Below are 72,089 nucleotides of genomic sequence, written 5' to 3' on the forward strand. Positions count from 1 at the left end.
GTATCTCCATACAAACCCTCTGCGAATTTTGTAGTCACACGTTCCGTGACATAGTAACTTTGGCAAGCATGAATAGACAGAGGCAGAAGCGCTAAAATTAAAATTTTAATTTAAAATACTATGAGTCAAAGGAAAATCTTTCTTTACGAACATGACACAGTTAGAATTATCCGCATCTGCACTGATGTGAGAGTATTCTCAGTGAAATAGTGTAATGCATGCAACCAAGGCAACAAACTGAATAAAGAAGTGAATAACCAGTCGACAGCAGCTAAATATTTCCCTTGTAAAAACAGCTCGAAAGATAATAAAAAGACTAAAATCAATGTGTTATAATGAATACTGTTGTTAAGAGCAGAAATACAAGCTACGGAATATTTTCCTGTCTTTTAATAAATTTAGTTTCTGTGTCAGTTTTCTTAGAATAGAAACATCTGGACGTTAACTAGAAAACCCCGCATGCGTTTGCATGAATTTGGCTCTGAAACCATGTTGCCTAGTCCACAATTATGGCATTTTCCTCCCACAAATTTCAGCATTCTGTCCTGGAGATTGGTTTCCATTCTCGTTCTTATATCAATCGCATTGTATTCTCTTGTTCTTTAACCATGGACACCATCACCAAAAATTTGCAGCGTTATATGTTTCACCTGTAAGGACTCTAAATAGTAGACCTTACCTCTGTTACTGTTACAGCTTTGGCGAAGAGTTCCCACAATTCTCTGCTGCACTGAAGGTGGGACTTGTTTCCGTTATTTCCGAACTGCAGTGAACAACTTTTGGTGTATTGACTTGGCACTCATCTGACGTTATAGCTCAAATAACTTGTTCAGGATGGTTTTAGGTCTGTAAAGTCTTTAAAACATGATTCCTTATGGACTAGAAGATAATCTTGGCATGAAGCACCCACCACCACGTTTTTAGAGTATGTGTGTGGATATAAGATTATTGTGCTGATAAAGTAAAGATACCTTTCCAACTTGTCACGCCATTGTGTAGCATTAGAACGTAAACGGTCATCATCATTTTGTCATCGACTTAAACTAGTGATACGAGTCCAATTTAGGAGAAAAATTTCCATATCACCACACTGCTTCACAATCGTCACAAACAGATGAGCATGCTTCACCAGGCCTTCTCCCCTCAGAGAGCCACATCACGAACTGTAACTGTGGGTCATCATTCCAGAAAATACTCAATAACTGTTCTAAGTAGCTAAGATGGTGCTTCTTCCACCGCACTAGGCCAAGCCAAGAGAAGTCACGTTAAATGGCCTGTGGCTGCTGGGTTGCAGCAACACCAACAAATTGAGATATACACACACACAACTGCCCATACTGCTGGGTTTTATGAAGCCCACAAAGCCTTCAAATACCATACGCATGGTTTTCATATTCTCTCGCTCGCCAAGCCCAAACTACTAGTCCTGCAGAAAGAATGAAAAAGACCGTTTTGTAGGAAATTTAATTTGTTAAATTTTGTACTGGGATGCGTTTTCGCTAGAAGATGTAATTTTCGAACAATTCAGGAAAAACGTACAAAAGAAACCTTCCAATGTTTTCTCAGTGAATAGTAAGAAAACTGTGGCCTCTAGTGGGAATGTATTCCTGCACAAAACTTAACTACATTAAACTTCCTACAAAAAAATCCTGTTCACTGCTTCTGTAGGACTAATTGTCTGCAAGCAGCGAGCGAAAGAATATGAAAATCTCAAGCACGGTTTTTTAATGTGCTGCGGGTTGCATAAAACGGATCGGTTCGGGCCAGCCGGATCACCCTGCATGAATGAGTCGTGTCTATTCAGTCGGAAATGCGGCGAAACAGACACCACGCACATATATGTGTGTATATTTTCATATATATGAGCGCAACGACTCTTACAATTATTTCAGTGCAGACGCACATTACGTCTGAACTCCTATGGAAATCAACATGAGCTGCCAGCAGGAGGAAAATAGACGGCGAAGCTACTTGTATATGACAGGATGCAATGGGAATTTGGGTCAGATGGGAAGCGTGCAGAATGGGCGTGGCTGTCGAGGCGACTGCTAGTGTTAAGCAGGAAATTCGGGTTCGAGCCCAAATTTTCATCAGTCGTCTACGGATTTATTTCAAAGTCGGTATGCGGCTGACCTCTTATATTTGTCTAAATACCATGAGAGTATAACGTATCACCTCCCAGGGAGTCATTTTCTCAGTGACCTCTGCACCACACCATGTCCCGTACATCATCTGACAAGGATGGTCGACAATTTATTTCGTTCAGTGCTCTTTAGAACTTAGTGGCCCTTACCGATGAATTTCTCATGCGTACTAGACCGATGATTTACTTGGGTGATTTCCGTATTTTCTTTTTTCACTTTGCTAATTGAGGACGTAGACAAAGCTAATGTGAGGTTCTCCGTTACAAGACTTTAATGTTGTCATTACGAAAAGTTTGTTTCTGAAATTGTACATAAGCCATACTCTGCATTTCTTCAGTAACTTTAGCTATTCGTTCACTTCATTACCTATAGTTCAAAAATTAACATACTGAATTGAACATTTGGGACTGGATATGATACAGTTTCTCTCTCACTGCGTTACTTCTGTCAACGACATACATTATGTAGTGATGTCAGGTATCAGGTATTGTCAAATTATAGACTCGCATCACACGCGCTACAGCCGTTTCATCCAGTCCAGCATTATAAACTTCGAGTCATCTTCACACAAAATAGCAGCCGCGCAGCCAAATTATCAATATTTATATGCGGATCCTCATTTACAAAAAAGTTTTTGGAACTTTCAACCAAAAGTGATTTTCAGATCTTCCGAGAAAACATGGTCGATACCTTTTGTTATCTTTTTACGAACATTAGTTGCACTGTTGCAACCTAGTCGAACACCTTTGGGTTCATCGCACAATTCAGAGTTCATACTCTGACATCAAACGTACATACTAAGGTGTTAGACACATTCTTTTCGCTTCTGCAAGAGTATATATAATGTTTAAAAAGGACGTGCATCGCAAATAAAACGGGTGCAATACGTCCAGGAAACGATTTATATCACGGCAGGAAAATTGAGCGCGGATGGCAAATCTCCAGCGTAGTGGAATGTCTTTAATCGAATGCTTTGTCGTAATACAATAATTTAACATAAAGTGCTGAAAAGTGAACTGAAATTAAACCAAAGTCCGTGTTTCTGCAAGTGAAGAAATTCTTGTTGACGAGTGTGGGTATTTAAGACCAAAGTCGTGAACAACTGCAAATAGAAACTTGTTAGCATTATAGACGTCGGAGGCAGTTCGTAAATTTACAGTCATCGTAAACTTACAAGACCTGTACAGTAGAAACGTGCTCTTAATTCCACCTAACTTCTTGCTGACACGGAGCCGTTAATAAGCAGCAACTTTACAGCTTTCTGCTCAGTCGTAAAATCCATTTCCTCTGAGGCCACCATACTTCAGCAGCATTTCGCTCCAAGACGTTATGTAACAATAGCGTTGTTTCCTTTTGCGCATAATAGCCAGTTTTCTGAGTTATATTCGTAACAGTTACAAACAAGGCCTAATTTCATCTGTACCGCAGTTTCACCAATTTGCGCTCAGTTCACGGAACGAACCTTAATTCGTTTTCTCTGCACGGTAATTTAATCGACACATGTCGGAAACCACCGTTGAGGAATAGTGCACCAAGAGGTGCTGCTACTTCGTGATAACCCACGTCACCATATCGCAAATATCGTAACGCAGAAGTAACGTCAACTGAGGCGGGAGACACTCGAGCAAGCCCCCTACAGTCCTGGTCTCTCCACGTGAGATTATCACGCCTTTGGTCCCTTAAAAATTGCGCTGAAGGGTCGACGATTCCTATCGGACGACAATGTCCATCACATAGTTAGACTTCTTCACGCAGCAGGACACTTTGTATATTCATCCTAGTGCATGGGTGAAATGATTGCCTCAAAATTCGTGGCGATTTTGCCTGACTGGCATAACGATTCTGTAGAAACTTCTTTATCGCCTTGCGTCTTTGGCTCAGTACATGTTTCGAACAATTATTCACTTGGATGACGGTATACACCAACACGACTATCGACCTGGTGTATCAAGAAATTTTATTCATCCACCTAGCAACCGGTTTCCATTGTTCCACGGTCCATTCTCGATGATACTTCGTCGCGCGGGATTAGCCGAGCGGTCTGAGGCGCTGCAGTCATGGACTATGCGGCTGGTTCCGGCGGAGGTTCGAGTCCTCCCTCGGGCATTGGTGTGTGTGTTTGTTCTTAGGATAATTTAGCTTATGTGGTGTGTAAGTTTAGGGACTGATGACCTTAGCAGTTAAGTCCCATAAGATTTCACACACATTTTTTTTTTATGATACCATGCCAAGAGATACAGTACTTGTAGATTTCACTGGGTCAAACGGGGATACGCACGGTTCGTCTGCCGTTCAACAACGTGGCGTGGACAATGTGTTCCAAACAATTTGTGCCTGCTCCGGCGAGGTACCGTATCGTCAAATCTGACGCAGATCGCCGCCTGTACTTCTTTACAGAAGAGAAAAGCCTTCAAGTCCAGTTTCTACGATCAAGTGTGGACTTCTTACAACTTGTCGCCCTCTTGTGCTTTACCGTTCTTCAACCACATTCTATGGACGCCCTTGACATTAGCACATGAACAATTTGACGATGCTGGTGCCTATTTTGTGTCTAACATTTGACGATTCCACTATGGCTCCAGTGCATTAGGGCATGTTTTTATAAAACAGATCTGATGATAGTCATTATAGACTGAAACTCGTAGTCTGATGACAAAAATATTGAGACCATAGACCTGAAGTAAAGAAAATTTATTCTATATTCGGGCCACTAATTTATTAGCGATCATGTGGCATCTTGAACAACCTTCCAGTTTCGTCGTCTCCGAGGTGTCAGTTCAGAGGTTCCAGACCACAATAGTCTGCCCTTTGTCAAAGTCACTTACGTCAGTTGATTTCTCTGTTAGCCGAGCGTATCGTCACCAAATCCCCATACGTCTGTACTCCACTTTCCTTACCTTGTCACGCGCCCTCAACGTCAAATAGCGGCATTCTTCTTCTCTTAGTGGACAGTCATCATAATGCTTTGGCTAATCAGGGTACATACTGGCGGAAACGAAACGTGTTACACTACTGAAGCATCAGTCACATACCTATAAAACATCAAGGAGATGTTGTGATGTTGCTGTCTACAGTCCGTGGAGTGGTTCGATGCAGCTCTCCACACTAGTCTGTCCTGTGCTAGCCTCTTCATCTCGAAGTAAGTACTGCAACTTACAGCCATTTGAAGCTACTCACTGTATTCACTCCTTGATCTCTCTTGCCCCTCACACTTCCCTCCCGTCTCATTTTGACAATTCCTAGATCCCTCAGAATGTGTTCTATCAGCCAGTCCTTTCTTTTAGCCAAGTTGTGCCATATTTCTTTTCTTCTCAATCCGATTCAGTACTTCTTCATTAATTTCCCGATCTACCCATCTGACTTTCAGCAATCTTCTGTAGCATCACATTTCAGAAGCACCTATTGTGCTTGTGTTGTCGTCCAGATTTCACTTCCGTACAAGGCTACAGTCCAGACGAACACCTTCATAAAAGACTTCCCAACGAATTTATATCCGATGATAACAAATATCTCTTTCTCAGAAATTTTTACCTTACTACAGCCAGTTTTCATTTCATATCCATTCTGCTTTGGCCATCAACAGTTATTTACCGATTAAACAGAAAAAAGCATCTGCAACTTTTACTATCTAATTTTCTCATCTAACACCCTTAGTATTGTCCGATTTAATTCAGCTGTATTCCACTATCCTTGCATTGCTTATTTAGATGCTCATCTTACATCTTCTCAAGACATTATTCGTTTCATGACAGAATTACGAATTTATCGAAAACATAAAAGAGATTATTACCTCTCCCTGAGTTTTAATACCTTCTTTACATTTTTCTTTGGATTTGCTTACTACTTGCTCAATGTACATGTAGAATAATATCACTTCCTTCTCATCTGCTCATTTCCTTTCATGTCCCTGCACCCTTATAACTGTCGTCTGGTTTCCGTACAAGATGTATATAATCTTTCGTTCGAGGTATTCACCCCTGAATTTCAAAGAGTGTGTTCCAGTCGGCATTGTCAAAAGCTTTCTCCAAATCCACAAAAGATACAAACGTAGTAGTCATTAGCCATCGTGAGATAGCAGAATGGGGCGATCCCCGGAACTCACGGACTTCTTACATGGTCAGGTAGTTGAGTGTCTGTAAGCGAGATTTCCACACACCTGAACATCCCTAGCTCCACAGTTTCCGATGTGATAGTGAAGTGGAAACGTGAAGGGATACGTACAGCACAAAAGCGTAAAGGCCGACCTCTTCTTTTGACTGACAGAGGCCACCAACAGTTGAAGAGAGTCGTAATGTGTAATAGGCAGACATCTGTCCAGACCATCACCCAGGAATTCCAAACTGCATCAAGATCCACTGCAAGTACTATGACACTTAGGCGGGAGGTGAGAAAACTTGGATTTCATGGTCTGGCGGTTGCTATTAAGTCACACATCGCGCCGGTAAATGCCAAAAGACGCCTCACTTGGTGTAAATAGCGTAAACATTGGACGATTGAACAATGGAAAAACGTTGTTTGGAGTGACGAATAACGGTACACAATGTGGCGATCCGATGGCAGGCTGTGGGTATGGCGAATGCTCGGAGAACGTCATCCGCCAGTGTGTGAAGTGCCAACAGTAAAATTCGGAGCGGTGGTGTGATGATGTGGCACTATCGGAGCACAGGCCGACACTGATGTTTTAAGCACCTTCTTGCTTCCCACTGTTGATAAGCAATTCGGGGGTGGCGACTGCATCTTTCAACACGACCGAGCACCTGTTCATAATGCACGACCTGTGGCAAATTGGTTACACGACAATGGCATCGCTATAATGGACTAGCCTGCACAGAGTCCTGGTTCAAAAAATGGCTCTGAGCACTATGGGACTCAACTTCTGAGGTCATCAGTCCCCTAGAACTTAGAACTACTTAAACCTAACTAACCTAAGGACATCACAAACATCCATGCCCGAGGCAGGATTCGAACCTGCGACCGTAGCGGCCTCGCGGTTCCAGACTGTAGCGCTTATAACCGCACGGCCACTCCGGCCGGCCACAGAGTCCTGGCTTGAATCCTATATAACACCTTAGCGATGTTTTGCAACGCCAACTTCGTGCCAGGCCTCACCGACAGACATCGCTACCTCCCCTCAGTGCAGCACTCCGTGAAGAATGGGCTGCCATTCCCCAAGAAACCTTCCAACACCTGACTGAACGTATGCCTGCGATAGTGGAAGCTGTCATCAAGGCTGAGGGTGAGCCAACACCGTATGGATTTCCAGCATTGCCGATGGAGGGTGCCACGACCTTGTAAGTCATTTTCAGCCAGATGTCAGGATACTTTTGATCACATACTCTGTCAAATTCTTCTTGCAGTATCATATCTCCTATCTCACCTTCATCTAAGTCTTCTTCACTTTCTATAATACTGCCTTTAAATACATTTCCATTGTATAGTCCTTCTATAAATTGGTTTTACCTTTCCGTTCTTGCTTAGTACCAATCTTCCAAATGAGCTTTTGATATTTATTCAGCTGCTTCTCTTTCCTCCGAACGTCTCTTTAATTTTCCTGTAGGAGGTATATATATTTCTCCTAGTTATGCATGCTTCTATATCCTTGTATTTTTCCTCTAATCATTCGTGCTTAGTCAGCTTGCGTTTCCTGTCGAACCCATTATCTAGGCGTTTGTACTCACTTTCATCTGCTTCATTTTCTGGATTTTAACAGTTTCTCCTTTCATCAGTTAAATTCAATATCTCCTGTGTTATCCAATGATTTCTACTATGTCTTACCTTTGCACGTATTTGATCCTTTGGTGTCAGGACAATTTCATCTTTCAGAGCTGCCCATTCGTCGTGTCATCTGTTCCCTTACCCTATTTCAGTCAAAGGTTGCCTACGACTCCTTCTGAAACTTCCTAATAACCAGTTTCTTTCAACTTACCCAGGTATCACCTCCCTAATTTCCTACTTTTTTTAAACTGAACTTGCAGGTGATGAACAATAAACTAAGGGCATAATCCACATCTGCCAGTTTTGTTTTTCCTGATGATAACATCCGTCTGATTAGTCCTCACCCAGTGATATGAATGGGGGACTATGTTACCGCCAGAATATTGCACCCAAGAGGATGTCATCATCATTCAGGATCACAGAAGAGCTGCATGCCCTCGGAAAAAATAATGGCTGTACATTGTCTTGCTTTCAGCCGTTCGCAGTTCCAGCTCAAGAACACTATTTTGGCTAACGTTACAAGGCTATATCAACTGCCTCTGCAACTACTGACAACCCTGCTGTCCCTCTTCAGGTAATACATATTTATCTGACTTCTTGACAGATACCCCTCCGTTGCTGTCTGTATCCCTCAGGCATTCAAGCCACCTTATCTTAGCAAGGCCCACGGTTCATAAGGGGGTTGATGACATAATGGATATTAAATGATTGAAGATTCATTACACTTGGACTTGTCTGTCACAACATCATTTTCTGATATAACACATCTGGCCATGAATACATTTTTGTATTCGAAGTGGCCTACAAGAAAATAACCTCCGAATATCTTCTTGAGGAAACTTGCCACACCTGTAACATATGCTGTCATCTCATGAAAACTGTTGGAAGTATAAGACTTCCAGTAGCATCCTAGACATGCGTTATGGACTTGGCATGTCAGGCAGTATCCTTACACTCCTCAGGGCGCTTTTGTGTGATCTTGCCTTATCCGGCTGGAATATGTCATTATGTACTCAAGTTATGAAAAGTATGGAAACCTGAATTATTATTATTGTCGCATACTGATGAACAACAGTTATCAATGCAGTCGTCATATCTAGAAGCTCCTCCCATGATTCCTTAGTTAAAGAAACAAGGGTCTCAAGATACACTGCTTTCTGTGATGTTTCATCAGGATGTCCACGGAGACTTTGGTGTCGGCATAACCACTAAAATCAGAAGCGACACTCATCACTGGACATCACAGATTGTCACTCTGACTCTACACCATGATAGTCTCTGCTGTCTATGGTATGGCATTAGCGCTAATTAACGAATGGAAACTCGAGATCTCAACCAACCTTCCAGTATCTGTTCACGATGGTTCGTGTTGGCACTCTAACCTGGCATCTCTGACCGGATTACATTTGTTGTCATCCGTCTGTTCCGCAGAGTAAGTGGAACAATCCTACGCTCTTCTTTGCGGTGATTTTGGAAGAGCTGGTGTCCACTCTTGCTATATTGATGTTCCGAGTGCCTATTTTCACCGCTTGTTCTGCAGTCAATGAATTACAGTGAACTGCCTGTGTGATCTGTCAGTGCGATTCTACTATGTCCCACAAGCTAATGACTCAACCTTTCTCAAATTCCGAAAGATGGCTGTAACTGGGATATGCGTAAGGGTCGATAAAAAGTTTCAGTTCGAAAGCCGTACAGTCGAAAATCGACAAGTCAATAAGGCAAAATCGCCGTGACCATTGAGACAATCATTACATCGACGCACAGGTTGAAGATAACCGTTTGGTAAAACGTGATGAAGTCCGTAACTGCCTACAGCACATCATCGTCCGATGGGAATTGTCAACCCTACAAAGCCTTTTTAAGGGAATAAGGGCGTGGTAATGGCATGGGGAGAGATGACGACTACAGGGCGGGTGCTCGCATGTCTTCCACTTGAGATGAAGTAGTTTCTGTGCCACGATATTCGCGATGTATGGATGAGCGTTGTCATGAAGCAGCAGCACCCCTTGTCGCAGATTTTACGGACGCTTCGCCTTAATTTCACGCAGCCGTGCTGCCCCATAAACATTCTTCATTCCCCGATCGATATCTACCGGTGTTCTTCCTAAAGCAGCCAAAAAAAGAATAATAGCACGTTGGTCCTGTATGTGCGCATTTCGTAATCACGTCGCCATAGTTCGCGTTGCCTCATTTACCGCACGCACGTCAGAGAGACACGAATGCCACACTACTCTCTTGCCGAAATGTCGGTGCTTATATACCAGTCGCGCTACGCTGCATATACTCTGCAGCAACATCTTCAAACAGAAACTTTTTCATCGCCCCTTATACGTCCTTTGGGCATGGGATATTGCGATGTCTACCAGTAACGTTACACACCACCAATTACCAAAATATACATTCAACATTTCTTTACTGAAAATCAGTTCACATAAATGCCTCTGGTAAGTAAATACTGCAGTATCAGTTTCACACCGTTCGGTCAATATTCTGCTCTCAGGAGGTAAAACCATTTCCGTGACATGATATCGTAGTTAGTGCCATTTCATGATACCTACATACGTAGGTTGGACAAAAATATGGAAACACGGCTTGAAATGCTTGCCTGATCATAAACGCAGCTGACAGCATCTGGAGACCTCTGCTATGTGGATCCGTCTCCCTACATCAAATTTTGGATACTGTCGAAAGTTGCCCCCCCCCCCCTCCCCCTTCCCCCCTTTGTTCTGAAACCGGTTACCAGTAAATGTGATTTGTGCTAGCTAGAGTGTTTTTCTTTGTATAATAAATGCATATGCTCGAAACTCTGCTGGATGCGCTGTTGTATTTGACCACGAAAGGTAGCTGTGCAGGGTCCTCAATACGCTGCAAGCGTCAGTCGTGGTCAGACTAGTGTTCTGTGTAGAGATGAGTGCATTGTGTCGGAGATGAGTGAATTTGGACGTGGGCAACTTGCTGGTGCTCTTGGTGGGTGCTTTCGTAATCAATGGAACCGAAGTGCTTAGCATTTCCAGAGGCACCGTATCGACTTTATACAGGGAAAGTGGAATAACGTTATCCGCTAAGTCACAACACAGACGAAAATGTGTGTTGTGTGATCGCAGCATACAGTCATTGAAGTCGATTGTGACGAACGAGAAGAGGACGACAGCTGCAAAGGTTACTGCAGAACTGAATGTCGCCCTGACGAACCCTTTGAAGACGAAAACAACGCGAAAGATCTGCAGAATCAGAGAACTACAGAGCGAGCTGGAACTTCAAAACCGCTCCTCAGTTACACAAATGCCGGTAACAGGAAAATGTGGTGCCAAAGCCATAAAACCTAAGCTATCAAGCAATGAAAATCTGGAGCATGAAGCAATGGAAGAATGTCATTTGGTCGGACAAGTCTTGTTTCACACTGTTTCTAACTTCTGGCCGAGGAAACGCACAGGAATGAAACATGGCCAGCCATATCGTGGTATTTAATAAGCCCCACAGTTACTCTGCCAAGTTGCATTACTGCCAAGGATTATGTGGCCGTTTCCACCGATCAGTTCCATACATAGTACAGTGTTTATTTCCCAATGGTGATGCAGTGTTCCAAGACAACAGACCCTCTGTTCGCACAGCTTGCGACGTCCAAGGCTCATACTCCGAGCACGAGGATAAACAATCACATCCCGCTGTCCACACAGTAACCACTCTGGTTTGGAGAGACGGGCGCTTGATCACTATCCACGTCCGTCATCGTTGACGTTGCCAGTATTTTGCAGGAATAAAGATATAAGACTTCCTTGAAAACTACTCAGGACACGTATTTATAAATTCTTCGCCGAGTACAACCTCTTTTGAGTGCCAACCGGTTTCCCACAACGTATTAGACATGATAACGTGTTGTTTTTTCGTGTTTCCATGTTTTTGTCCATTCCCTATCGTTACACAGATGTGAAAGCTATTGTAGCCTTAGACGTTACGTTACTGCATATATGTGTTATGTGCTGTCTTTTCGAATCGCAAGTTGGAAGTCAAGTTGAAAACTAGACGTTACCGATCCACAGTTAGTTTCTTCCCCACATCTAGTTCCTATAAAATTTTCAAATAAAAATTATCGTATATTTAAAACTTGTAATTTATGGTTCAGTATTTTAACTATATAATAGCAGCAAGTACCTGGACTGAATGAGGACTTTTCAAAGCTTGTAAACTACACAGTCTTTGATACGTCGTAAAATTAACTGTGAAGTTGAATTTATGGCAGTTTCTTATCTCTACAAACTTATTTGCTCCTTTATATAATGGTCAACAAAATCAAAGGATCACTTTCACAACAGCTCATAATAGGGTATTTGATTGCTTTTCTGGAAATTTTCTTAAATGATTAAGTATCTCATTTTATGCTCATAACAAGCTTTTTTTACAGTGAGTTTTTCTTTTATAAAAACGGAAACGAAGTTCAAATAATTTGAGAACCTGCTAAAATGCTCCATTCGAGTCCTGTGATGCCTGTGACGTCACTGGTTAGCTCGCTGCTCCTGCTGTCATTACGCTAAAACACAGTGATGTCTTGTTTTGGAATTTGCGTTTCGGAAAATGGGTCACAAGTGGTGTGTAGCACTATACTGTACAATTACATCTATAAAAACTCCAGAAAATCTGTTTTTCGGTGTTCTAGAGAATGAAAAGATGCGTAAAATGTGGTTGCGCTGCACCGGCGATTTGCCACCACGTCGACGCACAAGTTCACTAACTTAATTAAAAATGTGGTGCACTGTGGAGTTAACATGAACTTTTCTCCGTGATATGCTGTCTCATTGTTACAACGAAGAATAGCGTCATTCAGTGAAATTAAACTCTTAGTGACAGTTGACATTTTACCCAACTCCACGTTAATTATCCGGTAGCTCAGTTGTTAGAGCGGCTGACCATCGAATTTTTCCAGATGATATCCATAGATCGCTGGTTCGAGTCTTACCCGAAAGAACATTATAACTTATTCGTAAAACTATTCGGTAATCCTCTCTTATGAAAACCAAAGCATAGTTACCAAACTTCACCACACCGATCAGAAACAGAATATTTTTGTGCTTTCCTCGCTGTTTACATGCGCTTACATTTGCAATCACTGGTCACACACGTCACGTTCAAAAATATGATTTCTAATTAATGTGACCACACACTTTTTACTCTGTTAGAAACAATGTTTTTATCTTCGTATTGTCCAGTTACGATCATTATTGATTAAACTTTTGCAGTTTCATCATCTTACATAAAGATGAAGTAAGTCTGCTTCAGACGCTAACGTTAGTGTACATTCACAAACATCACAGCCCTTACATTTGTGTCACCTGCATGCTGTACACGCTTTGTATCTCTCCGTATAACCTCATCGTCCTACTCTTCATTGTACTGCGGGCGTATGGTTATATCTTCACTACTAGCAAAGCTTTCCGAGAAAGTGAACTGTTTGTCGCAAAGTAAATGCCTTTATCCTCGGTTGTCCATTTCTCAGACTAAGACTAACGTGAAGCTATATATAACACTTTCCACAATCGGAACAACTACTTTAATCAGTTTTTGCTTCCGCTATTTCCGTATTTCGTGTGAAACTTTTTAAAAAATAAGTTACCGTTCCAGGTTTCGAAGTTACGACCGCTTTATGTGCAGGCGAATGCGCTATCTGTTGCGCCGCCGAATACTTGCAGGACGATGGTCGCTGGTGAGTGTCTTCTACAATGGAATTCAGCAAGTTTTGCCAAGAATAATTTTATTATGTCTGGTCGTAGCTCATGACTGATAGTCTAGTTATAACGTAGGGACTCTTTTTCAAAAGTTCTGTAATTCCTCAGTTTTGAGCGAGTTTAATGATGTTGCGTGGAGTAGGGAAAAGAATCTCCGTCGTTGCACATATCATTCGCTAAATGGGCGGAGTACAAACGCATCAACTTTCGCAAGCCTTCCACTACCAGCATTGCTTTTTACCCTTTTACCCTTCTTGCATATACATGTGTGTCATGTATTTTTTAGAGACTGCATGATACATAAGGCGAGTATTTCCTCCCCTAGCAAATTAAATATAACATATTTTGTTGTGAATTAATTTGTTTGTCCAGATTCCACTTACTGCGTCTTCTTCAAATTATATGAAATATACGTCTGTTAAAAAAAAAAAAAAAAAAAAAAAAAAAAAAAAAAAAAAAGCGGCTCGAATCTGTTGGATATTGAGACCACAATTCTAGCCACATAGCTAGGAGATTCAAGTAACTCATTCCAAGCGTCATGAATCACATCAGAAAGCTGTCGGCGAGTCGACGGTGACTCGTGTCATTACATAGTGGAGCAACTTAGAATTTGTAATTTTTCTCAGAAGGAACTGGTCCGCTCTTGTCATGTCTTATCCAGATAGTTTACAGTAGTACAAATAAAATCCATGTGCCTATACACGTGGTAATTCAGATCCCAGTATTAATGCCACTGAATATTCCCATTGCTAGCTAGCTTAAGAAACACTTCGGCTGATGAACGTTTTTTGGCTGTGGCGAGTCTACTGCAGAATTCGAAACATTGTAGAATACGTTTGCCAGCTATGTAGCCGTTTACTTCCTGCGGTTGTGCAGAATTATCCCATTAAATTTACTCGGTAATAACAGTATTTTGTTATTTCGATAAACATCCCGAATGATTGTCACACAAGCGGTGACATAAAGGTAGAAAATTCATGTTTTTGAGTCCAGAAAGCTCTATGCAACACAAACTGCCGATCATCATGCCATTTGCATCGCGAAATTGCCGGCTTATTAATGTCTGGGGTAATAGTAGAGGGCTGTCTGCCTGGGTTGTCTGATGGCGCAGTGAAAGGTGTTTGCTACTGCAAAGGAGGTCTGGTTTGTTTTCGGTTCTAATCTCGATGGAGGCAGATAGACTATCAGTAAAGCAATTTTAACAAATTCTCGAGCCTCCAATACGTTTTATTGCTACATCTGTTCTGTACAGGTGTCCTGTGGATGACAATATGAAACTCTTTTAGAATTTCATACTTGTTACTGCCTACTTTTTCCGCTTCTGTCAATAACTGAATTGACTTAAGTGTGACACTGAATGATTTTTAACTGGATTTCGTTATGAATCTTCACGCATTGCTAAATTTGCTCACTTTCGTGGTAGGTCAGCACCGGCAACCCAGTATGACTGGTCTGAACGTTGACACAGACAGTTTCGCGGCCGAATGTGCATAATACACTCCTGGAAATGGAAAAAAGAACACATTGACACCGGTGTGTCAGACCCACCATACTTGCTCCGGACACTGCGAGAGGGCTGTACAAGCAATGATCACACGCACGGCACAGCGGACACACCAGGAACCGCGGTGTTGGCCGTCGAATGGCGCTAGCTGCGCAGCATTTGTGCACCGCTGCCGTCAGTGTCAGCCAGTTTGCCGTGGCATACGGAGCTCCATCGCAGTCTTTAACACTGGTAGCATGCCGCGACAGCGTGGACGTGAACCGTACGTGCAGTTGACGGACTTTGAGCGAGGGCGCATAGTGGGCATGCGGGAGGCCGGGTGGACGTACCGCCGAATTGCTCAACACGTGGGGCGTGAGGTCTCCACAGTACATCGATGTTGTCGCCAGTGGTCGGCGGAAGGTGTACGTGCCCGTCGACCTGGGACCGGACCGCAGCGACGCACGGATGCACGCCAAGACCGTAGGATCCTACGCAGTGCCGTAGGGGACCGCACCGCCACTTCCCAGCAAATTAGGGACACTGTTGCTCCTGGGGTATCGGCGAGGACCATTCGCAACCGTCTCCATGAAGTTGGGCTACGGTCCCGCACACCGTTAGGCCGTCTTCCGCTCACGCCCCAACATCGTGCAGCCCGCCTCCAGTGGTGTCGCGACAGGCGTGAATGGAGGGACGAATGGAGACGTGTCGTCTTCAGCGATGAGAGTCGCTTCTGCCTTGGTGCCAATGATGGTCGTATGCGTGTTTGGCACCGTGCAGGTGAGCGCCACAATCAGGACTGCATACGACCGAGGCACACAGGGCCAACACCCGGTATCATGGTGTGGGGAGCGATCTCCTACACTGGCCGTACACCACTGGTGATCGTCGAGGGGACACTGAATAGTGCACGGTACATCCAAACCGTCATCGAACCCATCGTTCTACCATTCCTAGACCGGCAAGGGAACTTGCTGTTCCAACAGGACAATGCACGTCCGCATGTATCCCGTGCCACCCAACGTGCTCTAGAAGGTGTAAGTCAACTACCCTGGCCAGCAAGATCTCCGGATCTGTCCCCCATTGAGCATGTTTGGGACTGGATGAAGCGTCGTCTCACGCGGTCTGCACGTCCAGCACGAACGCTGGTCCAACTGAGGCGCCAGGTGGAAATGGCATGGCAAGCCGTTCCACAGGACTACATTCAGCATCTCTACGATCGTCTCCATGGGAGAATAGCAGCCTGCATTGCTGCGAAAGGTGGATATACACTGTACTAGTGCCGACATTGTGCATGCTCTGTTGCCTGTGTCTATGTGCCTGTGGTTCTGTCAGTGTGATCATGTGATGTATCTGACCCCAGGAATGTGTCAATAAAGTTTCCCCTTTCTGGGACAATGAATTCACGGTGTTCTTATTTCAATTTCCAGTAGTGTATTTCGCTAATTCGTAACGATCTGGGGTACGTTGCCTTATTAAAACAGTTAGGTTATCTCGATAAGCTGAAACTCATTTTTATTAGTACAGTTCACACTATTTCTTCTTTCATTTATATCTTATATTTACTTGTTGTGTTTAACATACTAATGAGCATTAATATAGTCTTACTCATGATTGAAAACATTCTGACGAAGTTCGGATAGTTTTTCAATTTCACACCTGTGCATAGTATGTTGGTAGCACTTCGCCGCCTTAGCTGTTATGCTGTGTAGCAGACTTTAAAGCTGTGCGGATCAGCATAACGAAAAGGCGAGGGGTCTCGCTCGTTTTGTCCACGACTGTACATTTTTAAAGTGCTCAGAAAAGATGCATGGGTGGCACCGAGTGTGTTGCCGAACTCAGGCGTCTTATGCGGATCGTTTGCCGTTTGATTCACACACATGATAATTTAGCCCCCCGTAATCACGCGACAGGAGAATGCGAAACACAAGCGCTGACAAAGCATAAACCACTTTGCTGCTTCGGACCAGGTACAAATTTCTTCCAGTGGTTTTGAACAGTCCCTAGACGTTCCATCCTTTATACCAGAGGAAAAGGGGTAGGTTTCATTGATGTCACTTCTACCAGCCCCCGAGGGCGGGGTGTCAGAAATGTTTCCTCGGCCACCCATAAGGAAACCGCATGACTTCAACGCTGCGTGATGCGGTTCTGATCTCCATCGCAGAGGCCGCGAAAGGAGTGAAATGTGCGTAAGAGTGTGTGTGACGACCTTCCCATCAAGCGACACGTCCACGGTGGCGTTGCGTAGAATTGTGGTGAAATTTGGTGCCAATGTGACGTCATTAACCCGATTTAAAGCTCACATGACCTTCTGATCTGCGGCCTTTTCTTCCCATATGTCGCTGAGCCCAAGGGTGACGTCGTAGACGGCCACGCTTTCATAACATTACATAAGAAGTTTGTACGCATATTTGAGCCAAATTTCAATCTATGTGTTGGAACTAGACGATTATGGGGTTTTGAGAAAGTTATTCTTTGATTTTCTTGCATCATTCCACAGAAACGTCTTTTCACATATACAGTGAAATAACGATGCATCGTTATATCATCATATCGATTTCCTTCTTTGTTCTCGAAATGTTTGTGTGGATCTACGTCAGGTCAATGAATATATGCCTTTATGACGCTAATTCTGTATTACAAATATATTTTATCATCAAATTTTCGAAACTAATGCGGTAGTCTGTGCTAAGCAGTTCACCGAGTGGCACTATTCCATCTGTACCGTGAAAATGTGGCTCTTATCTTCTTGCTATATATGACTTAATGTTCCACTGCATATACCTAAGGAGAAGGTGGGTTAGTGATTTTTCAGATCGGGCATTTACAGCAGTTACATCAAACAAAAGTGTGCTAATGCAGCAAATACCAACAAACGGAGCTCACTAGGCAGAATCAGACGGAGATAATCTACAGAGAAGTATAGAGTGACTTCTAAAGCCCATGAGTTAATATAATCTTACTTTTAAAAAATTGATAGTTTCGAAACATCGAAATCAGAAACATATATAATTCATGTTCATATAGTTTTATCCTGCGTTGTAATAATGACTCACTAGGCAGAATCAGACGGAGATGATCTACAGAGAAGTATAGAGTGACTTCTAAGGCCCATGAGTTAATATAATCTTACTTTTAAAAAATTGATAGTTTCGAAACATCGAAATCAGAAACATATATAATTCATGTTCATATAGTTTTATCCTGCGTTGTAATAATGACTAAATTTGGAGTACCAAATAATAGCCCTTTCAACGAAGGAAAATTAGTCGAAAAATTCGTGTTATCGCAAATTTTTGTACAGTGTTAGGGGGGAGGGGGAAGGTAATGAATAACATATTGAAAATCCTGACCGATAGTTTGTGGGGCGATGGGTAGTGGAGGAGGTGTTTAAGTATCCCTTTTCTATGTTTTTCTTCACTATCTTGAAAACCGCCGCTTCTTACGAAAATGTTCCCCTGCAAAAAATTAAACTAAATTAAATTTCATACAAAAAATTTTCAACTAATTTTTTCTCTAGGACTAATAGTTCCCGAGTTGCAGTGGATGGAAAAATTGCGAATTATGAAGAAATTGTGTTATAATGAAAGAAAGTAATGGATACTGTCAAATAACATGAGTTAAGAACCAATACATTTGCACCAGAGACACAACCATAGCAACCACGGGAGTAGAAACTTGTTAAGGTGTAAACTGTGTTGAGACGGGGAGGGGGGGAGGGTGTTTAAAGAGGATGAAAACGTGGGGAGGGTGGGTGGAGGTTAGAAGCGTGAGGGAAGGTAGGTCGCCAGATTGTAGTCATGCACTTCCCTCCTTCATATGGCTATAACATAAAGAGCGAGCAGGCAACGCTATAAGGAAAACAGAAAACAAATACAAATTACTAATAATACTACCTCTCGAAACTTTTTTTTTTTATTTTTTATTTTTTTTTTTTTTTTTTTTTTTTTTGGTCATCAGTCTACTGACTGGTTTGATGCGGCCCGCCACGAATTTCTTTCCTGTGCTAACCTCTTCATCTCAGAGTAGCACTTGCAACCTACGTCCTCAATTATTTGCTTGACGTATTCCAATCTCTGTCTTCCTCTACAGTTTTTGCCCTCTACAGCTCCCTCTAGTACCATGGAAGTCATTCCCTCATGTCTTAGCAGATGTCCTATCATCCTGTCCCTTCTCCTTATCTCCTTATCAGCGTTTTCCACATATTCCTTTCCTCTCCGATTCTGCGTAGAACCTCCTCATTCCTTACCTTATCAGTCCACCTAATTTTCAAAATTCGTCTATAGCACCACATCTCAAATCTTCGATTCTCTTCTGTTGCGGTTTTCCCACAGTCCATGTTTCACTACCATACAACGCTCTACTCCAGACGTACATCCTCAGAAATTTCTTCCTCAAATTAAGGCCGGTATTTGATATTAGTAGACTTCTCTTGGCCAGAAATGCCTTCTTTGCCATAGCGAGTCTGCTTTTGATGTCCTGCTTGCTCCATCCGTCATTGGTTATTTTACTGCCTAGGTACCAGAATTCCTTAACTTCATTCACTTCGTGACCATCAATCCTGATGTTAAGTTTCTCGCTGTTCTCATTTCTACTACTTCTCATTACCTTCGTCTTTCTCCGATTTACTCTCAAACCATATTGTGTACTCATTACACTGTTCATTCCGTTCAGCAGATCATTTAATTCTTCTTCACTTTCACTCAGGATAGCAATGTCATCAGCGAATCGTATCATTGATATCCTTTCACCTTGTATTTTAATTCCACTCCTGAACCTTTCTTTTATTTCCATCATTGCTTCCTCGATGTGCAGATTGAAGAATAGGGGCGAAAGGCTACAGCCTTGTCTTACACCCTTCTTAATACGAGCACTTCGTTCTTGATCGTCCACTCTTATTATTCCCTCTTGGTTGTTGTACATATTGTATATGACCCGGCTCTCCCTATAGCTTACCCCTACTTTTTTCAGAATCTCGAACAGCTTGCACCATTTTATATTGTCGAACGCTTTTTCCAGGTCGACAAATCCTATGAAAGTGTCCTGTTTTTCTTTAGCTTTGCTTCCATTATTAGCCGTAACGTCAGAATTGCCTCTCTTGTCCCTTTACTTTTCCTAAAGCCAAACTGATCGTAACCTAGCGCATTCTTAATTTTCTTTTCCATTCTTCTGTGTATTACTCTTGTAAGCAGCTTCGATGCATGAGCTGTTAAGCTGATTGTGCGATAATTCTCGCACTTGTCAGCTCTTGCCGTCTTCGGAATTGTGTGGATGATGCTTTTCCGAAAGTCAGATGGTATGTCGCCAGACTCATATATTCTACACACCAACGTGAATATCGTTTTGTTGCCACTTCCCCCAATGATTTTAGAAATTCTGATGGAATGTTATCTATCCCTTCTGCCTTATTTGACCGTAAGTCCTCCAAAGCTCTTTTAAATTCCGATTCTAATACTGGATCCCCTATCTCTTCTAAATCGACTCCTGTTTCTTCTTCTATCACATCAGACAAATCTTCACCCTCATAGAGGCTTTCAATGTATTCTTTCCACCTATCTGCTCTCTTCTCTGCATTTAACAGTGGAATTCCCGTTGCACTCTTAATGTTACCACCGTTGCTTTTAATGTCACCAAAGGTTGTTTTGACTTTCCTGTATGCTGAGTCTGTCCTTCCGACAATCATATCTTTTTCGATGTCTTCACATTTTTCCTGCAGCCATTTCGTCTTAGCTTCCCTGCACTTTCTATTTATTTCATTCCTCAGCGACTTGTACTTCTGTATTCCTGATTTTCCCGGAACATGTTTGTACTTCCTCCTTTCATCAATAAAATGAAGTATTTCTTCTGTTACCCATGGTTTCTTCGCAGCTACCTTCTTTGTACCTATGTTTTCCTTCCCAATTTCTGTGATGGCCCTTTTTAGAGATGTCCATTCCTCTTCAACTGTACTGCCTACTGCGCTATTCCTTATTGCTGTATCTATAGCGTTAGAGAACTTCAAACGTATCTCGTCATTCCTTAGTACTTCCGTATCCCACTTCTTTGCGTATTGATTCTTCCTGACTAATATCTTGAACTTCAGCCTACTCCTCATCACTACTATATTGTGATCTGAGTCTATATCTGCTCCTGGGTACGCCTTACAATCCAGTATCTGATTTCGGAATCTCTGTCTGACTATGATGTAATCTAATTGAAATCTTCCTGTATCTCCCGGCCTTTTCCAAGTATACCTCCTCCTCTTGTGATTCTTGAACAGGGTATTCGCTATTACTAGCTGAAACTTGTTACAGAACTCAATTAGTCTTTCTCCTCTTTCATTCCTTGTCCCAAGCCCATATTCTCCTGTAACCTTTTCTTCTACTCCTTCCCCTACAACTGCATTCCAGTCGCCCATGACTATTAGATTTTCGTCCCCCTTTACATACTGCATTACCCTGTCAATTTCCTCATACACTTTCTCTATCTGTTCATTTTCAGCTTGCGACGTCGGCATGTATACCTGAACTATCGTTGTCGGTGTTGGTCTGCTGTCGATTCTGATTAGAACAACCCGGTCACTGAACTGTTCACAGTAACACACCCTCTGCCCTACCTTCCTATTCATAACGAATCCTACACCTGTTATAACGTATGTGGGCAGAATCTCTGCACACTGTTCCACAGTGCCAGAGGGCAAATTCTGTACGTCAGCTGCAGTTTTCTTCCGGGAAACGCAACTTTCTTCAACACGAAAGCTGCTCGCTTTTCAGTTTACAGACATACTACACTTCTCCAGCATTTGCTGTCCAGCTCTCAGATAAGAGTCCGCAGCTCTCGCTGTAGCATTCTCGCTGTAGCATTCTCGCTTCCCGAGCACGGGGTCCAGGGTTCGATTCCCGACGGGGGGGTCAGGGATTTTAGCTGCCTCGAGATGACTGGGTGTTGTTTTGTCGTCTTCATCATCATCATTCATCACCATTACGGTCGGAGGGCGGCAATGGCAAACCACCTCTGCTAGGATCTTGCCTAGTACGGCGGTGCAGGTCTCCCACATCGTCCCCTTCGCTCTGTCGAAGAGTATGGGACTTCATCATCATCATCTGTGATGAGAGCCGACAAATTATCTTCTCTGATATTGTGTTTATGTAGTGGTGCTGCTTTCTGTTAATTAAGTGAGTATTTATTTGCCGTTGTTAAATGTGATATTATGTAAAAAAACTCAACAGCTGAAGCTGTCAACTGTCTACGACATTGAAGAGTCTGCCCCACGTGTAACATGCTGCCACTATGTATTTAACAATGTCACTTTCTTTGTCTCCACTATCAAAGGCTGGAATACGTTTCGCAGCCTAAGGGTATCAAGTGTATCATCTCAGCCTCATATCTCCCAACATCTGAGGAGGCCCAAAAACTCAAATTGGCTCCTTCTGTTCTAGTAGGTCAGTTAGGTGTTATGGAACTTAAGATTCTTCAACGAGTGTCAAGCAATGTATTACAGCAGATTACGGTCCTAGATTTAAACATGGTCAGTAGTGTTCCACCAGTCGCACTGGCACCCATCTTGCAAGATGTACTGTGGTTGTGTGGTAAGTGGCTGCGCTCTGTGCATCCCACTCTATAAGTGCAAACAGTCAGGACGAAAGGTACATTGGGTTTGACTTCCCGCCGACATCGAGGTCATTAGAGACGGAACACAAGCTCGTGTTGTCTCGAGGATGGGAAAGTAAATAGGCCGTGCCCTTTCAAAGGAATTATCCCAACATTTGCCTGGAGAGATTTGGGGAAATCACGGAAAACTTAAATCTGGACGCGGATCTGAACTGTCGTCCACCCGGATGCGAATCCAGTGTGCTAACCACTTAGCCACCTCACTCGGTGAGCCAGCAATTCCTGAACTGAAGAAATTTATGCAGTCTACCATTCACACAATTAGTGATGAGGAAAGTGCAATAACTTTCTCGTTATTCATTACTTCCTCACCAAATGACTACAAGGTTACATGCCTTTGCAAGGTGCTGTCAACGACAGACATCAGCAAGAGGCCACATCTACCAGTCCTAGCCCTTACCCACAAACACTACATAGATGTCTGTCAAAATCACACTTACAAATTAAGCACGTCTAAGCCATCGTTCACAGGAACGTATTTTACATAAAACTCTGTTAACATCTGCAAATAAGTAGTCACTTAATAGGCTGAAAATAACTCCACTATATAAAAACTAGCTCTTTGAAGCTATTTTGCCTACATAAATAAGAGAACTGGATAGTCCATCTGTAAAATGAAAACCGAGTGACGCTCATATTGCAGGAAGACACCTTTCCAGAAGAACGCTACAGCTCCCGTAGAGGACGACTGAGAATCAGTTTTCCCTATAGAAGTCTATAACACTGTGCAGACCAAGCGAGGAGGCACAGTGGTTGGCGCAGTGGACTCGCATTCGGGAGGGTGTCGGTTCAAACCCGCATTCGGCCACCCTGATTTAGGTTTTCCTGATTTCCCTAAATCGCTTCAGGCAAGTGCCGGGATGCTTCCCTTGGAAGGGCACGACTGGCTACCTTCCCCGTCCTTTCCTAATCCGATGGGACCGATGACCTCGCGCTTTGGTCCCCTCCCCCAAATCAACCAACCAACCAACTGTGCAGAGATTTACTTAGGGTCCGTCCACATGCTTTGCTTGCATTTGTATTATTAGCACTCCATATCTATATGTTATATAGCGTTAACACACTTTGTGGAAAGAAACATCTCCCCCCCCCCCTCCCGTTGACCTCTGTAGTGTATTCACACTGCGTCGCCAGTGATTCATAAGGCGGGCATTGGAAGGGTCAGTATGACTTCATGAAACATCCTGTAGTTGCTTTTCGATGTAAGGCGGTGGAGAGAATGTGGGGTTGCTTACTCGCTTGTCATTTTACAAATCTATGAAGGAGGGAAGTGCGCGACCACAATGAGGCTATCTACCTTCCCTCACTCCTAACATCCAGCCCCGCTCCGCCACCCTGTTACACTCCTAGAACGTTAAGTATCCTTTAACATGATTCTACTGCACCCCTACATGTGTTACATGTAATATTTGTCCTTAACCCACTTCATTTAACAATAAATATAAGTTTTATACCTTAAAACCGCAATTTTTAATAATCTGCGATATTTCCATCCCCCTCAACGAGGAGACGTGAACTACCCGAGAAAAGTAATAGGAACTTCTTTGTAGGAAATGTGTTGTCGTTTAATTTTGACTGGGAAACATTTTCATTAGGCAAAGATTTTTAGTATGTTGTTCATGGCACTCGCTCATACCACTATAGAAAAACTGAGGATTACACGAATTTTTTCCCCAGTCAACATTTTTTGGTCCTGAGTGACTGGGATAAAGTAAGTTACAGTTATTTGGGGTTTCCTATGTGTGTCACTTGTAAGCTTACACTTAAACAATTAAGAATTACAGCGTCTGTCCCATAAGAGTCTTAACTCTCTCGTGTTAAATTTTTAATTGAAGTTAATCACAGCTTGAAAATGTTGCACGCAAATAAGGAAAAGGAAAATATATATGCGGTACACTCAGTTGGTCTGACTGTGGATATGAAAATAGCTAGAGACACTCTAAAATGTTTAGGAGCTCTACCCAAGAAAATTTACATATTTTTCTTTCTTCCATATTACTCTTTTCCCATCGTAATGTAAACTATAATTCTTATATACAGATGATGTAACGAACGACCAATATTTCATGTAGCCATTCTGCTAGACCGACGCAAAGTGCTATACACAGTCGCTGAAAGTCTTTAGTTTTGTGGTTTATGTTTCTCGGAAGGTTAATATATATATATATATATATATATATATATATATATATATATATATATATATATATATTAACCTTCCTATATATATATATATATGATACCTTACCGATTCCAATTTTTGTATTATTTTTTAATGATATAAGGAGTCAGTAGCAGTAGCCTGCAGATCCAGGAAATTACAACGCCACAATAATTAATTGACAACATCTTATGAAACGACTGTCGTTGATAGAGATGTAAAACATTCTTAGAATTAGTGTCAATTCACAGCAATGGAAGAAAAGTTGTATACTTAAACTTGGGGACAAGACTAGGTGTATTCAATTCCAGTCCCGGAAAAGCCTCTGAATAATAGATCGGGGAGATAAGGGGGTAGAAGGGTGGCACATGAGTGATTAGTACCTTTCTTTCTAACGTTTTGGTGGTCTTTCAGCTGATTTTATAACGTCTTACACCTCTTCCTATAGTGCGTCAATCCCCACATCTTCGCTAACTACACTCATAACATTCAGTAATAAGTACCGGGTGATCAAAAAGTCAGTATAAAGTTGAATACTTAATAAACCACGCAATAATGTAGATAGAGAGGTAAAAATTGACACACATGCTTGGAATGACATGGGGTTTTATTAGAACCAAAAAATAAGTAAAGTTCACAAAATGTCCGACAGAAGCGCTGGACAGAAAAACGTCAGTGACTGCACATGACAATCGTGTATAAAAGGAGCTGTAATGAGAGAGAGAATCAGATGCGCCAGCAGTCGCAGCATGTTGACGTTACCTGAAAAGGCGCTTTTAGTGAAGCCGTATTATCAGAATGGGGAATGTGCAAGTTCAGCGTTACGATCCTATCGCCATAGGAAGGGGATTGACAAATGCAGCTGTGGCGAGAATGATTTCGAAGTTCGAAGCCACGGGTTGTTTAGACGATAGACCCCGTAGTGGCCGACCGAGCACAAGGCGTAATGCTGCTGAGACAGTTCAGGAAGAAAGGGAGACTGTTGCGGGTTCGTCTGTGCACGGGGAAGTCAGCGCTCGTGCAGTCGCACGTCGCACCGGCATTCCATACACTACTGTTTGTTTGGCACTTAGGCGTACCCTCCGGTGCTATCCGTACAAAATCCATCGACATCATGAACTGTTAGCTGGCGATTTAGTGAAGTGGAGGGCATTTGCGGTGTGGGCGTTTCAAAAGATGGCGGAAGATGACGATTGGTTGAGTAACGTGTTGTGGACCGACGACGCTCATTTCACGCTCCGAGGGTCGGTCAACGCCCACAACTGCAGAATTTGGGCTACCGAAAATCCTAGAACTGTTGTGGAAACTCCACTGCAAGGCGAGAAAGTCACGGTATGGGTTGGATTTACCACATCTACCGTTATCGGGCCTTCTTTCTTCGAGGAAATGCGTGATTCTGGTTTTGTGTAACTGCTACCGTGACGGGTGAGAGGTACGCCGATATTTTATAGAATCGCATCATTCCCAGCCTGGCTGATAAACACCTGCTGGAACGTACGATGTTTATGCAGGATGGCGCTCCAACCCATATTGCTAGATGCGTGAAAGATCTCTTGCGCGCGTCGTTTGGTGATGATCGTGTGCTCAGCTGCCACTTTCGTCATGCTTGGCCTCCCATGTTCGTGCGATTATTGGCTTTGGGGTTACCTGAAGTCGCAAGTGTATAGTGATCGACCGACATCTCTAGGGATGCGGAAAGACAACATCCGACGCCAATGCCTCACCATAACTCCGGACATGCTTTACAGTGCTGTTCACAACATTATTCCTCGACTACAGCTATTGTTGAGGAATGATGGTGGACATATGGAGCATTTCCTGTAAAGAACATCATCTTTGCTTTGTCTTACTTTGTTATGCTAATTATTGCTATTCTGATCAGATGAAGCGCTATCTGTCGAACATTTTTTGAACTTTTGTATTTTTTTGGTTCTAATAAAACCCCATGTCATTCCAAGCATGTGTGTCAATTTGTACCTCTCTATCTACTTTATTCCGTGATTTATTCAGTTTTCAAATTTATACTGACTTTTTGATCTCCCGGTATTATGCAGCCTCATACAATGAGATGGTAAAAGCCATGAGATACCTGCTGCTATCGCGTTAGACCCAGTTTTGCCCGGTCTAATGCAGCAACTCCACGTGGCATGGATCCAACAAGTCGTTGGTAGTCCCCTGCAGAAATATGGACCCATACTGTCTCTACAGCTGCCCGCGATAGCGGTAGTGTTGCTGGTGAAGAATTTTGTGCACGGACTGACCTCTCGATTATTTCTCATAAATGTTCGATGGGATTCATCTTGGGCGATCTGGATGGCAAACCATTCGTTCGAACTGTCCGTAATATTATTCAAATCAGTAGCGAACAATTGTGGACCGATGACATGACCCATTGTCATCCCTAAATATTGCATTGTTAATGGCAACATGAAGTCAATAAACGGCTTCAGCTGGTCTCCAAGTAGCCAAACATAACTATTTCTAGTCAATGTTCGGTTCAGTCTCTTTCATGTAAAAACAGTCCACACCATTATGGAGCCACCGCCAGTTTGCTTAGTGCCTTGTTGACAACTTGGTTCCATGGCTACACTTTCAACCTACCATCAGTTCTTGCCAACTGAAATCAGGATTCATCTGTCCAGGTCACGCTTTTCCATCGTTTAGCGCCCAACCGATACGGTCACGAGCCCAGGAGAGGCGCTGCAGGCGATGGCGTGCTGTTATTAATGGCACTCGCGTTGGTCGTCCGCTTCCATAGCCCATTAACGGCAAATTTTGTTACACTGTCCTAACGGTACGTTCGTCGTATGTGCCATATTGATTTCTGCGGTTATTTCACCCTGTGTTGCCTGTCTCTTAGCAATGACGACTCTACGCAAACGTTGCTGCTCTCCACTTGCCATTACACGATTAAAGAGAATTATCTCGTATGAGGCCATAATCACGTCGTAATCCCCTTCACGTGAATCACGTGAGCACAAATGACAGCTCCGCCCATGAGCTACCCTTTTATACCTCGTGCATGGGATACTACCGCCATCTCTGTATGTGCATATCGCTATCCCCTTACTTTCGTCACCTCAGTGTAAACTGCTTGCACCGACTGCTACCGTTGTCCTTTGATTATTGATACCAGCTATTGGCACGGGTCATCCCAGGCTCGATTACCAGTGATCATCTTGGATACTTCTGTAGTTGAAAGCTCCACTCAGCATCGCGAGGCAAACTAGCGGTTGATCAATACATCAAGTAATGAAATAGATTTGCAAACTGCTGGACTGACACCAAATCTACAGGCTTGCACTGGAGACTCACAATATTAATTTAAGTATTAACCTTTTACCAGCGGCTTCACCAGCGCATGCGTATGTTGCATACACTGTACTTCACACACACATATGTCTCATTCTCCGTTGGTTTACACCATAAGACCCTAAGAGGGTGTTAAATTTATCTGTGGTATTCAACCATGTAGCATAATCTGTGATCACCAGACTCGCTGGTAGAAGTGTTGGCTCATTCTCGCGGTGTGGTTGAGGGCTCGAAATTGTGGTGACATTGTGGCTCGGTCAACAAAGGCGACCATTCATTTGTGACGGTATGAACAAACTGAACAAACTTTGTCTCGCTCGTTCGCAGGGTGACTATGTTGAGAACCGAATATGTAGATATGAGGAATAAAGATGTAGAATTATTTTGTTTTATTTGAAAATGTTTAAGAGTTTTCACATAAAAAATTCGGAGGCATTACTTTTGAGCACGTTCTCGTAATAGACAAATCGCGCTTCGCACTTTGAAAGGTAAGTACTCCCAGTCAAGTAAATAAAGGACATAAATACCAGGTCGTCTTCAGACATTTATATGTCGCCTTTTCTAATCCGCACCTCCACACCTAGATATAGTGAGGAGGTTACTCTCGCAGTATTTTTGTACATGTAACCAACAAACGTCGTTGAAACTGCTCCAAGTGATCCTGAGCTGAGCTTAAGTGTCACACCATTTATATTTCCACCCCTATGGGAGACTCTCAGTGTTTATGACGCCAAATCTTCTGAGCCATGTATCGTACAATGATAAAATTTAGCAGGTACATACATTCTTACCTGTTGATATTGTGTTGTATTTACGAGCGTCCAGCATGTGCTGTGTATGGTGTGCTGTGCTGGCAAAGTTTGGCAATATCGGTGTACATATATTCATGTCCTGCGAAAAGTGAGTGATGTGTGACCAACTGTCACTCACACTGGCTAATAACACAATTGACACTAATGAAAACCGTCCATACTGTCGCAAGCCAGTACTCAGAATAACGTTTTGAAATAGTTTTGTAACCTCCTGTGCACTATGAGCCTGAAAAGGTTTGTAAACCGATTTATGGAATAAACAATATTTCAAAAAAGTGACTGGCTCCAATTTTTACATTGAGTAAACAGCCACAGCTTATTAAACATCCTTAATGGATCAGCTTAATAAATACTTTTTTCCTTGCCGATGATCATATTGAGAAGACAGAAAATGATATCTAGTTTGCAGTTCACTGAATTTGTAATAATTAATATCTAAAAGGGTTCAGCAAAGAAATAAACTGATGGTGATCAGTGGGAAGTCTCCAGTTCTCTCTAAAATACTACTAGATGAAAAGCCACTTCTTAGGCTGGATATTAGCTATGGATATGAAAACGATAACGCTAATAAGCTTCAAATGAAGCTTAAAATGTGACACAATACAGAACATTGGCTGAGAAGACAAAGGGTACAAAAAATGTTACAAAATAATAGGTACCCCTTTTCTACTAGAAGAAACAGAATTAACTAGGAAATGCGAGAGAAGAATACCGTCTGCTGAAGTGAAACTTTTAAGGAAAGGTTGAGGAAGTATCCTCAGATAACAAGTACAAGCAAAATTGTAGTAGAAGAACTTTATGTACACTGTATAAATAACAAAAGTAGAGCAAGCATGTGTAAAATGAAAACAACATATCAACAGAATGCGAGAAGAGAGATTAGTCAAATGAGTATCAGTTATAAATCGTTACAAAAGAAGATGTAAGACGACCAAGAACAGATGGCATCAGTGATGTAAGTTTATTACACGAAGAAGAAGAAAAAAAGAAGAAGCACAAGAAGAAGAAAGTAAGCAATGCCGCCAGCCTTAATCTATGAGGATTATTCTTGCTAAAAATATGATTTGTGAATGGGTAATAAGTCCTATGATTATGACTCCACATTTAACTGCTCCTGCCTTGTAGGATCTCACCTGTTAAAATGATTCCTTCTTCTCCTTCTGTTTTGGCTCCTACAGCTCGTCCTCATTGTCATCATAACTATCAGTAGCAGGAGGAATTTGAGGCACACTGCAGAATAAAGGCCTTCTCCAGGGCACTCCATGCGTTATGGTCTTCTACTACGTGAATCCATTTTCCTCTTGCATGTTTTAGATTGATCTTTCCATTAAGTCGCAGTCTTGATCATGGAATGCAGCAGGCAACTTCCTTCGACCATTTATCGTCCATTCCCCTTGAAACATGTCCTGCCCACTTCCATTTAATTTTCCTGTCATTATAACGGCTTTCACTCCAGTCTGCTCCTCCAACCATTTGTTTATTTTTGTGTGTGTATTGAGAGTTTTCAGCTTGCATATCTCTAGTCCACACTGCACCACACTCATTGACTCAGTTTTTAAATGGTTTCCTCCATGAAAGTCAACTCATTGTCGTAAATGGTAACATTCATTGATCCTAAAATTTACATTTCACATACATCGGAAACCTACTTCCGAAAACTCTGTATACTTTCCAAAAGCACTCCAGCCGATTTTTGTTCCTCTGTTTCTCCTTTGGTGTCCATCAAGCCGTCGTCTCTAATAGTCCCACACAGAAAAAATCATTTTTAACATTATCTTTTACATGGTTGATTACATGCTTTTCTAGTTTTCTTCTAATGAACTTGAGACTTGCTTACAAATTTTTTATATTAATTTCTACTGTTAGCTGTTGATTTTTATCTGCTATACAAGCAAAGCAAACAGTATAATGGCGTCACCAAACCGAAGTATTTCCAAGTATGTCCTGTGAATAGATAACCATTCTTTTTCTTCATAATTAAAGGATCTGAAAACTTCATGTAGAGCTTCTGAGAATAGTTTCCGTATTTTTTATGTTGTGGATACTCATCTCTCACTCCTCTATAGTTCCTCTCACTTATCTGATGAAGGCTAACGCAAGCTGTTGTACTGATTTTCATTTCCTTCAGAGTAGTAACATAGGATGTAAAGAAGTTAGAAAATGTCTTGAAATGCATTAACTCCACGCCTATTGTTAGATTCAGGACTTGCAAATGTCCCATTGAGCTGCATCCACTTCTGAAGTAATCTTGTTTCATTGCTTGACTAAATCAATTTCTTTCTCTGTGCGGTTGGTGACAATATTAGCAAATATCTTGAAGATTAAGAAGACTGATGCTTCTTTAATTTATGAATTGTATGTGTCTTTTCTTGTGAAGTAGAAGGATTATCGCATATCCAATTTCGTGGAATTGCCTTACCACTCAAATATTTTGTAAATAATTTTGCAGCTTCCTAGTGTACAACTCTTCCCCAGTTTCAGTAATTGCTACGAATCACCATCATCTCTTGCTGCCTTTCCTTTATTCATATTTCAGATGGTTTTATATACCTCACTCGGAATTACTTCCAGATTTTTATTACTTGCTTCACTGGTACTATTATAGAAGTAATGGTGATATTTTTTCTCAAGAGAGACCACCTAAAGAAAGAATATTTCCAGTAACATATTGAACTGTAGCTCACACCTTAAAAATGTAAAAATTCTAATGGCAGAGATCGAAAACATAAGAAATGAAGGATCATTAGAGTGTATATAACTGCAGAGAAATCTATTTCAGCATTGTCGGTTGTAATGAACAAAGTAATGTAAGAATATTCTCCAATGTACACTCCTGGAAATGGAAAAAAGAACACATTGACACCGGTGTGTCAGACCCACCATACTTGCTCCGGACACTGCGAGAGGGCTGTACAAGCAATGATCACACGCACGGCACAGCGGACACACCAGGAACCGCGGTGTTGGCAGTCGAATGGCGCTAGCTGCGCAGCATTTGTGCACCGCCGCCGTCAGTCTCAGCCAGTTTGCCGTGGCATACGGAGCTCCATCGCAGTCTTTAACACTGGTAGCATGCCGCGACAGCATGGACGTGAACCGTATGTGCAGTTGACGGACTTTGAGCGAGGGCGTATAGTGGGCATGCGGGAGGCCGGGTGGACGTACCGCCGAATTGCTCAACACGTGGGGCGTGAGGTCTCCACAGTACTTCGATGTTGTCGCCAGTGGTTGGCGGAAGGTGCACGTGCCCGTCGACCTGGGACCGGACCGCAGCAACGCACGGATGCTCGCCAAGACCGTAGGATCCTACGCAGTGCCGTAGGGGACCGCACCGCCACTTCCCAGCAAATTAGGGACACTGTTGCTCCTGGGGTATCGGCGAGGACCATTCGCAACCGTCTCCATGAAGCTGGGCTACGGTCCCGCACACCGTTAGGCCGTCTTCCGCTCACGCCCCAACATCGTGCAGCCCGCCTCCAGTGGTGTCGCGACAGGCGTGAATGGAGGGAAGAATGGAGACGTGTCGTCTTCAGCGATGAGAGTCGCTTCTGCCTTGGTGCCAATGATGGTCGTATGCGTGTTTGGCGCCGTGCAGGTGAGCGCCACAATCAGGACTGCATACGACCGAGGCACACAGGGCCAACACCCGGCATCATGGTGTGGGGAGCGATCTCCTACACTGGCCGTACACCACTGGTGATCGTCGAGGGGACACTGAATAGTGCACGGTACATCCAAACCGTCATCGAACCCATCGTTCTACCATTCCTAGACCGGCAAGGGAACTTGCTGTTCCAACAGGACAATGCACGTCCGCATGTATCCCGTGCCACCCAACGTGCTCTAGAAGGTGTAAGTCAACTACCCTGGCCAGCAAGATCTCCGGATCTGTCCACCATTGAGCATGTTTGGGACTGGATGAAGCGTCGTCTCACGCGGTCTGCACGTCCAGCACGAACGCTGGTCCAACTGAGGCGCCAGGTGGAAATGGCATGGCAAGCCGTTCCACAGGACTACATCCAGCATCTCTACGATCGTCTCCATGGGAGAATAGCAGCCTGCATTGCTGCGAAAGGTGGATATACACTGTACTAGTGCCGACATTGTGCATGCTCTGTTGCCTGTGTCTATGTGCCTGTGGTTCTGTCAGTGTGATCATGTGATGTATCTGTCCCCAGGAATGTGTCAATAAAGTTTCCCCTTCCTGGGACAATGAATTCACGGTGTTCTTATTTCAATTTCCAGGAGTGTAAATAAGGAAACTGTTCTTGGTCGAAACTGTGAAGTCATCTGTGAATAAAAAGAGAGGCGACTATGTGGAAGATGAAAGTACTGAGGGCCTAAAATTATGATGCCAAAAATACGAGTTATTACACTGAAAATGACATACGTTACGATAAACGATGTCAGTGTATAAACAAAGCGATACCACGCTGCTCAGTATATTCGTAATTTCAGAAAACCTGTTATATCAGGGTTTGTCCTCAAATTACTTAAGGCGGTGAATAATGGGGTGCAGACCCTTCAGGATCTCCCATTGTTGTTGCTGCAATCATAAAAGGTTAATAGTTCAACATGGTGCCGATACAGCGCTAAACTCATCGACACTGGAGGTGTACATGAATGTAAATGTGATATGCTAGCCGAAGGGGAAACGTCCACTTTCTTGCTTTATGCTTAAAGTGGAAGCCAATCTGTAGGACTATCAGATCCTTTAATAAATGCAATAATTTTGGAAATCAAGCTTACTTTCTCATAGTAGTAACATGTATTTAAATTCCTGTTGTGAACTTCGGATTATCATTATACTGTCTCCTCCCAATTAAGTGCACAGTTGAGTTAGTGCCGCTGTACCAGAAATTTTAAATTTTGTGTCCATGGCTGCATTAAATATTAACTAGCAGGAATATAATATACTAGTATACGTTGTCCAAGTAAGCATTTTATAACGTAACTGTCGTTATAGTTCTTAGCAAAAATAGGAACAGCTTCACTGAAATAGAAGAGGACATCTCGAAAACACCAAGGTACAAGACATGAAATAAAAAATTGAAGTAAGCTTTAGTAGTAGTCACACGCTCTTCCAATGAAATTTTTAAATTACTGCTCTTCCAGAATTCATATACTTTTCATTATCATTCTGTGACTCTAACTACTTTTCTTCTAGGTCGTAATGAACATACTTTTAGTACTACAGCTATACAATACATTATGTACACAATTATGCTACCATTAAAGTGTTTTGTTTTATGAGAAATATTGTGCTATTAAATTCAACAGTTTTTCACTATCTGTAGTTTTCTAGGAATTATGCTATGAATTTTACACTATGTCATAACTACCTTCTTAATATGTAAACTACGCCTGCTAATAATGTCAGTAACTCTGTGTATGTCTACTGCCAATGTATGACAGCACAATGTGCCACAAAGTGTGTGAGAAAGCTTAAACATACTACAGTACTCCCTTAACATGTACTATGTCTGCCAAACTGTGTACATCATGCTCTTCTCACTGTAATACAGCATATTTATGTACCTCTCAAAATTACAGTTTAATGCTTAATAACGACGATACAAGCTGCTTCGCAATATTAGATATGCAATGAGAGAAAAAATAGTGAAAAAAGAGAAAAAGAGACAAGAGTAGAAAAGAGAAGTGAGTTTTTGTGAGGACATGCGATATGCACGCGTGCAGGAGTGTACAAAACTAGGCAGCTAAGGTCTGTTTTGACAACGAGCAAGGAGTGAGCAAAGCCAGGGCGCCCACACTCACCAGCGTCTGTGCTGCGCTCTGGTGCTGGAAACGGAAAAAGGATAATACTGTTTTAGTTCGAGCAGCACACACACCACATAGAGAGAGAGAAGACAGACAGAAAGACAGACAGACAGATCGGTCAGAAGAACAAAGGGAGCGGCCAATCGGCCGCAGATTCACGGCCCAGCTAACAGCGGCAGTGCGAAATGGCGCCCCAGGGGGCAATGTTGGGGCCTTTTTTTACAATGCTTAACACATTACGGGACTTGCAAGCACCGGCAGAATAATATATTGTTACTACTGACATTATTAACTACATCACCAGTGTCAAAACATGTATAAATTTTGAATGTTGCTAAAACACACTAACTCAAAAAAGTCCTTAGGTGGTGATTGCTTTCTCGGTTTATTCCACGAAGAGACAATTTCTTTGAAGGGTCTGTTTTTCTTTCGCTCAAGATTGGGAGTAAAAAGACTGCAACCTCGAATCAGGAAGTTTAATATTCATTGTATTTAACATTTCTCATAGTTCACTATGTATCATTCTCAGTTCCGCAAGGCATCATTACAGGCATGTAAACTTTTTGTTGAGTAACGGCGCCGAACTATACTGCTTCTTAGAAAACGAATCTATTGAGTAAACTATTTTTATCTATACCAGAGGCACCATTTTTATTAGTAATGAATAATACCTTTGAATAGAAGGAATATTGTACCAATAACAAATATTATCACTTTCACCATATTGTATGTCTTTAGAATACTTATTTTCACATATTTCCAAATTTTGAACATGGGTGTATATTATTTTGTACTGGTAAAGGAAGAAGGGAAGACGACTTGTGATTCTCCTAGTTGATGAGGACGAGACGTATGAAAACGTGAAAAAGATAGGTGCTCGTCTTATTTTATGATACTTAAACTACATAAAAAACATGATTTATGATCGTGTAAAATGTGATTGAATTTCCTGATGTACTCTTTACAGTGAAACAATTACAATAATACCAGCGTAAGCATCTACAGCCATTGGTCTTTTGAGTAAAACTTTTCCGCTTATGTAACAGTGCCGTCCCGTTGTTTTATAAGTAAACGCTACGGCCACTGTTCCAGACTATTGTTCTTCATGCTGCTCCTGATATCACTGCTTCGCAAACTGAGCAGCAGCAGAGGCCACACAATGTCTAATCGTTCCATTGTCCCAAAAGAAAACACGACACTTGCAACAGTGCCCGAAATATTGATGTGTAAAACAACAGGACGACTCATTCACAGGACTGGAAATTTTTTGTGGAGAAATTACAATAATGCTCTTAGAAAACAAAAGAGAACGATCTTTCTGACATACATGTGTTGCTCTACAGCCATTTGTGTAATTTTATTGTAGTTAACCACAATGTTATCCAAATATTAGAAACATCCAACGATCCTATTTGTCATTACAGTGATTTTGCAAATGGACTGTAATTAGATACATACATTTATTGTCTGGTTCTTTACATTCTTTGTATATGTGCAGTTCATTAATAATTAGAATTAATATTTCCGTATCATAGCACAAGTTAAATAATCCGTTCCCCCAGCCTTTTCTCACACAGTTTTGAAAAATACAAGATATTTAGCGTGCCAGTAAATTATCAGAATGTTCAGACTCGTGAGTATAACTAATAATTTGTCATAATTAAAGTCACAGTAGCTAAAATACTGAATTAAAACAGTATAAAGTAGTACAAAATTGTTAAGGCTTTCGTGGCCACTTGTTGACAAACTGCCTATTGGCTTCTGTCTCGGGTTCTTCGGCTGACGTTCATCTAATGATTTTTCTGACGCTTCGCCAGCACGAGTGGCTGGCATTGTCAAAGCTTCACCCTCCATTGCCGGTGGTGATTTGGAGCCGAGCTCGCGGCCGTAGACTATATGTACCTGGCGCACCAACGTCCGAGGGCTTCTCCGCGGTCATTTCCGGTGCGGTTCTCCTCTTGCTACCTGCGACGGTCGTTCGCTGCAGTACGGGAAGCCAGCATCCGTTGACCTTAAGGCTTTCCTCTTTCTTGTTGAAACTGTTCGCGTGTTTTTGTATTTCTACAGCTTCTCTGAACAAGCGCGTGTGATAATGCTTCTCTACAGCCAGAACTTCCGTGTCGGCGAATTTTATTACGTGGTCGGTCTCATTCAGTGCGTGCTCTGCCACGGCCGATTTCTCCACCTGCCCCAACCTGCAATGTCGCTTATGCTCTTTGATCCTGGTGTTAATTGATCGTCCAGTCATTCCGACATAAACTTTTCCGCATGTGCATGGTATACGGTATATTCCCGACATTGCAAGTGGGTCTCTTTTCTCCTTCGCCGATCTAAGACACTCTTTGATCTTCCTTGTCGGTTTGAAAATCGTCTTTACGCCATGTTTGCGCAATATACGGTCGATTCTGTCCGTCACTCTGGGAATGTATGGCAGAAAGGCCGTACCCGACATTTCTTTTTCTGGTTCCTTACTTCGCTGAGTGTTTGGCTCTGTTAAACTTCTAATATAATTTTTGGAGTACCCATTGCTCCTCAGGACAGTTTCCAGGTGTTGCATTTCTCGTCTGAGGTGTTGCGGCTCACATATTCGTCCTGCTCTCGTTACGAGCGTACTAATCGTGCCTCTTTTCTGGCTCGGGTGGTGGTTTGACAGTTTGTGCAGGTATCGGTCCGTGTGTGTCGGTTTTCGATACACGCTGTGTCCCAGGTTTTCGCCGTCCCTTGTGACCAGCACATCTAGAAATGGCAGTTTCTTGTCCTTTTCTACTTCCATGGTAAATGTTATATTGGCATGGAGGCTGTTCAAGTGTCTTAGGATGTCACCGAGCTGTTCTTCACCATGGCTCCACACCACGAAAGTATCATCGACGTACCTGTACCACACCTTAGGTTTGCAAGTCGCCGAGTCCAGTGCCTGTGCTTCGAATTATCTCATGAAGAAGTTGGCCACCACTGGACTGAGACGACTACCCATGGCCACGCCTTCCAGCTATTCGTAGAAATCTCCATTCCACGTGAAATAGCTCGTGGCGAGACATGCATGGAAGAGCTTTCTGATGTCCTGCGGAAAAATGGAACCGATGTGCTCCAGAGCGTCACTGAGTGGCACTTTCGTAAATAACGAAACAACATCAAAACTGACCAGAATGTCGTTTGGTGCAAGTTTCAGTTTCTTCAGCTTCTCAATGAAATGTCCTGAGTCCTTAATGTACGTGCCGGTCTTCCCCACGTGTGGCTGGAGCAGAGAGGCCAAGTGTTTTGCCAGTTTATATGTCGGTGATCCAGGAGCGCTAACGATCGGTCTCAGTGGAACGTTGCTCTTATGGATCTTGTGTAATCCATACAGTCGAGGTGGTAGGGCTTCTGTGTTGCCCAGGTTTCTCTGTATGTCCGCCGGCAGAGAAGACGTCTTGATTAATCGATTCGTATTCCGTGTGATACGCTGCGTCGGATCTGCGCTTAGTTTTCGGTACGTCGTCGGATCTAATAGGTCTCGGATCTTTTGCTCATAATCTTCGGTCTTCATTACGACGGTCGCATTCCCCTTATCGGCAGGCAATACCAATATACTCTTGTCGGCGTTGAGATTCTTAATGGCTTGTACCTCTTCGTTCTTCAGGTTGTAAGCTGGTGGTTTTGCTCGGCGCAGTATCCTGGCTGTTTCCGTGCGTATTTCCTCTGCCCTTTCACAGGGAAGGGTCCGAATGGCTGCTTCGGTGTTGGCAATGATATCCTCCATAGGTATAGTTCTCGGGATGATAGCGAAATTCCCTCCTTTTTGAAGAACAGACACTTCCTCTTCGGTCAATTGTAATTCAGTGAGGTTGACCACTGTGTGTGACATGTCGGGAATCGCCTTGTCGGTCTGCTTCCGGCATCTTTCAAACTTTTTCTTCTGTCGCTCAGTGCTGCGCTCGAGTTCGTTCTGCATGCTCCTGTGAGTGATGCTGTCGATCTTGTCCCAGTCGTTTCGATGCATTCTGCTACTTAGTTGATAGAAAATTTCCAGAAGTTCCTGATCCGTTCTTGCCAAGTCTCTCCGTGTTGTATGTATTCGCTCACGAAGAAAAGCTCGTTCGATTCTGTCGTAGATACGATGTGCTTGGGCGGTAGTGAATAGGCGCTTACACCTCAAGAACTTCGGTGTAGCACATTCATTCCGGCACCGTGACAGAAAGGCGAGAGAGGACATCAGTCGCGCTTTCTTCTTCCGTCGTTGGTCAAGGCGTCGGTACAATCTGCAAATCTCCTAAAGACGTAAAGACGATTTTCAAACAGACAAGGAAGATCAAAGAGTGTCTTAGATCGGCGAAGGAGAAAAGAGACCCACTTGCAATGTCGGGAATATACCGTATACCATGCACATGCGGAAAAGTTTATGTCGGAATGACTGGACGATCCATCAACACCAGGATCAAAGAGCATAAGCGACATTGCAGGTTGGGGCAGGTGGAGAAATCGGCCGTGGCAGAGCACGCACTCAATGAGACCGACCACGTAATAAAATTCGCCGACACGGAAATTCTGGCTGTAGAGAAGCACTATCACATGCGCTTGTTCAGAGAAGCTGTAGAAATCCAAAAACACGCGAACAGTTTCAACAAGAAAGAGGAGAGCCTTAAGGTAAACGGATCCTGGCTGCCCATACTGCAGCGAACGACCGTCGCAGGTAGCAAGAGGAGAACCGCACCGGAAATGACCGCGGAGAAGCCCTCGGACGTTGGCGCGCCAGGTACATACAGTCTGCGGCCGCGAGCTCGCCTCCAGTTCACCACCGGCAATGGAGGGTGAAGCTTTGACAATGCCAGCCACTCGTGCTGGCGAAACGTCAGAAAAATCATTAGATGAACGTCGGCCGAAGAACCCGAGACAGAAGCCAATAGGCAGTTTGTCAGTATAAAGTAGCTTTGGGAGTTTTAGGTGTCCAACAACATCCCCTCTTTACTGAAATCTGCAGTTTATAGATCACCTAATTTTCAAAAGCGGTAAACTACAAAATAATGGTTTCGCTGCCAAGGTGACTACATACCGCAGGGCCAACGCCTGTCGTTAGCCTAACCCTTCAGCAGCAATGCTGTTGTGACAAGCGTGACCAAGTTCGATGCCATCTGACGCACTGACAGATACACGAACAAGTTCTAAATGTTCCGTGTGTGGTCCGAAAGCTGTAATTACATTTCACTGTGCTTCTGATACAAAACACGAGGCGTATTCCGAAAGTAAGGTCCAATCGGTCGCGAAATGGAAACCACAGTGAAAACCAAAAGCGTTTTATTTGCAATAGCTAGCCACATCTTCCAGCAACATCTCTACGTAGTCGCCGCTCCGTCTGAGACATTTGTCGTAGCGCTGTACTAACTTTCCAATACCCTCGTCATAGAAGGCAGCCGCCTGCACTTTTCGCCGATTCTCTGGGCTGATTTTCAGTTCGCTGTCCGTGCAAAACGCTGACGTCATAGCCAAAGGTTCATGTCATCAGAGATGAAAATCAGAGGGAGCAAAGTCCGGGCTGAATGGAGAGCAATCAAACACTTCCCATCGAAAACTATGCAGGGGCATCCTCATTGCCTCTGCAGAATGTAGCCAACAACTGTCATAAAGAAGGAAACGCATGACAGTTATGTTGTATAACCTGGATCAAATCAGGCGAAATCTGTCACTCGCACTCATACTTGGTGGGAGACACTATTTTCTAGGCATTTTTAGATGCTCACTGTGCGCTCAGAGTTGAAAAGACTGACGTGACGTGATCAACAGACATACTAGAGACACTTTCCAACACACCTAAGCAAAGCTTTATCGGATTTTCACTGTACTTTCCATTTCGCAACCGATCGGACCTTACTTTCGGAATAAGCCTCGTATTTCCTGTTAACTGGCATTTTCTTCTTCAATTCTCAAAAGTTCGAATAACTGCGTACTATATATATATATATATATATATATATATATATATATATATATAGAATGTGACATAGTGATGCCGATAAAGTGAGGGGATGTACAGGGTGTCGTAAGGAAGAAATGTATGCCAGGAACCCATGTCCGGAAACGTACGAGGCCTATACAGAAAGTAAGGAACGATAGGTAGCGAAATAGAAACCACAAGGAAAATCAAAACTGTTCGATTTGCAACGGTTACCTACACCTTCCAGCTACTTATCTACACAGTCGCCGCTCAGACATAGACATCTGTCGTGACTGCAACAATGTGCATTCCCTCGTTATAGAAGACAGTGCTTTTCGATAATTTTCTACTCTGGACTGCAGCTCGTTGTCTGTGTCAAAACATTGTCTTCAGAGCCAGCGGTTCATCTGAGCAGAGATGAACCTCAGGGGCAGCCAATTATGGGCTATATTGTGAGTGATCAAACACTTCCCATCGAAAACGCTGCAGGAGCATCTTCATTGCCCCTGGATAGTGCAGGCCAAGAATTGTCGTGTAGAACGAACTGCATTACAGTTGTGTTATGGGGATTGCATAGCTTCAGGCAAAATCTTTCGCCGGGCCTTCATACTTGGCGGGAGACACTAATTTCTATCAATCTTTATGTTGTCACTGTGGGCTCATAATTGGAAAATGTGACATGATGCAATCGATGGGCGTACTAGACACAGTGCCCAACGCATCTGTGCAAAGCTTCATCAGATTTTCACTCTATTTTCCCATTTCTCGACCGATCGTTCCTTACTTTCCGAATAACCCTCTTAGTTCAACGACGCATCATAGCATGAAAGGTAGAGGGGTTAACCCCCTGTGCTAGGCCACTACATCCGCACCACGCGTAAACCACTGGATCGTGCAGCTTTCAGGGTGTCACATAGCATCTAATCTGGCCACGGTGGTCACAACAACAATGTAGAGAAAACAAACTATCATTTGTTGCTGATGAGCTGAACTAACGGCAGGCGTTACCCTCTATAACTTAGACAATTTGTAGCGTCAATGAATGGCGTTTCCGGACGTACATTTTTTCCTAAATATGACAGTCGTGACATTCTCTGCAGTCCCAAAAGTTATCTGTATCGTTTTGTTACACCCTAAGACTGAAGTAAGAGAGTGAGTTTATTTAAACCGCACGAACAGAAATACTTCTAGGCACCAGGAAGGAAGACAAGTTTCATCAGCTACAAAGAGCAATAGCAGGAATAGAGCTGCGATGCTGTTCACTTTTCTTCGGCACTACTGCGCAGATAAAAGGCAATACACAAACATACCGAAGTGGCAGATCATAATTCATATACAAACGAAAAAACTGTGACCTGATTTCATTGGCAACGAAATGGACTTAAAACACATTTTTAATAATATGTCTGTAATTCAACGTTAAATAAATTACGTCATTGTAACAACTGAAAGACTCACTTCACTGAAGAATATGTGGTAAAGCGAATACATAAACAATTCCTATTTGCATAAGGGGCGGGCCAACATCAACTCAATTGGTCTCCGAAGGTCACCAAAAGTGACTTTCTGTGTCTGTTTGGTCAAACTTTATCCCCAAATCACGATTTTGGGATTACTGCAATTTCAAGAGCGAATAGATGGGATCCAGGAGCTTGTACTCGTATTCCACAGCGTACTCGACAGGCGAAGTGTCGCACGCTCTACGCCCACCCGAATCCTCCGACACTGTGTCGTAAATTTAACGTCTAGCTATGATTGTTTGGAAAGATTTCGGCTTTCAATGCATTTATCCTGCACTGATGCAGATTTTTGACAGCTGGCAAGAAACAACAACTTGTACAGTCATGTAGGTAAGTTACTATGATGCATAATACTTAAATGCTTGGAGGACTTTTCTTTGATTCTTTAGTTGCAGGAGTCTTCTCTGTACAAAGAATTAACCAACATTTCAAAGCAATTTTACCCGTGCCGTATCAACGTAAGAGCTAGTGAACTTCCCGACGATCGAGCTGTCAACGGAGTAAACAAAAGCCAAGCATCCAATTCCCATTGGTATCAACAAATTAATGTAAGAAGGTGACACGCTGATTATCTGTGTCAGTATCATTAATGTCTTTGGATCTGATGGTTCATGTCACGTATTTCATGATGCACGTTTTGTACGGGGTGATACAGTTCTAGACAACACGGAAGCCAGTTATTTGATACATTTTTTGTCGTAAAAGCTGTAAAATACTTTTTAATTTTGCCATAGAGAAATGGCTCTCCGTATTGGTTTATATCTGCAACTGAATGACGTACTTAAAACATTCATCTATTTTACTTGACAATTTTTGGTTTACTATTTAGATACATTACAATTTTTCCATCCTAGTTCGCCGGAAGTACTCTAATTTGAACTCGTGTCAAGATATCTCGTCACTGGTCGTTTCAAACTACGGCGGTGTTTCCGAAATCCTGAGTGCTTAAGCGAAGTTTCCGTGCAGACCAGGAAAGAAAAAACTGAGCGTTTAGTATCTGACCCAAATGGGGCTTAAAGAAAATGTCAAAAGCCATTTCTCCATGGCAGTTTAGAGCTGTTTCAGGCTTTTACGATCCCAAGCGATCTGTAGTAAGTTACTTGTTATACAACTTGACAGAGCGATTTTAGTACTGAGCTACAATATCCTTCATATTAAAGTACTTCACGATGTTTGAGGCTCATTCCCCGTCACTAATGTTCTAGCTCCTTATGTACTTAGTTAGTGACTTGACTGCGTCGTTGATAAGATATTCTCTCGAATGCCGCGCGGAGTGGCCGCGCGTTTGAGGCGCTATGTCACGCATTGCGCGGCCCTCCCACTGGAGGTTCGTCCTCCCTCAGGATTGGGTGTGTATGTGTTGTTCTCAGCATAAGTTAGTTTAAGTAGTGTTTAAGTCTAGGAACCGATGACCTCAGCAGTTTGGCCCCTTAGGAATTTACACATTTCTCTCGAAACCCTCACCGGTGCTATTTTGGTAAGGCGGAGGAAAATCTTTGAAGTTTAAAACGCCCTCATTGCTGTTATCAACTTGCCAGCAGCTGCTAATTGGTCAGCATTGGGAAGACTGAGTTATTGACATTTTCATGAGACAGGAGTAGATATATTGCATATGTTGAGCAACTCGATAAATTTGCACTGTTGCGCGAGCAAAGAGATTCTTAACCAAGTATTAGGCCTTCCTGTTTAGTCTGAAACATACTGTCCCAGAAATAAACTGAAAACAGCACCACTTCCCAGTTCCGACTATGGTGTTCGATAAGTCCTGCTACAAGCTCGCCTAGCATTTGGTTGAAAAAAATTATAGTCTACAACAGATCGGATCGAGAGCAACCGCCGGCCGCGGTGGCCGTTCGGTTCTGGCGCTGCAGTCCGGAGCCGCGGGGCTGCTACGGTCGCAGGTTCGAATCCTGCCTCGGGCATGGGTGTGTGTGATGTCCTTAGGTTAGTTAGGTTTAAGTAGTTCTAAGTTCTAGGGGACTTATGACCTAAGATGTTGAGTCCCATAGTGCTCAGAGCCATTTTTCGAGAGCAACCAACCCAATTCTACAACTGTTTAATGTGCTTTACGTCTATTGAACTTAACGTATTTTAGGGAATAAACAATATATATATATATATATATATATATATATATATATATATTAATGATTTAAGTGCAGATATTGTGATTATTGGTACCCTAATATGTAGCATTTTAGTTGTTTTTTCTCTGCGTCTGACTGTCTTCCTAAAACACATCACATAATTTACTACTTGATGTTTCCTACCCAGTCACAACTGCGTTGTGAGGTGGATTATGCCTATTAGTGTAGACTTCCCGTTTTGCGTCCATGCATCCCCACTTCAGTACCTGTCCTGCTGCCTAGGGGAAAGTAAACATGAATGGCTTGCTTGCACCATGCGTACTTGGAGGTACTAACCAACCTACAAACACTCTACTCGAAATAGCTATAATTATTAATCTGGTAGTGAAGTAAATACTGAAGTAGTTTTGCTCAGTACACTGTTCTCAGTCACTAACAGAAATATCTACACTTATACGCCTAATACCCTGTATATTTCTCATCTATTTTACAACAGAATGTCGTCAAATAAAACGTTTGTAATAAACAATGGAGACTCCAAGTTGGAATATCAACAGTGTAGGGAAAATAGATTGCTACTTACCGTAAAGATAACACGTTAAGTTGCAGACACGTACAATTAAAAGACACACAAATGCTTTTGGCCACAGCTTCGTCGGAAAATGAAAGAGAAACGCAAACCTTTCATACACACAAGCAAGCATACCTCACGCACACATGACCACCAACTCTGGCAGCTCAGATTCCGGTGGGAACTGCCGCACTTGGCGATCATGTTTGCAAGAGGTGTGCTTATTTCTGTGAATGAATGGTGTGTTTGTCTTTCTTTTTCTGACGAAGGCTGTGGCCAGAAGCTTATGTGTAAGTGACTTTTAATTTTGCCATTCCGTAACTTAACGTGTCACCTTTATGGTAAGCAGCCATCTTACTTTTCCTACATTGTTGATATTTGTAATAATATCTTAAGCGAAAGTATCTCATGAATGTACATAAACCCACAGCAATTGAGCATCATCTAAATTTCCCTTTCATGGTATATAGTAAATGGAGAAGTGACGTTTGCGATTAACGAAAAAATTGCCATGGTCATTTATTTCATAGTTACTATTTTAGAAAAGAATCAGCAACGCCACACATTTTTATGAATGAAAAGCCCTACCGCGACGGCTGAATGGCAAACGCGTGGTGTAATTCTTACACCTGATACAAGGGTCTACCGTTAAAAGTATATCGAACCACACAAACGGTGAAAAAATTTTCTTACCAGTTACCTTATAGCACGCATTCACCCACTCGAAAAACATGAAAAAATTGACTAAGAGAAATCTGTTTACAGACTATGTTAATTAACTATTAACAATGTCTCAGTCTTTTTTAACTTTACATACTCCACTGCTTTACACATCGAAAAATGGCCTAACCGCCATATCGTGAACAACATTATGAGGCGTGAATAACTCGTATATGACACGGAACCTTGCGATGACAGTCTGCGCGGCTGTAACCATATACAAATATACTTGCTCTTTCGGAAAGCGTTCGTTCGAACCCAGCGTTTTCCTCTGTCCTCTGAAGTCTACTCACGATTTACTGATAGAAGTAATAGAAGTAGCAGAAATGATAATATACAAATAGTGGATCTCGTAGAAAAAGAAGTTACGAAGTGCACTCTGCACGCATCATAACGCGTGACGGATGAAGTAAGGAAGCTATAACGTGGCTATAACTGGCGGAATTAAAGCTGTGAGGACGGGTCGTGAGTCGTGCTTGGGTGGCTCAGTGGTAGAGCACTTGCCCGCGAAAGCAAAAGTCCCGAGTTCGAGTCTCGGTCCGGCACACAGTTTTAATCTGCCAGGAAGTTTCATATCAGCGCACACTCCGCTGCAGAGTGAAAATCTTATTCTATAACGAGGACCTGCAAACCATTACGGTGGCATGGTCTCGTTAGAAGGTATGTCTTTGTGATGGTTTGATGGCAATGATGAGCTTTCTGATTACTCGGGTCCCCTCATTGAAAGTTTCATCATTTGTACCGAAAAGACGCCGTTCATCAGCACTCCATGCCTCCCGGTCACTGCCCAACTCCAGACGCAACCGTTTGTGCTGTGGTGTTAAAGGGAGCGTACGAATGGAATGGAAATTCCACAATCCGATTGCTGCTGGTCCCCGAGCAATGGTGCGGCAGGATACAGAATGTTGTCGTGAGTCCATAACATGTTCTCTGAGGATAGTCACAGATGTGAAGGGGTTGCGATGTGCTTGGTGCTCCACACAGCGATCCTTCATTGTGTTGCTCAGACGTTGTCGACTGGAACCCTGAATGCCTGCCCTAACGTTCATACGCAGTCCAACATCGTGACACTGACAAGCCAGAGTGCCCCGTGAATCTTCACATTTCACAATTCAACTGGCCAGCTAGATGGAGACCCACAATTAGGTCCCTTTCAAGCTGTGTCCTTCACTGTGATCACTCAACAGGTGAAGCCATTTACACTCATTATATACCATACTAAACCTGGTAACAACACTGAACACTGACTACACTACTACTCTGTGGTGGTCGTCCTACTAGTCACAGAGAATCATAACGCTAATCATTTAAATACGCTCCGATTATGTGTAAGGTAATGAACGTATATTGACATCCGGCTATGTATTCTGGATGCTTCCCTTTTTTGTCAGGCAGTGTATTTTTTGTACAGCGTATATCGGGAAGTGGTTTCCACTATAAAGCACGTTTTCCGAGCACCGGTTCGTTTTTAGGCGCGACTTTTTCGGTGTGTGAGCTGCTGCACTATTCTCGCGCCATTACTGAAATGTAATAAAACACAAAATTAAGAAATTCCTCGTATACTTTGTAGATGATCTGCAAAATTATACCCCTGTTGCCAATGTGTAATATATTTCTATGGAAGTTTCCATTTTTAACGTGTAGGCCTTCTCTAAACTGCGAAACGTACAGAAAATTAACACAGAAAAACTGTGACTGACAGCACCACACGTATTTGGCTAGGTTGACACAATCAGCGAGCTTAACAACCACACACGTTGCGGCTGCTGCTGTCAACTGTTTCTCTTTAATGCTTGCACTATTCAACTTTGAGTGCCTGAACAAATGCTCCAACGGTACATTCTGAATTCAAAGTGCTATCCGTGAAGTTATTTGTTACGAGGTCACTGTTCACAAAAAAAGCATACATAAAGCAAGGAATTCCGATCTGTTAGCCGAGCGTGTTAAAGCACCGTTTCCGGGACGGGGACGTCCTCCGGCCATGGATCAAATACGCCCGGCGTATTAACGATGAGGATCTGTGTACCAGCCACACTGAATGGGGTTTTAGGCTGTTTCCCACATCTCACTACGTGAATACTGGGGTGGTATCCAACTCCGCCTCAATCACAGGATTAGCAAACATTTCGCTCAGTTTCACATGAATAACACTACGCGCAGACAGTTGGGATATACATATTGTGTCCCGGAGGATAATGGGGTGGTGACAAGAAGGGCATCCGGCCACTCCTTAATGTTTTGGCGTCATCAGTCTTCTGAATGGTTTGATGCGGCCCGCCACGGATTCTCTCCTGCGCTAACCTCTTCACTTCAATATAGCTCGTCCTCAATTATTTGTTACGTGTATTCCAGTCTCTCCCTTCCTCTTCAGTTTATACCCTTTACAGCACCATGGAGGCTAATCCTTGATGCTTTAATACATGTTCTATAATACTGACCCTTCTTCTTGTCAGTATTTTCCTAAGTTCCTTTCTTCGGCGATCTGCGGAAAATCTCTTCATCTTATCAGTCCTCCTGAATTTCGATATTCTTCTGTAGTACCAGATCTCAAACGCTTTGATTCTCTTCTGTAACGGTTTTCTCACAGTCCATATTTCACTACCACACAATGCTGCGCCTCATACGTACATTCTCAGAAATTGCTTCCACAGATTAAGGGCAATGTTATATACTAGTTGATATCTTTTGGCCAATAATGCCCTCGTTGCCTGTGTTAGCTTTCTTTTCATGTCCTCATTACTTCATTCCAAAGTCGTAAAATTCCTTAATATCGTGTACTTCGTGACAATCAGTTTTGATGTTAAGTTCCCCTCCGTTCTCATTTCTGCTACATCTCTTTACTTTTGTCTTTTTCTCGTTTTCACTCAACCCATATTCAGAACTCGTTAGACTGTTCACTGCATTCAGCAAATCATGTAACTCTTCTTCAGTCTCACCGAGGACAGTAATTTCATCAGCGAATCTTACCATTGATATCCTTTCACCCAGAGTTTTAATCTCACTCGTGAGCCCTTCTTTTGTTTTCGCCATTGCTTCTTTGATGTATATATTAAACAGTAGGCCCGGAGACTGCATCCCGTCTTACACCCTTTTTAATCGCAGCAGTTCCTTCTTGGTCTTCCAATTCCATTCCTCCTTTTTGTTTCTTGTACATATTGTATATCACCCATCCCTCTCTGTAGTTTCCACCTGTCTTTCTGAGAACTTCGAAAGGCTTGCTCCATTACTTTGATTTATCTTCAGTCTTACTTCCATTATGAAGCGAGAAGTCAGAACTGCCTCTCTGGTGTCTTAACCTTCTCTAAATCCAAACTGGTGGTCATCAAACTGATCCCCATTCTTGTCCGCAGCTTGGATGCATAAGACGTTAAGCTGATTCTGCACTTTTCTGCCCTTGCTATCTTAGGCTTTTGTGTGGATAATATTTTTCCGAAAGTGTGATGGCCTGCCCCTGTTTCATAGGTTCTACCCACCAACTAGAACACTCATTTGGTTGCGATTTGCTCCAGTGATTTTAGAAATTTCCATGGAATGTTATCTATCTGTTCTGTTTTATTTGATCTCACGTCTTCCAGAGCTCTACACCTGGATCCCCTACGTCTTCCTTATCGACTCCAGTTTTGTATTCTGTAAAGTCATCAGACGTCCTCCCTGTCATAAAGGCCTTCAGTGCACTTTTTACACCTATCATCTCTAGCCTCTGCATTTAATAGTGGAATTCTCGTCGCACTCTTAATGTTACTTCCCTTGCTTTTAATTTCACAGAAGATTGTTTGGCTTTTCTGTACGCTGAGTCAGCCGTCCGATGATCATTTCTTTTTCGTTGTCTTCACATTTTTCCTACAACCGTTTCTCCTTACTGCCCTGCACTTTCTAAGGGATTTATATCACTGTATTGCTGTCTTTCCCTGAACATTTTTGTACTTCCTCCTTTCGTCGATCAGTTGAAGTATTTCTTCGGAGTTACTTCCCTTGTATATATGTCTGACTGTCCAACATCATGTGATTGTCCTTTTTAGAGATGTTCAACCCTTTTTAACTAAACAGCCTACTGTGATATTTCTTATCACCATTTCTAAATCCATGGCGAACTTCAAAAGCGTCTTATCTCTCCTCAGTATTTCAACATCCCCCTTCCTTCCATTTTGCTTGTTTCGGATGTTTCTCTTGAACTTCAGCCTACTCTTTATCATTCCTAAATTATGATCTGAATCTATATTTGCCCCTGTGTACGCCTTACAATCCAATATCTCATTTTGGGAGGAGGAGATTAGTGTTTAACGTCCCGTCGACAACGAGGTCATTAGAGACGGAGCGCAAGCTCGGGTGAGGGAAGGATGGGGAAGGAAATCGGCCGTGCCCTTGCAAAGAAACCATCCCGGCATTTGCCTCAAGCGATTTAGGGAAATCACGGAAAACCTAAATCAGGATGGCCGGAGACGGGATTGAACCCTCGTCCTCCCGAATGCGAGTCCAGTGTGCTAACCACTGCGCCACCTCGCTCGGTTCTCATTTTGGAATCTCTGTCAGACCATGATGTAACTCAGCTGGAACATTGTGGTGTCTCTGGGTCTTTCCAAAGTATGCAACCTCCTGTTGTTGTTCTTGAACAGATCTTAATATTATTGCGTAACTCAATTACTCTTCCTTCTCTCTCATTCCTACTGCCAGACTCACCTTATCCTGTAACTCTTTCTGAAATTCCTTCCCCTACAACAGCATTCCAATACCCCATGACTGTTAGATTTTCATCTCCCTTTTGAATTATCCGTTGAATATCCTTCTTTATATCTCCATCTTCTGCTTGCGACGTTGCCATGTATGCCGCAACTACAGCAGACGGCTTTTGCTTCTCATCGTATCTGCTGTTGTTAGATCAGATGTCATCATTTTGTTTCCACCTCATTTCACTGACCCCCATCATAACTATATTGAGCCTTTGCATTTCCTTTTTCAGCTTTCCTACTACCTTACAATTTCGACATCCCTTGTCCCGGCTCGTAGAAGCTATTGGTTATCCCATCTTTTTCTCATAGTCAACTCCCCTTTCGTAGTCCCTCCTGGCTTTCCGAATGGCGGACTAATCCGTTATCTTTTGCCAATGGAGAGATCATCATGACACCTTTACCAGTTAAACGTAACATATCCTATGAAAACACATTATGTGTCTTTTATGCAGTGGTTTCCATTGCCTTCTGCAACTTCATGCCCTTCATCACTGCCGATTCTTCCACCTTTTAGAGGACGTTTCTCACTCCAGGTACAAGGGATTGTCCTGAACCTCTGTCCGCCCCTTCGCTCTGTTTGACATGGCTGTTGGTAGAACGATGATGACTTCTTAAGCTGGAAGTCATTGTTATAGACTCTTAGAAACTATTCTGAGCTCAAACATAATAAGGTATCTTGAGCAGAATGACTTTGTCAGTGCCAATCAGCACAGATTTCGAAAACATCGTTCATGTAAAACCCAACTCGCACTTTCCTCAAATGACATACCGAAAGCTTTGGATCAAGACAACCAGGTAGATGCAGTGTTTCTTGATTTCCAAAGAGCATTTGACTTAGTACCGCACGTGCGCTTATTGTCAAAAGAACGATCATATGGGTTATCAAGTAAAATTTGTGACTGGGTTGAGGATGTATCAAGTGAAATTTGTGACTGGTTTAAGGTCCTTTTGATAGGGAGGGCACAGCATGTTATATTGGATGGAGAGTCATCCTCAGATGTAGAAGTAAATTCTAGTGTGACTCAGGAAAGTGAGTTGGGACCCTTGCTGTTGATGTTGTATATTAATGACCTTGCAGACAATATTAATAGAAAAATCAGGCTTTTGCAGATGACGCCATTACCTACAATGAAGTACTACACGAGGGAAGCTACATAAATATTCACTCAGTTCTTGATAAGATTTCTACGTGGTGCTGAAATTGGTAACTTGCTCTAAATGTTCAGAAATGTAAAATTTTGCACTTCACAAAGCGAAAAAAAACGCAGCATCCTATGACTATAATATCAGTGAGTCTCTGTAGGAATCGGCTAACTCAAACAAATACCTAGGTGTAGCACTTTGTAGGGATACGAAAATGAAATGATCACATAGGCTCAGTTGTCGGTAAATCACGTGACAGGCTTCAGTTTATTGGTAGAATACTGAGGAAGTAGAATCAGCCTACAAAGGAGATTGCTTACAAATCACTCATGTGATCCATCCTAGAATATTGCTCAAGTGAGTGGGACTGGTACCAGATAGGACTAACAGGGGATATTAAATAATCCGTGGGAGAGTGTCACAGAAATACTGAAGGAACTGAACTGGCAGACTATTGACGGCAGACGTAAACTATCCCGAGAAATTCTATTAACAAAGTTTCAAGAACCTGCTTTAAATGAGTATTCACGGGATACGCTAAAATCCCCAATGTACCGCTCGCGTAGGGATCATGAGGATAAGATTAGAATAATTACTGCATCAGACAATCATTCTTCCTGCACTCCATACGTGAATGGAACAGGAAGAAACCTTAGTAACTGGTACAATGGGACGTACCCTCTGCCATGCACTCACGGTTGTTTGCAGATTACAGATGTAGACGTAGACTGCTGATAACTTTTATTCAAATTTTAAGCAATGGAGAAATTGGAACGCGGGACCCAGGATGCGTGAGCCAGATCGCTGGTCGATCATCAGCAATCGGCTTGTGATCTTTGGCGCGTCCCCGGGCATGAGCATCTTTGCGTTTTCGGATGGGGCGCGCGGGACGGCGAGAGGCAGTCGGTTTGGGGCGGCCGGTGAGACTGGCGGAGTTGTGGCTCGGGCGTAAGCACCTGTGTGATATCTGTTACGCTGGGGCTGTTTGCTAATCGTGAAACTCCTGCGGCGATTACTGGTTGCATGGAAGGCCAAGCCTCGCAGTGAGAGGGAAGTTGGTGTTGGCCGAGATGATTGTACAAATTGAGGTGCCTGTGTGAGAAGCACGGCGTGCGCCTATTGGTTGCTTCGTCCTTCTGGCAGCCACCACAAGCGGATGTTTGGCCGGAATGTCTACAGTTTGTGGTGAGCATAGTGTGAACAAGTTCTCGTAGGATGTGCTCCCAGCCTGACTCTTAGCCTGTGTTACTTGTGGGTGCCGACCCCTTGTCTGTTACTGCTTCCGGATGTCCTGTAGGATTTCACAGCAAAACTGTGTTTTTGTGGCATTCTGTGTTTCTGGCTCAGCCTCCGCCTAGAAAAGGGAAAGATTTGTGCCTCAAGTGAAAGGAGGGGGAAGGGGGGGTTCTATTGGACATCTTTTGGAATTCCTTAATGCTGTAATTTAAACATATAAAAAAAATTGTTCTTTCAGAATAAGAATATTGAAATAGTTTCTTTTATTCCTGTTTAATGTCAGACAGATTCAAATGTAACTTCATTTATGTCATTTGAAATAAATGTGTTGGATTGGCCTTAATGAATTATGTGCAATCGAAGTAAGGGACCCAGTCCTTCATTAGTGATTAACAGTGGCGTGCTAGGACCAATGCGCACCACCCTATACTACCAGTATTAACTTATGTATGATTTATTAACAAATGCAGATACACTGCAGCCGCACCTGTCTAACATTATTGTATTTCCTGTGACTGAGACATAGTGTTGCACGCTTGTGAGAGGGCATAAATGAGTGAATGTACTGAGTTTCCGTAAGAAACCAGTTAAACACTTTTTTCTTTCTTCTAAATTCAAATATAGTGACTTTTGCTTCGGAACATAGACTACGGACACCCAAGTGACGAGAAGGTTCCCAGGTAGGGCAACGGTATTATGAGGGACATTTAAGAACTTCACATTGCCACTGAAATTCTACTCTGAGTAGCCTGTAAGGTATACATCTGTTTTCATATATTTTTCAGGCGATAACTCTACCTTTTGGGTGTCTCTATCTTCGCTTGAGCTGCACATTTAGCTTGTCTTTTTAGTGTGAGAGACGTATAGTAATAAAACTAGATATCACTTTACGATATAAAGTGGAATGTGGGAATACTTCTCAAAAACTAAGTCCATGTATCTGACAAACATCTTTTAGTTCCGTTTAACAGGGTACACAGCGAGATCCAACTCAACCACTTTGTTGACTATGGTGCCTAGCGGTGCTGTTAGCCTCTAACGTGTTGCTTCCACGGCAATGAGTATCGCGTCCGACGAGCGAGTCAGTGAATCAAACAACACGCGACCTGTGGCGGTTTATCTGTACATTAAATGATATTTACATATGTGGCATTTACTGCAGCCAGCGAACAAAGAGCCGGGAGGCGGCCGTAAGCTCGGGACACGGCGCGTACGCTTACGAGCAGGCTCCCGTGTAAGCAGGTGCGTGTGGCGCGCCCGATCGACAGTCAGCTGTCTGCGGGGCGGGAGGCTGGCGGTGAGTGGCGGTGGGTGAGTGCCGCTGGCCGGGTACTCGCCAGTGGGTGCGCTGCGCGGCGGATAGCTCAGCAGGGGAGCGGCGGCGGGCGCGGCCGCGGCTTACCGAGTCGCCGGCCAGCAGGGAGTCCTCTTCCCTGCTCGCGGTCTCTTGCGAAAGGTCGGAGGGAGGCGAACAGGAGGTCCGGGGGGACACACTCTAGCAAGGCAACAACACACACTCCTTAACAACATGGCTACGTATTACACTCTAAAAGGAAGCTACCACACATAAACACACATCACTGGTGCACATATTAGTCTAACTATTACACAGATGCATTACAACACATCGTGATATATTAACACAGCGTTTAGATATGCTTTTACGTAATAGTTTTAATATACGGGGTGATTCAGCTCCCCTACTAATGGGCTTTACGCAACCCACAACGCCCTCAAAAATCAAGAACGAGATTTTCATATTATATCGTTCACTACAGGTAAACTATTCACCCTAGAGAAAAAATGAACAGGATCTTTACGTAGAAAATTTAATATAGCTAAATTCTGTACAGTGATAAATTTTCGCCAGAGGCTTTAGTTTTCGAATTATTCAAGAAAACGTACAAAAGTATTTTTCTCATCTAACCCTGAAGCCGTGGAGTCCAGGAACTACATATTTCAGTACAAAATTTCACTATATTATATTTACTACACAAAGTTCCCGTTCATTTTTTCTGTAGGGCTAGTAGTTTGCACACAGTCAGCAAGAGTATATGAAAACCTGGCGTGTGCTTGTTTTTTTTCTGAAGGCGTTGCGGGTTGCATAAAACCCATATGCCACGGCAGCTAAATCACCCAGTACAAGCTACAAAGCGCTGCCGTGTTATCATATCGCTACAGACAATTAATCAAACTAGTAACTTCTGTGTGAACTGCGACAGTCTCCTGGAAACGCTATTTCAAAAGCAAATCAGGCGTCATCCCTAATTTTGCTGTTATTTCTGCAGACATTTGATAAAACCAGATGAGGTACATAATACTAATTACAACTAACAATCATCAATGTGTTCTTAAAAATTTATAGTATATTATACTAAATGTGAAATTGCCATTTGAAACCACATATTGAAGAATGCTTTCAGCGAAGACAGTTATAAGAATACCCATCTGGCACTGAAATCCATTGTTTTACGAACATTCAGTTTAGCAAATATTTTTCTGAAGTTAGTAATATTTCTTTCTCAACAACCGCACCATGAGTGTCAGTTGACTGAAAACCAAACACCAACGACAACATGACCATGAAACTGTTCCATTCAGAAGTAATTACCACACGCATTAAGACGTTTACCCCACTGGGCGTATTGTAGTATTTGAGAGTTGTAGCATCGCGTTTTAGTACCTGAATAGTGTAAAATCGCGAAGTCTCCTTCCGCCGCCGAACAGTGTGTCAGCAGTGCGCAAGTAGCAGCATTACTGCATTTACTAGGCAATCTTGTATTTTAATAACCATTTAAATTTTGTGTCGAACTGTTTGTGCTCTCTGTAGATTAGTTCAGACGTTCTTTGCACAACAGTTTTTAGCATGGATAGGGACTGCAACTGCTGTGTTCGGGTGCAGGCTGAGTTGGCATCCATTCGCTCCCAGCATCAGGCAGTGTTGGCTTCGGTCACACAGCTTGAGGCTGTTGCCAATGGGCATCACTGTGGGGGTCCGGATGGAGGTTTGTCGGGGGCGGTCAGCTCGTCCCACGCATCCCCCGATCGGACTACGACTGTGGCCGCCCGGGATACTGCCCACATTGAGGCTGATCCCTCACCTGTGGTAGAGTGGGAGGTCGTCTCGAGGTGTGGCAGGGGGCGAAAGACATTCCAGAGGGCTGAACCGAAGGCCTCTCCAGTTTGTCTGACGAACCGGTTTCAGGCTCTGTCTCAGGCTGATACTGATCTTCGGCCAGACATTGCTGCTTGTCCTGTTCCAGAGGTTGCCCCTCAGTCTGCAAGATCCGGGCGGTCGCAGAGGGTGGGCTTAGTGGTAGTTGGGAGCTCCAACGTCAGGCGCGTAATGGGGCCCCTTAGGGAAATGGCAGCAAGAGAGGGGAAGAAAACCAATGTGCACTCCGTGTGCATACTGGGGGGAGTCATTCCAGATGTGGAAAGGGTCCTTCCGGATGCCATGAAGGGTACAGGGTGCACCCATCTGCAGGTGGTCGCTCATGTCGGCACCAATGATGTGTGTCGCTATGGATCGGAGCAAATCCTCTCTGGCTTCCGGCGGCTATCTGATTTGGTGAAGACTGCCAGTCTCGCTAGCGGTATGAAAGCAGAGCTCACCATCTGCAGCATCGTCGACAGGACTGACTGCGGACCTTTGGTACAGAACCGAGTGGAGGGTCTGAATCAGAGGCTGAGACGGTTCTGCGACCGCGTGGGCTGCAGATTCCTCGACTTGCGCCATAGGGTGGTGGGGTTTCGGGTTCCGCTGGATAGGTCAGGAGTCCACTACACGCAGCAAGCGGCTACACGGGTAGCAGGGGTTGTGTGGCGTGGACTGGGCGGTTTTTTAGGTTAGATGGCAACGGGCAAGTACAGAAAGGGCAGCAGCCTCAAAGGGTGCGGAGAAAAGTCAGGACATGCGGGGGCCAAGCAGCAATCGGTATTGTAATTGTAAACTGTCGAAGCTGCATTGGTAAAGTATCGGAACTTCAAGCGCTGATAGAAAGCACTGAAGCTGAAATCGTTATCGGTACAGAAAGCTGGCTGAAGCCAGAGATAAATTCTGCTGAAATTTTTGCAAAGGCACAGACGGTGTTTAGAAAGGATAGATTGCATGCAACTGGTGGTGGCGTGTTTGTCGCTGTTAGTAGTAGTTTATCCTGTAGTGAAGTAGAAGTGGATAGTTCCTGTGAATTATTATGGGTGGAGGTTACACTCAACAACCGAGCTAGGCTAATAGTTGGCTCCTTTTACCGACCTCCCGACTCAGCAGCATTAGTGGCAGAACAACTGAGAGAAAATTTTGGAATACATTTCACATAAATTTTCCCAGCATGTTATAGTCTTAGGTGGAGATTTCAATTTACCAGATATAGACTGGGACACTCAAATGTTTAGGACGGGTGGTAGGGACAGAGCATCGAGTGACATTATATTGAGTGCACTATCCGAAAATTACCTCCAGCAATTAAACAGAGAACCGACTCGTGGAGATAACATCTTGGACCTACTGATAAACAGACCCGAACTTATCGACTCTGTATGTACAGAACAGGGAATCAGTGATCATAAGGGCGTTTTAGCATCCCTGAATATGGAAGTTAGTAGGAATATAAAAAAGGGAGGAAGGTTTATCTGTTTAGCAAGAGTAATAGAAGGCAGATTTCATGCTACCTAACAGATCAAAACGAAAATTTCTGTTCCGACACTGACAATGACAATGTTGAGTGTTTATGGAAAAAGTTCAAGGCAATCGTAAAATGCGTTTTAGACAGGTACGTGCCGAGTAAAACTGTGAGGGACGGGAAAAACCCACCGTGGTACAACAACAAAGTTAGGAAACTACTGCGAAAGCAAAGAGAGCTTCACTCTAAGTTTAAACGCAGCCAAAACCTCTCAGACAAACAGAAGCTAAACGATGTCAAAGTTAGCGTAAGGAGGGCTATGCGTGAAGCGTTCAGTGAATTCGAAAGTAAAATTCTATGTACCGACTTGACAGAAAATCCTAGAAAGTTCTGGTATTACGTTAAATCAGTAAGTGGCTCGAAACAGCATATCCAGACACTCCGGGATGATGATGGCATTGAAATAGAGGATGACACGCGTAAAGCTGAAATATTAAACACCTTTTTCCAAAGCTGTTTCACAGAGGAAGACCGCACTGCAGTTCCTTCTCTAAATCCTCGCACAAACGAAAAAATGGCTGACATCGAAATAAGTGTCCAAGGATTAGAAAAGCAACTGGAATCACTCAACAGAGGAAAGTCCACTGGACCTGACGGGATACCAATTCGATTCTACACAGAGTACGCGAAGAACTTGCCCCCCTTCTAACAGCCGTGTACCGCAAGTCTCTAGAGGAACGGAAGGTTCCAAATGATTGGAAAAGAGCACAGGTAGTCCCAGTCTTCAAGAAGGGTCGTCGAGCAGATGCGCAAAACTATAGACCTATATCTCTGACGTCGGTCTGTTGTAGAATTTTAGAACATGTTTTTTGCTCGCGTATCATGTCGTTTTTGGAAACCCAGAATCTACTATGTAGGAATCAACATGGATTCCGGAAACAGCGATCGTGTGAGACCCAACTCGCTTTATTTGTTCATGAGACCCAGAAAATATTAGATACAGGCTCCCAGGTAGATGCTATTTTTCTTGACTTCCGGAAGGCGTTCGATACAGTTCCGCACTGTCGCCAGATAAACAAAGTAAGAGCCTACGGAATATCAGACCAGCTGTGTGGCTGGATTGAAGAGTTTTTAGCAAACAGAACACAGCATGTTGTTATCAATGGAGAGACGTCTACAGACGTTAAAGTAACCTCTGGCGTGCCACAGGGGAGTGTTATGGGACCATTGCTTTTCACAATATATATAAATGACCTAGTAGATAGTGTCGGAAGTCCCATGCGGCTTTTCGCGGATGATGCTGTAGTATACAGAGAAGTTGCAGCATTAGAAAATTGTAGCGAAATGCAGGAAGATCTGCAGCGGATAGGCACTTGGTGCAGGGAGTGACAACTGACCCTTAACATAGACAGATGTAATGTATTGCGAATACATAGAAAGAATGATCCTTTATTGTATGATTATATGATAGCGGGACAAACACTGGTAGCAGTTACTTCTGTAAAATATCTGGGAGTATGCGTGCGGAACGATTTGAAGTGGAATGATCATATAAAATTAATTGTTGGTAAGGCGGGTGCCAGGTTGAGATTCATTGGGAGAGTCCTTAGAAAATGTAGTCCATCAACAAAGGAGGTGGCTTACAAAACACTCGTTCTACCTATACTTGAGTATTGCTCATCAGTGTGGGATCCGTACCAGATCGGGTTGACGGAGGAGATAGAGAAGATCCAAAGAAGAGCGGCGCGTTTCGTCACAGGGTTATTTGGTAACCGTGATAGCATTACGGAGATGTTTAGCAAACTCAAGTGGCAGACTCTGCAAGAGAGTCGCTCTGCATCACGGTGTAGCTTGCTGTCCAGGTTTCTAGAGGGTGCGTTTCTGGATGAGGTATCGAATATAATGCTTCCCCCTACTTATACCTCCCGAGGAGATCACGAATGTAAAATTAGAGAGATTCGAGCGCGTACGGAGACTTTCAGACAGTCGTTCTTCCCGCGAACCATACGCGACTGTAACAGAAAAGGGAGGTAATGACCGTGGCACGTAAAGTGCGCTCCGCCACACACCGTTGGGTGGCTTGCGGAGTATAAATGTAGATGTGGATGTAGGGAGACGAGACAATCAATTGCTATTTGGTAGAACGCGGTCGGCCGCTGACGGATCCACTAACGCATCAACTCTCCCACTTTCTCGTCCTACTGAAACTGACGTCCATACATTTCTTTCTTCATACAGCCAAAGATGGGAAAATCACAGGGTAAAAGAACCAATCTGCACAGAGGATGTTGCAGTGTTTCCCAACCAAAGCCCTGAAGCGTAGCCTTCGTCTGATTGGCAGTGTGGGGAGTGGGTGGGACGACGGGTAGTTAGTTATCGTACAACTGTATGATTCCGTCTGACAGCATTTCAAAAGCCGAAGGGCAAATGACAAAGCCAACAGTGGAAACATCCCACATCTCCCCCCACCAAAGAAATCCAAAGCAGTTCACCCAAGTTACAATAAGGTCATGTGACCTTCTTCGACTACAGTAGCCTTCTGCTCATCGAATTTCTCGAGCGTGGAACCACAATCAATGCACAGCGGTATGAAGACGCTTTGCAGAAACTGCGACGCACCATAAGTCAAAACGCCCAAGAATGCAGTACGACGGAATCATCCTGTCTGGGATAGTTGGGAGCACTGCAACATTCTCCATACAGCCTGGGTCATAAACCGTGTAATTTTTCCATCATTTGCGACATGAAAAAAATTACGCGTGCGCGTCCGTTTCAGTAGGACGAGGAAGTGCAATATTAGGTGCCGTTGTTGATCCGTCAGCTCAAAATGGCTCTGAACACTATGGGACTTAACTTCTGAGGTCATGAGTCCACTAGAACTTAGAACTACTTAAACCTAACTAACCTAAGGACATCACACACATCCATGCCCGAGGCAGGATTCGAACCTGCGACCGTAGCGGTCACGCGGCTCCAGAGTGTAGCGCCTAGAACCGAACGGCCACTACGGCCGGCCGATCAGTCAGCGGCCGACCGCATTCTACCAAACGAGAACTTATCCTCTTGGTTCCCAGTGGTATAAACGTCTTAACCTATATCGTTATTTTTTAACGGAGCCATTCCGCGGTCCAGTTGTGGCGGTGTTCGATTTTCATTTGACTCGACCTTATACATTAATAGGTGAAAATACTGATCGGCTAATGTCATAAAATCCCAAACACACCACTCGTTTTAGGGTCTCAAGGGCGACTCTGCATTTCCAGATAACACAAAAACACAGCGAGTATCGTAATTAACAGCGAAAAATAACCCACTTTGAAGTATAAGAAAACAGAACAAAATTACTGCAGTAAACATGTGTCAACAAACGAGCTGCTTGCGAGATTGTTGAGCTTGGTATCTGCGCCTGCCGACAACGCCATGGCAACGGAAAACGCGGAACCAACGCTACTGGCAGCCAGCTAACTGGTTGCAGGGCGTGCCCGTGCCGTGTGTACCGCAGAGAGCCTCCGAATTTCGAGGCGAGAAGTTAAGGGGGCAGCCGACACACGCCAGATGTTTGTTACTAGCTTAGAAGCCTGACCTGCAGATGCTTTGCCACACTTGGATGCTTGCATGTTTAGGGAATATTCTTTTCCACGGTATGCTCTCTTGTAATATTACATGTTCTTTTGACTTTCTGGTGTATGTTCGGTTTCGACTGGTTTAGCACTTCGGATGTTCCAACTCTCTCTGGTGTCAGCTTAGCACAGCCGAGATACGTTATTAAGAACATGTTGTCCTGAACCGTCACTGTATGAAACATGATTCTAGTTACCAGAATGAGATTTTCAGTCTGCAGCGGAGTGTGCGCTGATATGAAACTTCCTGGAAGATTAAAACTGTGTGCCGGACCGAGACTCGAACGCAGGACCTTTGCCTTTCGCGGGCAAGTGCTCTACCAACTGAGCTGTCCAAGCACGACTCAGGCCCCGTCCTCACAACATTAATTCCGCCAGTACCTCGTCTCCTACCTTCCAAACTTCACTTTGCCCGCGAAAGGCAAAGGTCCCGAGTTCGAGGCTCGGTCCGGCACACAACTTTAATCTGCCAGGAAGTTTCATATCATTCTAGTTAGTACAAACGTATTTAATATGTAAATTTTTGGACTATGTTGCCATTAGTTGGGCTAAAACAGCGCGTAAGCCCACATACTGTTGTTGCGGCGCTACAGTCTGGAGCCGAGCGACCGCTACGGTCGCAGGTTCGAATCCTGCCTCGGGCATGGATGTGTGTGATGTCCTTAGGTTAGTTGGGTTTAATCAGTTCTAAGTTCTAGGCGAGTGATGAGCTCAGAAGTTAAGTCGCATAGTGTTCAGAGCCATTTGAACCATTTGTTGGTGCGGAGCATCAGCAATGCTTGTCAATGAATTGATTGACTGGGCGATATAAATTTGCCACAAACCTTGGTATAGCAAGGGAACTTTAATTTCTGTGAAGCGATCTTGTAGGATTGCTTGAGTATGTAACCCATATTAAAAGTTGGGGAATGTGGTACATGAGTGACGGGACAACGGCGTATATTGTTGCTGATATAAGTCGATATACTGTGTAATGCGACAATATGGTCCAAAACTGTACCTTTGTTATCAGAAATTGTCTGTCTAACATCATCTCATCAACGATAGGTTTTTTTTTTCTTAATTTGTGGTAAGGTCTTATTGAACCAAACTGCTAAGGTTCAAAAATGGTTCAAATGGCTCTGAGCACTATGGGACTCAACATCTATGGTCATCAGTCCCCTAGAACTTAGAACTACTTAAACCTAACTAACCTAAGGACATCACACAACACCCAGTCATCACGAGGCAGAGAAAATCCCTGACCCCGCCGGGAATCGAACCCGGGAACCCGGGCGGTGCTAAGGTTATCGGTCCTTAAGCCTACACACTACTTAATCTAACTTAAACTAACTTACGCTATGGACAACACACACTCACTGATGCCCGAGGGAGGACTCGAATCTCCGACGGGGGGAGATCAACGATAGTACAGCACATGAGTTCGCACAGTAGAAGTTCTGGACTGATGCGTGCTACTGAGTTGTTTGGCCATCGATTTACATCAGCGCTGTCTGCCCCACTAGAGGGCGCGCGAGGCTTTGAGGGCTTGGTTTTGAGGAGGAGAGTGGCGCGCGATAATGTGAGCAAGAAGCACAGAACGCAGCGGGCGAGTCAGCACACAACACGTGGCGGGCCGCAGCGCAGCCGAGCTGGGGACTCCCGGACGGCGCGTCACGTGTTGTGTGCTGACTCGTCCGCTGCATGCTGAGCTTACTCCTCACATTATCGCGCGCCATCTCCTCCTCAAAACCACGCCCTCACAGCCTCGCACGCCGTCCACTTGCGCAGTCAGCGCTGTAACTATCGTTGATGCGAATCGTTCAAATGCTTCAAATGGCTCTGAGCACTATCGCACTTAACATCTAAGGTCATCAGTCCCCTATAACTTAGAACTACTTAAACCTAGCTAACCTAAGGACATCACACGCATCCATGCCCGACGCAGGATTCGAACCTGCGACCGTAGCAGTCGCGCGGTTCCGGACTGAAGCGCCTAGAACCACTCGGCCCGGCATGATGCGAATCGTTATCCAAACAACTTAGCGGCACGTATCACCAGGGAATTCCACACTCTTGCTAACTTTCCGAGATGATCCGAGCATCCATCTAGTCAACGCATCGATGAGTTTATTATTGTGTTTAACACGTGGAACATCACCTTTAATGAACGAGCGTACAGTAAATTGTAACATTAATGTACTGAAATATTATTGTATTTCTTTTCAAGGTAGGCCATGCGTGAAGGGTGGGCCTAATTTGTTGGGGAAGGGGGGGGGGGTTAATCGAAAGTTTACATTTGAATTACATCACCTCAAATTACAAATTTAAATCTCCTGTGGATTTTTCTGTCTATATCTGAAGACAAATAACAGAAACTACATTAAGGATTTTGATCCGGTTTTCAATAAACCGTCCGGAAGTAGATACTCACTGCTACACATGCGAAGCCGGAGTGGGTCGCTAGTTTCATACCAAAGACAGTGGCGATTCGTAGTCACATTTTTGCAATTACATCTTAAATGGCTTGTCTGTGGACCCACGTTTACTGGAAACCTTTTTGCTTCTATAAACTACTTTCGCCTGTGTCACCTTTCGCTATTAAACATGACACAGCCTGTATATGTTTCTAGTTTGTATGTACCTGTTTCCGACAAATGTCCTAGTTCATGCTTCCTAAGAAATTTGTTCGTCTTTGGGTGAATACGTGTGTACGTGCACTTAGCTACATTATGTGATCAAAAGTATCCGGACACCTGGCTGAAAATGACTTACAAGCTCGTGGCGCCCTCCATCGGTAATGCTGGAATTCAGTATGGTGTTGGCCCACCCTTAGCCTTAATGACAGCTTCCACTCTCGCAGGCATACGTTCAATCAGGTGCTGGAATGGGGAATCGCAGCCCATTCTTCACAGAGTGCTGCACTGAGGAGTGGTGTCGATGTCTTTCGGTGAGACCTGGCACGAATTCGGCCTTCCAAAACATCCCAAAGATGTTCTATAGGGTTCAGGTCAGGATTCTGTGCAGCCCAGTCCATTACACTGATGTTATTGTCGTGTAACCACTCCGCCACAGGCTGTGCATTATGAACAGGTGCTCGATCGTGTTGAAAGACGCAGTCGCCATCCCCCAATCGCTCTTCAACAGTGGGAAGCAAGAAGGTGCTTAAAACATCAATATAGGCCTGTGCTTTGATAGTGCCACGCAAAACAACAAGGGTTGCAAGCCCCCTCCATGAAAAACACGACCACCCCATAACACCACCGCCTCCGAATTTTATTGTTGGGACTACACACGCTGGCAGATGACGTTCACCGGGCGTTCGACATACCCGCACCGTGCCATCGGATTGCCACTTTGTGTACCGTTATTCGTCGCTACACACAACGTTTTTCCACTGTTCAGTCGTGCAATATGTACGCTCCTTACACCAAGTGAGGCGTCGTTTGGCATTTACCGGCGTGATGTGTGGCTTATAAGCAGCCACTGGACAAGGAAATCCAAGTTTTCTCACCTCCCTCCTAAATGTCATAGCACTAGCAGTGGATCCTGTTGCAGTTTGGAATTCCTGTGTGATGGCCCGGCTAGATGTCTGACAATTACACACTACGACCTTCTTCAAATGTCGGCATTCTCTGTCAGTCAACAGACGAGGTCGGCCTATACCATTTTGTGTTGTTCACGTGTCCCTTCACGTTTCCACTTCACTATCACAGCTGAAACAGTGGACCTATGTATGTTTCGGAGTATGGAAATCTCGCGTACAGACGTATGACAGAAGTGACACCCAATCACCTGAGCACGTTCGAAAATCCGCGAGTTACGCGGAGCGCCCCATTCTGATCTGTCACGATATCTAACGACTACTGAGATCGCCGATATGGAGTACCTGACAGTATGTGTCAGCACAATGCAGCTAATATGAAAAACGTATGTTGTTGGGGCTGTCCGGATACTTTTGATCACTTAGTGCACATACCGTAAATGCGACTCTCAATAGGAAATGTTTTGCGTATGCGTGTATGTATGTGAAAGAGAGAGAGAGAGGCATGGGAACTCGAAGACGTCAGTACTCTTATCACCTGTAGATGAAGGTATTGAAAACACAAAAATTGAAGCAAAGATAAGAAATTTATAGCTGCTTACAGCACCATTACTTTCCCTACGTCAGTAATACTCTACATCTACAGCTACGTACATACTACTAATGACTACTGAGATTGGCCGGCCGAAGTGGCCGTGCGGTTAAAGGCGCTGCAGTCTGGAACCGCAAGACCGCTACGGTCGCAGGTTCGAATCCTGCCTCGGGCATGGATGTTTGTGATGTCCTTAGGTTAGTTAGGTTTAACTAGTTCTAAGTTCTAGGGGACTAATGACCTCAGCAGTTGAGTCCCATAGTGCTCAGAGCCATTTGAACTACTGAGATCGCCGATATGGAGTACCTGACAGTATGTGTCAGCACAATGCAGCTAATAGGAAAAACGTATGGCGGAGGGTACCTTGTACCTCTACTTGCTATTCCTTCTGTAGAAGCCCTAATTTCTCTTATCTTATCGTCATGGTCTCTATGCGATATCTGTGTTGTCGGTAGTAGAATCGTTTTGCAAATGACGGTCCTCCAAATTTTCTCAATATTGTTTCTCGACGAGAACATCCTCTTTCCTCCAGGGATTCGGAGCATTTCCATACTACTCCCGTGCTGATCAAACCTAGCGGTATCAAATCCATCAGCAATTCTTCAATTTCCTTCTTTAATCCGACCGCAAACTCTCGAACAGTATTCAAAAATGAGCCGCACCAGTGTTCTATACGCAATCTGCTTTATAAACGAGCTACCCATCCCCAGAATTCTTCCACTAAACAGAAAACGATCATTCGTGTTCCCTATTACCAACCTTGCGTGCTCGCCTCACTACATATCGCTCGGAAACTTTGCGCATGTGTACTTCTACTCCTGATATCCATGAAACGTGTCGATCAATGGTCTTTTACGTCTGTCACATACGCTAGAAGTTCGTTCACCCATTTATTATTGTTGCGGTCGTCATTCCGAAGGCTGGTATGATGTATCTCTCTATGCTACTCTATTCTGTGCAGGCCTCTTCATTTCTGAGTAGCTAGTGCAGGTTACACTAATTTGAACCTAGTTGCTGTACTCGTATCTAGGTATCTCTCTACAATTTTTACCAGCCACTCTTCACTCATTCCGAAAGTTGACAATTCGTTGATGCCTCACGATATATCCTATCAACTGATTCTTTGTCTTAGTCATCTTGTACCATAAATTTATTTTCCCCCTATTCAATTTGGTAGTTCCTCATTAGTTATTCGATCTATCTACCTTATCTTCTTAAGTATCACTACACTTCAAAAGATTTTATTATCTTTTCTTCTCTCATTAATCATGTAGAGACTAATTCACTCTATTTGTTTATTTGCAACTTCTTGGATATATATAATGTGTTGTCAACGTACGAACGTGCAGATTGCGTCCATTATCAGCGCTTATAAATATTTTATTTTGTAATTTAATGTATCTCATGTCAAAGATCGTAATGTGTAAACGGGTGATATCTAGCGTCCTCATATTCTTTGTACTTACGTTCAACTTTTCTTTTTATAAACATTCCGGCAGCTTATGCCTCTTTTTTTGATACTATCGTCAGCACCACTGTACATGATTTAGAGAATAATGTTCCTGTAACCCCTCCTTCTGATGAGAAACCTGCAGCGCGTCGCCGGTTTCTGTAGCCGAGCGGTTCTAGGCTCTTCAGGCTGGAACCGCGCTACCGCAAAGGTTGCAGGTTCGAATCCTGCCTCGGGCATGTATGTGTGTAATTTCCTTAGGTTAGTTAGGTTTAAGTAGTTCTAAGTTCTAGGGGACTGATGACCTCAGATGTTAAGTCCCATAGTGCTCAGAGCCATTTGAACCATTTTTGCAGCGTGTCGAGAACTCTTTTATGGTACAAAAAATCGTAAGATTCAAAAATCGATTGGTTTCGTATGACCCACATAAACGACTAATTTAAATTACTGTCGCAGTCTGTCATCCACAATGGATACAATGAGTGAAATTAAGGGTTGGGTTTAATGTTTCGTCAGTTACGTTGTCAGAAATGGATATGAAGTTCTGATTGAGTAAGGATAAGGAAGGTCATCAGCCGTGAGTTCTTCAAAGAAACCATCCCGATCTTTAGCTTAAGTGATTTAATGAAAAAAAGGAAAGCCAAAAAATGTACGGTCGTGTGGGGATGTTCTGCCGAATGCGAATCCAGACATTCAACCGGTGTGCCACTTTACTCGGTTTAAGGCTTTGAACATATCCTTAATACATGCCCATCTAGTTCGTGTAAAACAGAGTTGCTCACGAATCTCATACATGGATACATGTTCACCATTCTGGGGTGCAAATTTGATTCCATCTTTGATTAATTGTTCGGTGACTTCCCACTACAAAGCATATTCATCTCGGAAATCAACTCATTGTTTTTTATCACGTCGTTCGAGGAAGCTTCATCCAAACCCAAATCTTCCACTCACATAATTTTGTAAGAGTCCCAGGTCCGGTGGATGTATATGGATTTTGAATTTTCAGTCGTTTCCTTGTGACGAACCCCCGGTAACCTTCTAACTCGACACGATGTAATCATATATACTCTTTCCACATTTTTTAACTATTTTTTCGATTTTAAGTGGGAGACAGCCTCGCAGTACACATCGGAAATTCCTTGTTAAAACTTTGCTGCCGTCTTTCACCGGACCAATGGTCCATTTCCACTGCAGTTTGCCGCGTGGCGATGTGTGCTCCTGCTTAAGTATCAACTAAACTACTTCTGGAAGTTGTCACTGCTCCTCTAATGGACTGTGCCACATACAATTCCATTACGAACTGTGTAACTTCCAGATATCCCCAGAATGTTTCCACACATCCGTAATCTCCAATCGCTGTTCGTGCCAAGGAAGTTTCTGGAGGACGCTTGCTCCCCCCCTCCTCACTCCACCCCACCCTCTCTCTCTCTCTCTCTCTCTCTCTCACACACACACACACACACACACAGCGCGCACATGTATACACGCACACTTATTTTCTCGCAGTGAGGCCCAAATATAGATCAATCGATATGAGCTACGTTCTGTAATGGAAGTTAATAGTAAAACCGTTACTTCTTCTCGAGAAATATTTCTGATCCAGAAGAGCACAGGCGGTGTTTGTGTGTGTGTGTGTGTGTGTGTGTGTGTGTGTGTGTGTGTGTGTGTGTGTGGGTGGGTGGGTGGGTGGGTGTGTTGGTATGTTCATTAGTTACTAAAACAAACAAGAATTGTTAATTACAGTATTAACGATTTCTCACTCAAATTATTACGAGCCCATTACATATAACCATGTATTTTATTCGCGCTGTTGAGAGAGAAGTAGTCTGCTCTCACGTTATTACGGAATAATAATTAGGCTCAGGGGCAAAGAAGTGGGTAAAGAAGCGCCTTGTCCTTGAAAAGACCGTTCTACTCCTCACGTGAAACGACTTGTAGAGAGTATGAAAACCCGAGACAGGATATCCGGCCAAGGATCTGAAACTCAGCCCTTCTGAACACGACTTCAATGTTTGAACGCAGACCAACCTCGTTAGATGCTCGTGAAGCCCGACTATATCTCTATCATGCTACAAGAAGAAGTGTCTCCTCCAATTATCAACTTCGCTTCATTTTTCATACTAGTATACAATTTCGGCCCGGGGCACTTAAAAGCAAGCACTTTATTAAAGTCGACTTTGCGTGGTAAAAGGAAATGAATGAAATAAAACAGTTGCAGGTGGTATGGGGTAAAACAAATTTAATTATTACCCAAGGCTTACGGCAGGAAATTTTGTCAAATAGTTTTGTATAGGCAGTAAGTAAAATATGGGTTCTAAGTTGAGCTGTCGTCCCGTCTATGTCAATCCTTTTAATGTGAACACACAGTTGTTACAAGAAAACTTTTTCGAAACTATCAACCTCTTCTGATTAAAGATACTCGCTAATGGTGTTTATGCGCATAGTAACAATTTTTGCAAAGCCTTAATCAGATGCTGTTAAAAAACTTAAGTCCCTATAAATGCATTTCTTGTAAATGTGAATCCCCGACGCCACCTATTAATCGAAGATATCGTCCGTACACTAGGAGGTATTATGGATATTTAAAAATCTCGTTTTTGCAGTGCGTGAGATATTTAGGGTTACCAGCGCTTTAGCCTAGGCAACCTATTCTTATGAGGACTTATAGATAGAGGCAACAGAAATTTATAATACGACAACCCTTTTAACACAGTGGAAAAAGTTAAATAAAATAACGATACCGATTTTTTACAGAGAGAAAAATTCTTACTATCGATTACTCATCTCAGAATGATTTCACATGTCAGAGACAATCATTTGAATTCATTATGGACAGCAGAATTGTGAAGCCTCTACATGTCTCATTATCTCTTATTGAATTTAGGGTCCCTGGAGCTTTCGACTTCGTCTCTCAAAACGCACGCAGCAGACGAGGAGGATATGCAAATGAAAAGTTTTACACATCAACCACAGTCTCTCACGTCGGACGTATTCAAAGTAATTGTCCTCTCCCGCTTTTTAATCATGTATCAGACTTAAAATCAGAAAATCCGACTACGCAGAGGTTGGCTTGATAACCAGAGTATTTAACTGCTATGTGTCTATTACAGACGGTATGTTACAGCCTTCCACTGACATGAGAATTTGTTCAAATAAGTAGTTACGTGTAGACCTAAAGCAGGAGGTGTGTTCCAAATATGGTGCAAGTGGCATTCCTTCCACAAATGAAACATTTCGAGAGCGGAAAGTCACGTTAACTCTCTTCTTCTGCTTCTCCTTCTTCTTCTTCAACATCTTCTTCATTTAAAGGATTCGTACCCTCAACTGATCCGATCTCAGTCTGGCAATATCTCCCGTTTCCTTGCGACATCTGATTCAATAAATATTTTGCTGTTCATACTTTATTCACACTCCTAGCGTCCTGTCGATAAATTCGAGCTATTTTATTTTGTTTTACTAATTTGTAAACTGAATGAATTGATCAATTCATCTCTCATGTGTTCATTTCCTATCTGATCCTTCCTCACAATGCGACCTTTCATGCGTCTCATAAATTTAATTTCAGTGACTTCTATACACGTTTCGCCTTTCCTTTGTAACGTTCAATATTCTGAGCACTATGTTAAAATTAGTGTAGGCATTAATTAATGATGTTTCCGTTCCTTTTCTCATTTTGTTGCCTACTGTTCTGTAAAACGTAATCATCTAATATTTATTTAATTTATTCTGTACGTAACTTTCAAGATGGTATCTGACGTTGTAACCTATTAAGTTAAAATGTACAACTTTGAAGACCAAAGGCTGTATGGTCTAGAAGTTTCCAACTCATCCCAGGTGGACTGGAACAACAGATCTTTGACAAGTGCTCTATAACTTCCTAGTTCCTTGTCAGAAAATCATGCAACCACGTGCACATTGCATTCCTTGAACAATGCGCACTATAACAGTTTCCACAACGAAACTTCGTCTCGAAACCTGGCAGAAAATGCAAAGCGATTCTGGTCGTATGTGAAGTATGTTAGCGGCAAGAAACAATCAATGCCTTCTCTGCACGATAGCAATGGAGATACATTGAAGACAGTGCTGCCAAAGCGGAGTTACTACTAAACACAGCCTCCCGAAATTCCTTCACAAAAGAAGACGAAGTAAATATTCCAGAATTCGAGTCGAGAACAGCTGCCAACATGAGTAACGTAGAAATAAATATCATCAGAGTAGTGAAGCAACTTAAATCACTTTATAAAAGCAAGTCTTCTGGTCCAGACTGTATACCAATTAGGTTCCTTTCGGAGTATGCTGATGCATTATCTCCATACTTAACAATCATATACAACCGTTCGCTCGACGAAAGATCCGTACCCAAAGCCTGGAAAGGTGCACAGGTCATACCAATATTCAAGAAAGGTAGTAGGAGTAATCCACTAAATTACAGGCCCATATCGTTAACGTCGATATGCAGCAGGAATTTAGAACATATATTGTGTTCGAACATTATGAATTACCTCGAAGAAAACGGTCTATTGACACACATTCAACATGAGTTTAGAAAACATTGTACCTGTGAAACACAACTAGCTCTTTATTCACATGAAGTGTTGAATGCTATTGACAGGGGATTTCAGATGGATTCCGTATTTCTGGATTTCCGGAAGGCTTTTGACACTGTACCACACAAGCGACTAGTAGTGAAATTGCGTGCTTGTGGAATATCGTCTCCGTTATATGACTGGATTTGTGATTTCCTGTGAGAGAGGTCACAGTTCGTAGTAATTGACGGAAAGTCATCGAGTAAAACAGAAGTGATTTCTGGCGTTCCCCAAGGTAGTGTTATAGGCCCTATGCTGTTCCTTATCTACAGAAACGATTTTGGAGACAATCTGAACAGCCGTCTTCTGTTGCTTGCAGATGACGCTGTCGTTTATCGACTAATAAAGTCATCAGAAGGTCAAAACAAACTGTAAAACGATTTAGAAAAGATATCTGAATGGTGCGAAAAGTGGCAGTTGACCCTAAATAACTAAAAGTGTGAGCTCATCCACATGAGTGCTAAAAGGAACTCGTTAAACTTCGGTTACAGGATATATCAGTCTAATCTAAAAGCCGTAAATTCAACTAAATACCTAGGTAGTACAATTACTAACGACTTCAGTTGGAAGGAACCCATAGAAAATGTTGTGGGGAAGGCTAACCCAAGACTGCGTTTTATTGCATGACACTTAGAACATGTAACAGACCTACTAAGGAGACTGCCTTCACGACACTTGTCCGTCCTCTTTTAGAGTACTGCAGAGCGGTGTGGGATCCTTACCAGATAGGACTGACGGTGTACATCGAAAAAGTTCAAAGAATGGCAGCACGGTTTGTTATCGCGAAATATGGAGAGAGTGTCACAGAAATGATACACGATTTGGGCTGGACATCATTAAAAGAAAGGCGTTTTTCGTTGCGACGGAATCTTCTCACGAAATTCCAATCACCAATTTTCTCCTCCGAATGCGAAAATATTTTGTTGACACCGATCTACAAAGGGAGGAATGATCACCAAGATAAAATAAGGGAAATCAGAGCTCGTACAGAAAGATAGAGGTATTC

This window comes from Schistocerca piceifrons, chromosome 4 (genome assembly GCF_021461385.2).
Source record: "Schistocerca piceifrons isolate TAMUIC-IGC-003096 chromosome 4, iqSchPice1.1, whole genome shotgun sequence".
In the NCBI taxonomy this organism is placed as follows: domain Eukaryota; kingdom Metazoa; phylum Arthropoda; class Insecta; order Orthoptera; family Acrididae; genus Schistocerca; species Schistocerca piceifrons.